At 40.0% G+C, this 72089-nt stretch overlaps 1 protein-coding gene across 3 annotated transcripts; it reads left to right on the forward strand.

The window, feature by feature from the left end:
- Positions 1 to 15134: 15134 nt before the first annotated feature.
- Positions 15135 to 35799, forward strand: MED30 (mediator complex subunit 30). Of its 3 annotated transcripts, none has more exons than XM_021688391.1 (4): positions 15135 to 15481; positions 22665 to 22823; positions 24765 to 24869; positions 35420 to 35799. In XM_021688391.1, exons 1-4 carry the CDS (start codon positions 15305 to 15307, stop codon positions 35513 to 35515), a joined length of 537 nt encoding a protein of 178 aa, XP_021544066.1. In that variant the 5' UTR covers positions 15135 to 15304; the 3' UTR covers positions 35516 to 35799. The 3 variants fall into 3 exon arrangements, with proteins under 3 accessions (XP_021544066.1, XP_044770222.1, XP_044770221.1); XM_044914286.1 differs by lacking the exon at positions 35420 to 35799 and adding an exon at positions 34561 to 34626 and having other exon boundaries at positions 15148 to 15481; XM_044914287.1 differs by lacking the exon at positions 24765 to 24869.
- The last annotated feature ends 36290 nt before the right edge of the window (positions 35800 to 72089 follow it).

Consider the following 72089-nt stretch of genomic DNA (forward strand, 5'->3'; position numbering starts at 1 on the left):
CCAGTTACCCCATCCCCCCACATCCCTCCCCTCCAGCAATCCTCAGTTTGTTTCCTATGATTAAGAGTCTCTTATGGTTTGTCTCCCTCTCTGATTTCATCTTATTTTATTTTTCCTTCCCTTCCCTTGTTTTGTTTCTTAAATTCCACATATGAATGAATTGTCTTTCTCTGATTGACTTATTTCACTTAGCATAATACCCTCTAGTTCCATCTACATCATTGTAAATGGCAAGATTTCATTTTTTTGATGGCTAAGGAGTATTCCATAGTATATATATATACCACATCTTTATCCATTCATCTGTCAATAGACATCTGGACTCTTCCATAGTTTGGCTATTGTGGACATTGCTGCTATAAACATTGGGGTATAGATGCCCCTTCAGATTACTACCTTTGTATCTTTGTGGTAAATACCCAGTAGTGCAATTGCTGGGTCATAGGGTAGCTCTATTTTTAACTTCTTGAGGAACCTCCATATTGTTTTCCAGAGTGGCTGCACCAGCTTGCATTCCCACCAACAGTGCAAGAGGGTTCCCCTTTCTCCACAACCTCACCACCATCTGTTGTTGCCTGAGTTGTTAATTTTAGCCATTCCGACTGGTGTGAGATGGTATCTCATTGTGGTTTTGATTTGTATTTCCCTGATGCCAAGTGATGTTGAGCATTTTTTCATGTGTGTGTTGGCCATTTGGATGTCTTCTTTGCAGAATGTCTGTCCATGTCTTCTGCCCATTTCTTGATTAGATTATTTGTTCTTTTGGTGTTGAGTTTGATTAAGTTCTTTATAGATTTTGGATACTAGCCCTTTACCTGATAAGACATTTGCAAATACCTTCTCCCATTCCATAGGCTGCCTTCTAGTTTTACTGACTGTTTCCTTTGCTGTGCAAAAGCTTTTTATCTTGATGAAGTCCCAGTATTTCATTTTTACTTTTGTTTCCCTTGCCTTTGGAGACATGTCTAGCAAGAAGTTACTGTGGCCAAGGTCAAAGAGGTTGCCACCTGTGTTCTCCTCTATGATTTTGATGGATTCCTGTCTCACATTTAGGTCTTTCATCCATTTTGAGTTTATTTTTGTGTATGTTGTAAAAAAATGGTACAGCTACATATTTATATGTGTATATGTGTGTATGTATATCTATATCTATATATCTATATCTATATATATGAAATGGAATATTTCTCAGCCATCAAAAAGAATGAAATCTTGCTATTTGCAATGACATGGATGGAACTAGAGGGTATCATACTAAGCAAAATAAGTCAGTTGAAGAAAGACAGATACCATATGATTTCACTGACATGCGAAATTTAAGAAACAAAACAGATGAACATAGCGGAAGGGAAGGAAAAATAAAATAACATGAAAATTGAGAGGGAGGCAAACCATAAGAGACTCTTAATTATAGGGAACAAACTGAGGGTTGCTGGAGGGGAGGTGGGTGGGGGATGGGGTAATTGGGTGATGGCCATTAAGGAGGATACCTGATGTAATGAGCATTGGGTGTTATATGAAAGTGAAGAATCACTAAATTCTATCCCCTGAAACTAATAATAACATTATATGTTAACTAACCTGAATTTAAATAAAATAAAATAAAATAAAAATAAAACGAACATATAGTAGGTAGAGTTCTACTTCCGGCAAAATGGTGTAACTCCTTTACAGACAATCCTCCCACTCATAACAACAACAGACCTAGAAAAGAATTCAAAGAATTTTGAAGAGTAAACAAAAGCAGGCAGATTATGCAGGGAAGTAGAAATTTGCAGGAGCAACAGGCATGGGGGTGAGTTTTGTGTTTTCCTGTGGCTTTGCCCCACAGTTGGGCTGCAGTTACAGACTTTTACTGTGGCACAGAAAGCTTAAACTATGAGAGAAGCACCACCATCGTTCTGGATGGAAGAGCCAACGGGAGAGCCTGGGCAACCACAGCTGCCACTGGAAAATGAGAAGGAAAATCCCAGAGGGAAAAAGTAAGATGAGTAAACCTCCTAGTTCTATGTATGAAAACTAAAAAAGGTTCAGTTTGCCATCTTAACCATACATATGAGTGACAGATTTAAAACAACACAATAAAGGCATAAAGAATTGAACTAAGAGTTAGAGTACTGCCCACATAAAATAATAAAATGTTATAGGTTATGTCATGCCTGGTTAATTGATGGCAAAAAAAAAAAAAAAAAAGGAAACATCAACAAAATTCCTCAAAGAATATATTAGAATGCAGAGTCTATGCAACAAAATTTTCAGAATGACCATGATAGAAAATTTCTTAAAATATGAAGAACCAGAAAAATAGAACCCATTCTCAGTGACCTAAAATTCTACCTCAAATGTAAATATTTAAAAATGATATCAGGCAATGGACTTGAATCCAAAATATATAAAGAACTCTTTATACAACTTGCCAGTTTACAAATGGACAAAAGATTTGATGGACATTTCACAGAAGAATATATACAAATGAATAATAAACACGGAAAAAAATGTTCATCATTTGTCATCAACAGAAAAAACTAAAACAATGATATACCTTTAAACACCCTTCAAAATAGCTAGAATTAAAAACACTGGCAATACCAAGTGTTGGTAGCCATGTGTCCTCATAAACTGCTGGGAATGTAAATGGTACAACCACTTTGGAGAACAGTTTAGCAGACTTTAAAAGTTAAACATACACCAACTATAACCCAGTGATTCCATCACCTATAATCCTATTCCGTATGAAAACATGTCCACACAAAGGCTTGTTCATAAATGTTCTTAGTAATTTGTCATTTCTAATATTCTAAAACTGGAAATAACCCAAATGTCCATCAGCAGTGAATAAACAAAATATGGTATAATCATAGAATGGAATGGTATTCAACAGCCAAAATGTACTACCTACTAATATATGGTACTAATCTTGAAAGTCACAGAATGACTTTCAAAATTATCCTATCAAAAAAAAAAAAAAGAATTCAGGCAATAAAAGTGTATATATTGTATGTTTGCATTTCTATAAAAGTCTCTAAAATGTAAATTTACCTATAATGCTAGAAACAGGTCAGTGGTCGCATGACTCAAGGAATGAAGTGACGCATGAACTGCAAGGGGCACACAGAAACTTTTGGATGCACTAGAAATGTTCAGTATCTTGATTTCAGTCACACTTCAGGGTGTAAGCACATGTCAACACTCATCAAATTGTACACTTTAAATATGTGCAGTTTTATTGTACATAATTTTTATTTTAATAAGAAGTAAAACTGAAATAATAAAGACCACTTGTTTTTAAAAAAAGATGGTATCTACTCTCAAAGATTTTTATAATCTAGATCTGGAAATGATACAGAGGAAACAGTAAAATAAAAATAAATTAAGGTAGAATAGGACCAAAACGTAGAGCTAAGGACAATAATTTTGAATTTCATGCTAGTCAATCTAAAATCTAATTTTTAGATGAATAAGCAGGGCCCATTGACCATTTAATGACTTTGTTCATGCAAAGTTAATCATGAATCTGATTATTAGTACTCAAAGCACAAAGCAAGTCTTAGTTGTCTAAGTTTTAATTGAAAAACATTTTAGAACTATGTTTGAAAGTGGACCTTAAAACTTTCCCAGTGCTTACTCCAGAGCTCTGCACCTGTGGGCCTTTACTTCTCAATTACTGGGACAAAGATGATAGAAAGCACAGCTCCTTCTCCTGAAAAAGCGTTATTGTTAATAAAAGTATGTCTAGAACTTCAAGTTGCCCTGCATCTAAATCTTTTGGTGAAAGGGACTTTGTCTTAGGTGGTCAAGTATTTATTATATTTTCATAACAAGTCTGGTACTGTGTGAGGCACTTTGGGGAAGGAGGAGATACAGGGCATGAGCCACTGTCCCTGCTTTCACCAGTGTATAAATTAACCCAGCACACATAAAACAATTAAGGAATAACAGATAATAGAATAATAAACGTCAAGTGTGCTTGCAGTGGTCAAACTATAAATGCCAAAGATTAGAAAAGAAATAAACAATGAGACAGAAAAAGAAGTGAAGGGTCCATGTGTGGACTTGAGAAAGGTAGATGGGAATGAGCAGAAATGGGGGAACTGTTTATTACCATTCATTCATTCATTCATTCATTCATTCATTCAATGGATATTGAGAATACCATGTCATAGGCACTGAGCTAAGTGCTAAGAACACATTGGTGAACAAAAATGCACATAACCCCTACCCCACATATTGCTTCCAGACTAATGGACGGAGCCATTGTCAAATAAACACACAAATAAAAACATAATTGAAAAATATGACTAATGCTAGGAATGAATGGAACACGAAGTGCTAAGAATAAAACAGGGATAATATTTCAGTTGGGAGGGTCCAAGGAAGTGACATTTCACCTGAGACTTAACTGACAGGAAGCTGCCAGGAAAATAATAGGGTTGGGAGTGAGTGGGATGAAGTAGAGTGATCTGTACAGAGAGAAGAATCTGTATGAAAACACAGCGGAAGGAAAGAACTTGGTACCTCGGAAAAGCTTCCAGGACAATGTGACAATGGGCAGTGCATGGGTGGAAGAGAGGCAAGAGCTGAGAAAAGGTAGGATATGAACAAAACGGGCAGGACCCACTGGTCTTGTTCAAGATTCCAGATTTTATGTGTAAATCTGTGACCAACTGGTGTAAAACAACATGCCCTCTGAGGTCAAATAAATTAGTGTAGATAGACAGTACACTAGGTTCTACATTCCTGAAAGGCAAGCTCCCTCCACCATCCCTCCTAACACCACCAGCTTCTCTGTCTCTGCTTCTCTTGGGGTTCACTTCTCTAGCTCCCAACCATCCTGTTCCCTTTGACTATCGCCTGATTCACTCTTTACCCCTTCAAAGTCCTGAGAAAGACTATCTGACTGGCACAGTTCATTACTTTCAGCCTTGTTTGGGCAGAGAGTTTTGTAAAAGGCTATATGATTCATTGCTGGCCAACTTATGAATTGGTTGCCTTTGGGTCACACATGCACCCCTAATCAAATGAGCTGTGACCAGGGATTACATGGTATAGAGGTGATTCCCGGAGACTGCCACTGAAGTAGGAAGAGCAGTTTCCATTAGGAAGGGTCGTGAGGATGGCAAGCCCTGTGATTGGTCTGCTCCCTACAGTGAGAAACAAGGCTGCTCAAGTAGAGTAGGAACAAAAAATGGGAGGCCTTGAAAAGTCAAAGAAACTGAGACTTTTTGCGGCAGTGACTAGAATCATATGAAGAGATAAACAGAAATTGACATGATAAAAGCAGTTTCAGGGAGACAGTAAGTTTATCTTAATTTTCTGCTTCTTTTCCAATTAGACCATGCATTGAGATTTAAAGGTCATATAATATTGCCTTTCTTTTAAACTCTCGGATCAACTGTGATGAGAAATATGCACAGAAGTCAAAGGGATGAGGATACAACACCAGCCTTCTTACTGATAAAGCTAGAATATAGAATATGGCTTAGCTTTGTCTTCCCCTAGAATTGCCTGCCAGTCCCAGGCAGGGTGGGGGCACAGCCTGAGGGAGAGGAGGAAAAGGCACCGCTCTGTGGCAGGGCTAACCTAAGACTAAGGGAGACAGAAGGAGATCCTGGGTCCAATCTCATCACAATCACCTCTCTGACCTTGGGTGGGAGTGAATGAAAGGTGGGAGCTGTTTGTCATAACTGGTATTTTCTGAAAATTTGGCAAGTGGCAAGTAAATTCTTTCCCCCAACATCATCTCTATCCCGAACACTTACGATTCCTCACCCGTAATTTGTGTTTCATCTTTTGCTAATACACAAGATGCCTTCCTCTTCCTCCTTACCATCATCTGTTACTCCTTTCAAAAATATGCTCAAAATTCAATCTGTGCATGATGTCCCCGTGAGAGAAACATCTTGACTTAGCAGACCTTTATTGTTTACCTCAGAATGTGTGTAAATAATTTACAACATAGGTAATTTCCACTTTATATCATTACCCTAACTCAACAAATCCATTGTAAGATGATTCTCTCTGAAGGAATGACATTTTTTTTCCAACAAAGGGCCTACTCTGTTTTTTTGGATCAGAGGTTCTCATCCCATTACATACTAAAGCAGTAGATTTTGTGTGGTTTTGAGCAGGAGGAGTAGGGGCAATATTTGCATTTTTGAACAAGTATCCAATCATTCTAATGTATTTAAAAATCTGAAGACTACTCTTTAGGGCATTAAAAAAAATGCAGAAGATATTTCCATGTAGGACTCTATGAAAAAGTTTGGGAAAAAAAAAACTTCAAGAGAAGTGTTAGCAGAGTTAGGGGACTGGAAATTCTGGCAAGTAAATTATTTGCTTTATTCTGCCTCACTTGCTACTCATCTTGAAGTATCAGTAATCACAAAGGTCTTGTAATAAGTTTTGACTAGTTTTGCTTGATGACTAAAAAACCTGAAAAGGAGGATTAAAATATATATTTCTAGCACAACGCAGGTACATCCATTACTGGCACATGTGGTTGTGAGAATCAACCACAAACAATATGCAAATTCATAGATAGCCTGACTCCTTTCATCTCCAACCATGTTTCTTTAATTAAAGTCTCATGCTTTCATTAATGGTATTTACAAATGTCTCCTGGTCCTGGCTAAGTGTTTCTGAATACTGGTCTTTGATGCCTAAATAGTCCAAAACAGTTTACCAGGGCATACAAAATCTCTAAACTTGGGGGAGGAACCGTTCTTAAGTGTGAAGTTGTCATTTAATTCATGCATTTCTTAAGTATGGAATTCTAAGTGAGCATTTGTGAAGCAAAGGAAACCTTTACTAATGAACCTTCAGGGACCAGTTAGCACGGTTTGTTAAATTGGAATACTAATTAGGTGTAGGCAGTAGTCTAAATCAACCTAAATGCTTGTTAGTTTGACCAATTACAGGTGCCCAATAAGTGTTTGCTTAAATCCAATAATTCTATGTCCAGAGGGAATATTCCTGACATGTATGGCTGAATTGAAAAATATAGGCAAAAAAAAAAAGAGAAAAATATAGGCTATTAGTCATGAATAAATTGCACATAAACTGGGGCATTTCAACATAGCTACTGGAAGGCCAAGGTCATGGCAGTAATGGTTTACGCACATCCTATTCCTTTGTTAGGTCCTGTGCAGTGATATTTCCAAATGTACCTACATTATTTTGAAGCTTTTCCATGTTTGTGTAATATAACGAAAAGTGCAAGAGTCTTAGAGTGACAAACCTGGACTATAAGGCAGTCAAGGACCACCCAACTCTTTAAAGACAAAGCAAGTCTGGTATCCACTGCACTGACTTGAGAGAAGTTTTCCTTCCATTATGTCCCACTACTTCTTTCTGTAATCTTTATTTCTCCCTTTCCTACCCCAAAATCCCACACTGCTTTCCACTCAATGTATTCTCAAATATTGGCTTTTTTAGGTTCAGACTAACAGCTGTGGCCTATAGCCTTTGTTTCAACCACCACAGTGTTTCTAACTCCACAAAACCAACCCAGAATTGTTCACACCTCCCAGATGCCAGAGAATGCAAAGGCCAGTGTTTTCCATGACAGCACAAACAAAGCTAGCTCAAAACCTACAATTACACAAGGGCCTGAGGCATTGCTGGGGATGGTAAATAGACCAGGTCAGAAGGGACTCCAGTTTGCCTTTTGGGTCATCTAAAACAGAGGTGGTAAATCACTGTGTTAGGAGAACCTACTTTGCTTTGGTATCAGAAAGAACCATATGAAACATAGGGCAAATTCCAAATTGTCACTTGAGAGGTCAGTATTAGATTCATTGCATGTGACAGAAAATCCCCCAAATAGGAGCTTATTTGAGCTGCAGCCATGGTAACTGCATCCCAGCTAGTTAGAAGAAGGAACTGGAGGGTCTCCTTTTTCACACAGATTTTTCGAATTATAATTAGTATACAAAAAAATAGCACATAATCTGTGTCTCAATTTGGTGAGTTTGGACACATGTATACACTCATTTTCCCATCTCACCACAATCAAGGCAATAAACATATCTATCACCTCCAAAAAGTTCCTTGTGTCCCTTTGGGGTTTTTTGTTGGTGTGGGGAGATTGGGGGACAAGGACACTTAACATAAGACAATTCTTAAAAAATTTCTAGGTACACAATACCTCATTGCTAACTCTAGGCATTATATTGTACAGCAGATCTCTGGAACTTACTCATCTTGTTTAACTCTAACCTTTACCCATTGAACAACTCCCCATATCCCCCTCCCCCATCCCTAGTAACCAACATTCTATTGTCTACGTCTATACATTTGACTATACATTCTACTATACATTTGACTATTTTAGATGCTTCATATAAAAGGAATCATGCAGTATTTGACTTTCTGTGACTTATTTCACTTAGCATAATGTCTTCCAGGTCCATCACAAATGATAGGGTTCTCTGTTTATTAAATACTGAATACACAAACACACACCCCACATTTTCATTATCCATTCATCTGTTGATGGATATTTGGGTTATTTCCATATCTTGGCTATTGTGAACAATGTTGCCGTAAACATGGGAGTGTAGATATCTCTTTGAAACTCTGATTTCTTTTTAATACGGTAGATATGGGGACACTGATTTATATGTTTTAACATGTAAATAAATTGAATCAAACAGTCCTAATGACAAACACATAAAATAAAGTAAATGAGTGCAGTTACCCAGGTTGACTTTTGGTTAGTCATTCCTGCTGTATGGGCCCAGCAGGTGAGGAACACCTTTGTGATTCCTTCCAACTACGAGATGTTGCACACTATCAAAGCCAGAGACAGCTTTAAGATTTCAGTCCTGTTGGGTGTATACTCAGAAGTGCTGGATAATGTGGTAGTTCTATTTTTAATTTTTTGAGGAACCTCCATATTCTTCTCTATGGCAACTGTACCCATTTTACATTGCCACCAAAAGTGCACAAGGGTGCGATTTTATCCACATCCTTGCTAACACTTGTTATCTCTTATCTTTTTGACAATAGTCATGCGAACAGGTATGAATGATATCTCAGTGTGTTTTTGAGTTGCATTTCCCTGATGATTAGTGATGTGGAGCATCTTTTCATGTGTCGGTTAGCTATTTGCGTTTTCTCTGGGAAAAATGTCTATTTAGATCCTCTGCCCATTTTTTAATGGATTACTTGTCTTTCTGCTATTGAGTTATATGAGTCCCTTATATATTTTGGACACTAACCCCTTATCTGATACATGGTTTGCAGATATTTTCTCCCATCCCAGAGGTTTCTTCTTCATTTTGTTGACTGTTTATTTTGCCCTGCAGAGGCCTCCCTTCTTTTAAAGATAACTGCCCATAGTCTCACATCACTCATACCTTTAGCCCACTGGCTAGAACATACTTAAGTGGCCTTGCCAATATGCAAAGACAATGGAGATACACCTTTACTCTGGGTGACTTGCTAAAACAGCGAAAAACCAGATGTTCTTTTGCAGAAGAAGAAAGCAGAGCAGAGACCAGGTAAAAATCATGGTCTCTGTTTCACTTTCTCACTACCTATGGGACTTTGGGCAAAAAATGTCCTCTGATGAATATTCTCATTCTTTAAATTAAGATAATACCTCCTTCGTGTGAATTATTTTGCTTCGCCTCTCAACAGTATCTGACGCTGCTCACCATGAGATCCTTCCTGAAACCATCCATGCTTCCTGAGACTTCCATGGTGTGACACTGCCTTGATTTTCCTCCAATCTCCCTGGCTATTCTCAACTTCAGTTGCTACTGTTGCCTCCTCTCCCTCAGGCTCTTAGTGTTCCTATTGGCTCTGTCCTGAGGCAACTTCATGCCTCACTTCCCACTTTACCCATTCTTTTCACTGTTCCACGTGGCGAAAGAAAGTATAACACACGTTTATTGAATAAATATGCCAGGAACTATTAGCACTTTATACATAGAATCTAGCTTAATCCTATCAACAACCCCAAAAGTAGATGCCACAGTTACTCCCATGTTTTACATGGAGGTTGATGGGATTTGTCCACACTTGGATTGTGCTGGGTGTGCTTTTTAGTCCAGGATATCTGTTTTTTGAGCTTACTACTACATCCTACCCATCAAATACAAAACAAAACACCATATTCCATGCATATACTCAATTGCTTACTGCATAGCTCTGCTTGGCCATCTTGCAAGCATTTCAAACTCAAGATGCCCCAGAGTAAACTCATAGTTCTTCCAACAATTATTTATTGAGCACTTACTGTGCATCAGCTGCTGCTCTAGGTGCTGGATCTACCAATGTAACTAACCTAAATAGACAATCTCTGACTTCATGCAATTTTACTGTCTAGCTGGGGAGACAAAGAGTAAAACAAGCAGTATCTGTTGTGATCAGTGCTGTAAAGAAAAATGAAGCAGAGTAAGTAGACAGAGAGAGATGGAGAGGGCCATGTGGTAGGTAGAATAATTGCCCCACAAAGATGTTGACCTCATCCACTAAACTCTGGAAGCAGCAAATGTGTTTCACCATTTGGGAAAAGGGATTTTGCAGATGTGATTAAGGTTAAGAACCTTTAGATGGGTAGATTATCCAGGATTATGTAGATGGACCTAGTACAATCACATGGAAGAGGAAGGCAGAATGGTGAGTCCGAGAGATGTGACAATGACAATGGAAGAAGAGTCAGGAGAGATTCAAAGTGTGCGAGGGACTCAACCCACCACTGCTGGCTTTGAAGATGGAGGAAGGGGTCACAAGGCAAGGAATGTAGCAGCCTATACAGGCTAGAAATGGCCCTCAGTTTACAAGAAGCAGAAAATGGGGATATCAGTCCTACATCCACAAAGAACTAAATACTGACAACAACTTGAATGAATAGAAAACAGGTTCTCCCCCAGAGTCTCCAGAAAGTAACAGAGCCTTGTCAGTACCTTGATGCTAGCCTGGCAAACCTGTGGCCACTGACCTCTAGAACAACAAGCTAATAAATTTGTATCGGGTTTTTTTATTTTTAAAGATTTTATTTATTTATTTATTTGAAAGAGATAGAACACACAGGGAGAGGGAGAGGGAGAAACAGACTCCATGCTGAGCAGAGAGCCCAACATGGAGCTTGATCCCAGGACCCTGAAATCATGACCTGAGCCGAAGGCTGATGCTTAAGTGACTGAGCCACCCAGGCACCCAAATTTGTGTTGTTCTAAGGCACTAAATTCTGGTGATTTGTTATGGCAGCAGTAGAAAACTAATGCAGGCTATTTTAAGTAGAGTGGTCAGGGAAAACCACTCTAAGCAGAGTCCTGCAGAAATACCTGGGGGAAGAGCTTACTGGGCCAAAATGAATGACCCTGAAGCCAGAGGAGCTTGGAATATCTGAGGAACAGCAAAGAGTCCGATGTGTCTGGAATGAAGGGAGAGCAGTAGGAGCTGAGATGGCAGGAGAGGCCAGGAGCCAGCACATGTGAAGCTCTGTGGGTCACAGAACTTTGGATTATATTCTAAGCATGATGGGAAGGCACTTTGGCAGAGTAGGGACACAAGCTGACTTACACTCTTAAAAGGCTCCCTGCGGGTGTTGTAATGAGAGTGGACTGAATAGAGCAAGAGGAGAAGCAAGGAAGTTCTCTTAGGGAGCCTTTTTTTACTGTTATTCAACGATCTAAATAAGAGAAGAAGACACTTAGACTTGGGTGGAAGAGGCAAAGTCATGAGAAGTGATCACATAGAGGATACATCTGAAGATTAGAGTCCACTGTATTTTCTGATGGCTAGGAAGTAGGGTGGGAAAGAGAAGTCAGATGAGCAACTGAGCACATGGTGGTGCCAATTATTGAAATGGGAATAATCACAGAAGAAAGTTGGGGGAATCATGGGTTTGCTTTTGGACATGTTGAGTTTTAGAAGCTAATTAGCTGTTCAAGTCAAGATGTCAGATAACTGTTAGGTACTTGAGTCTGAAGTTCAGGGGCACAGCACAGAGGACCACAGGGGAAGGGAGGAAAACTGAATGGGAAGTCATCAGAGAAGGAGAAAAATCATGAGAAACTCAAACTATAGGAAACAAACTGAGGGTGGCTGGAGGGGAAGGGGATGGGGGATGGAGTAACTGGGTGATAGGCATCAAAGAGGGCACATAATGTGATGAGCACTGGGTGTTATACACAACTGATAAATAATTGAACACTACATCTGAAACTAATGATATACTATATGTTGGCTAATTAAATTCAAATAATAAAAAAAAAATGAAGTTCAGGGGCAATTTGGGCTAGAGGCATGTGGTGTACAGAATAATGCCCTCCACCCTGAAGATGTTGATGTCCTGATCCCCAGAACCTGTGATTACTTTATCTAACATGCCAAGGGGGGATTAAAGTAGCAAACCAGCTTATTTTAAAACAAAACAAAACAAAATCCTAGATCATCTGGATTGGTCCAGTGTAGTCAAAAGGGTTCTTAAGGGACGCCTGGGTGGCTCAGTCAGTTAAGCATCTGCCTTCAGCTCAGGTCATGATCTCGAGGTCCTGGGATCAAGCCCCACATCAGGCTCCCTGCTCAGAGAGGAGCCTGCTTCTCCCTCTCCCTCTGCACGTGCCCCCCCCACCCCCACCCCATGTGCTCTCTTGCTCTATCAAATAAATAAATAAAATATTTTTTTTAAAAAGCATTCTTAAATAGGATGAGAAAGACAGAGGACTCAGAACCAGAGAGAAAGCATCATGAAATAGATTTGACTGACCAGTATTGGCTCTGAAGAAGGTGGAAGGGACCACAACACAAGGAATGCTGGCAGCCTCCAGAAGCTGGAAAACACAAGGAAACAGATTCCTCCTGATAGCCTCCAGAAAGGAACACGGCACTGATAACACCTTGATTTTAGCCCAGTGAGACTCATTTCTGACTTCTGATCTTACAGAACTGTAAAATAATAAACTTTGATGTTTGATTTTGTTTTTAAGATTTTATTTTATTTGACACACAGAGAGAGAGAGCATGCGTGCACAAGCAGGGGAAGCGGCAGAGCAGGGAGCCAGATGTGGGACTCAATCCCAGGACCCCGGGATTATGACCTGAGCCAAAGGCAGACGCTTAACCAACTGAGCAACCCAGGCCCCCCAAACTTTGATGTTTTTAAGACACTAAGTTCACAGGAGGTAATTTGTTAGAGCAGCAATAGGAAACTAATACAAGTCATAATTTCACAGAAACATGTTTTTTTCTTCAGTGTACCCTGTTGGTAAGTGGCATAAACATCACCCATCTGTTCGAGGCAGAAATATGTATCATCTTTAATTCTTTCCTCTCCTTCATGCTCCAATCCAGTCAACAGCAAGTTCTCTAGATTGAACTTATAAATATTTATTCAAAGTTATCCACTGTACTATTTCTCTAATACAGATCATCATCATCATCTTTCTTTGGGAAGGAAGAAGGAGACAGTACATACCCACCATTCTCCATTTAGCAAGCCAGAATAAGCCTTCCAAACCGAGTATTTCTGGTAATTATTCCTCTCTCCTGAAACTCTTTGATGGCTTGCTGTTTTTTTCTTTTCTTTTCTTTATTTTATTTTATTTATTTATTTGAGAGCATGAGAGGGAGGAGGGTCAGAGGATAGAAGCAGACTCCCCGCCGAGCAGGGAGCCCGTTGCAGGACTCCATCCTGGGACTCCAGGATCATGACCTGAGCCGAAGGCAGTCGCTTAACCAACTGAGCCACTCAGGCACCCTGGCTTGCTGTTTCATTCAGAATATAGTCCACACTGTTTGACATGTCTTGGAAGGTCCTCCAGGGTTTGCCTTGGTCCTCAGCCTTACTTCCTGACGCTCATCTTCACACTAAACTTCAGACCCTAGAAAGCATTTGGAGGCCTCCTCACTTGCCACTGGCCTTCCTTGTCCCATGACCACCTCATAGAAAAGGCTCTAATGTTCAACATCCTCCTCCATTCACCATCAGGGCTCAACTTAATCCCTTCAGATTGTTCTTGATCTCCTAAATTGTAACCACCTTGGTATGAGGACCTTGAACATTTGCTTCAAACTACTCATCACAATAATCAGTGCTCTGTTTGTCTCAGGAGAACAGGGCTTTGCCCTACCTGTCCACTACTGCTATCTCCATTCCTAGCACCCAGCATATAGGATATTTGTCAAATAATATTTGTCAGATAATAATTGCTCACTAAGGAGCTGTAAATCACTCTTTAAAATCTCGACAATGGTTCCTGTGTAATTTTTAGTAACCACTTTCTTTATAAAGTCCTTACTAATAGAGTGTTCAGATACTTTTTTAAATGCAATACTTTTGTGCCTCTCGCCATTTTCACATTCTTGACTCGCCCCCACCCCCACTTTAGAAATGGGCAATAAAAGATAGGTGGGAGAATGGCTTTATTTTTCTTACATTTATGTCACTCAACATGTAGCTATTGAGCACGTAAATATGCCAATCACTAAGCGCTGAGAATACAAGAAGGGAATACAATACGCATAGTCTCTGTTTTTACGGAGTTTGCATTCTAGTATGTGTGTAAGGTGAGGGGAAATCAGAAAGTAAACAAACCGAAAATTATATAGAACATGGACAGTAATAAGTCAAAGTCAGAAAGGTAGGTGGTGTGTGTGGGTGTGTGCGTTACGTTAATTCTACCCTTAGGATAATCGGGAAAGCTATTCGAATAAACCGGCATTTAAGCCGGGACCAAGAGCAAATGAGGAGTCCGGATCCGGTCACAGTGAAGCAGGCAAGATCAGGAATTTCGTTTTCTAAATTCAAATCGCAGCTTTACCAACTGCAAGCTGTATGCGACTAAACAAATCAAACTAGCCCGAGTCTGCTTCCTGGCTGTTAAAGGAAAATAATACCGCAAACCTCACAGGCTTGTTACGAGGTCATGTTCAGCAAACCAACACAAAGTAAGAGCTCTTTTCAGGAATTCTAAGGACAGGCTGAGACTCTAGGAAAGAACTCCGGGAAAGCCCAACCGCCTCACAGCACGAGCACAGCCCACTGGCTGAAGTGCAGGCGGTGATTGGCTACTCAACTCCTCCGTCCCGCCCCACCCGGGCGTCCGGTCCAGTCGTGGCCGACTTTGTGTCGACGTAAGTTCCCAAGGGCCACCAAGTGGGCGGACGGTCCCCGTGACGTTAAGATGACGCGTTACGTCACGGTGGGCGGAAGTCCCGGCCGCTGTTTTGAAATCAGGCCGCCGGAGTCTTTGAAGCTCCTTCCACCGCGGAGGCGGGCAGTAGCCCAGCGCCGGGTAGACCCCCTGACGCTTTCTTCCAAGCCCCGCGGGCCTGAGGCCGCAGCCTCGCCATGTCCACCCCTCCGTTGGCGGCGTCGGGGATGGCGCCGGGGCCCTTCGGCGGGCCCCAGGCTCAGCAGGCCGCCCGGGAGGTCAACACGGCATCGCTCTGCCGAATCGGGCAGGAGACGGTGCAGGACATCGTGTACCGCACCATGGAGATCTTCCAGCTCCTAAGGAACATGCAGGTGGGAAGGAAGGCGCGCGCGCTCCTGGCTGTGCGTGGAGAGAGCGGGATGCTTCTTGGAAGAAACGGGCGCTGGTTTAGTCGTTACGTGGGGCCCCTGGGCGTCAGCGGGGCTGTCCTGGGCAAACCTTAATTAAAGGATCGCTCCATTTGCATTCATAAGTATTCCCCAGTGATGCGCCTGTCCCCAAGATTCTGTGATGAAAAGGTGATGTTTTCCAGAGAGGAATTCTGAAAGACTGAAGGCTCATTTTCTACATTCGCCCGGATTCTCTAATTCCTAGGCAAACTCTTGTGTACCTTTCAGGATAAACGTGGATCTCTCACTATTTAACCTCATTAGACTGTCTTAGCTTTCATCTCCTTTTCAAGTAAAATACTTTCTGAGCGTCTGAGGAGCTGAAGAATTCAGATTCTGCCAGCCAGTTTTGTTAAACATTTTTATTTTGGCATAATTGACATACAATTAAATACATTTATATAAAGTTTTGACATATGTATATACTTAGGAAACGATCAGCCACCACCACCCTAGGAAGTTTCCTCATGCCCCTTTGAACTCTTTACTTCTGGCGCTTCCGTCCGCAGACAACTTCTGATTTGCTTTCTGGCACCATAAATTCGTTTGTATTTTCTAGAGTTTCATATAAATAAAGTTATACACTATGTAGTTTTTTGTTTTGTTTTTTGGGTCTGGCTCCTTTGACTCAGGATGTATCAATAGTTCATTCCTTTTGATTGCTTAATAGTGTTCCATTGTGTGACTATATCACAATTTGTGTAACTGTTCATCTGTTGATGGGCATTTGGGCTGTTTCCACTTTGGAGCCATTATAAATAATGCTATGAATGTTTACCTAACAAATGTTTGTGTGAACACGTTTCATTTCTCTAGAATGGATAGATGGGTAGGAGTGGAACTGCAACTGCTGGGTCATATGGCAAATAACTCTAATGTTTTGAGAAACTTTTCCAAAGTGGCCACATCATTCTGCATTCCCACCAGCAGTGTTTGAGGGTTCCAGTTACTCCTCATCTTGACAGCACTTGTTAGTGTATGTCTTTTTGCTTTACAGATTCATTCTCCCAGTCTGTGGCTTTTCATTCTCTTCACATGGCCTTTTGAAGAACAGACATTTTAAATTTTGATGGAATCGAACTTATCAATTTGTTCTTTTACAGATTTTGCTTTTGGCGTCATACCTAAAAAATCTTTGCCTCACCCAAAGTGACAAACATTTTCTCCTATTTGTTTTCTTTTGGAAGTTTTATAGTGTTAGGTCTATGATGCACACTGACTTTGTTTTCTTATATATAATGATAAATACGGATTCAAGTGCATTTTTTTGCATTTGGATATCCAATTATTCCAGCACCATTTTGCTTATCTTACTACTGTGTCATGTGGATATCATTCTTGTTTTATGAGGGTTCTGCCAGAGAGGTGAAGTGACTTGTCCAAAGCTAGTTGGTGACAGTAAATTTGAAACCAGGTCTTCAGACTCTTACAACTCTGATTTCAGTGGGTGCGCTATAAAAGTAATTTGAGTGCATAGAAATCTTAACCGTGTCAGTACGCCAGTGTGAAACACAATACACAAAGGGAATCCAAAAGAAGATATGAAATCTTTAGCAATCATTTTTAAAAATTAATGGATTAATATCTAAAAATGACTGAAGTAGGATTAAATTATTTTTCAGAATTTGGTAAATATTTATTTTTACCCTGCTATATGCAAAGTACTGAATTAGGACTAGATCTTACAGCTATCATTTATCAAGTACTTTCCTTGGTCAGGCACACTGTTTTACGAACGTTTCTAAGAAGTCTTTTTACCCTTATTTTACAGTTAAGGAAACAGGCTTAAAGAGAGAACTGAAGAGGAACAAATAAGAGAGGGAGACAAACCATATGAGACTCTTGACTCCGGGAAACAAACTGAGGGTTGCTGAAAGGAGGGATGAGGTAACTCAGTTGATGGCCATTAAGGAAGCCATGTGATGTGATGAGCACTGGGTGTTATATGCAACTAATGAACCATTGAACATTATATCAAAAACTAATGATGGTACTATACGTTGGCTAACTGAATTTAAATAAAAAAGAGAGAATTTACCAACACACCTAACTAGTAGTACTTCCTACTAATCTCTTTATAATGCTAACTTGCTGTCCAACACTTTGTATGATTAAGAGAGATATAATACACACCCGTGACCTACACTAAGAGAACCAAACTCTTTCCAAAAAGTATTATCAATAACTAGATTACATGTGGTCATATATTCAAAACCAATTTGTAAGGGACTATGATAGTTATTTCTTTGGGCCTCTTACGTTGTGAATTCTGTGGTTTAACTAATGTAGGACCCTTTGACGTGTGTCATAATTGGCTGAAAAAGAACAACAATGTGATCCTTCGTTTCCCAAACACTGGAAGAAGTGGCACAAAACAGACTACATGTAACCTTGTTATTTCTTAATACATTTTTAAGGTATTAAAAAAATTTTAATTATCTTCTATATTATTAATCCAGAAGGATGAAGTGCCATAAATACAAACCACTGAGATTATTCTAAGTATTTGTTTTAGAGAAATGGTTCTTTATTTATTAGTTCTCCATTAGCCTCTTGAGAATTTGATGAAAAGTACAGATTCTCTTTTTTTAATGTTATGTTAATCACCATACATTACATCATTAGTTTTTGATGTAGTGTTCCATGATTCATTGTTTGCATATAACACCCAGTGCTCCATGCAGAACGTGCCCTCTTTAATACCCATCACCAGGCTAACCCATCCCCCCAACAGATTCTCTTCTGAGAAGAAGGCACATGTGAATATCCTGAGTAAAATTTGAGGGGTAATTTTATTCAAGGATTGCTAGGTCCCAGGTTAAGGTTCCCTGAATAAGAAAATACTGCTTTGGTTTTGTTATCCTTTAAATCTTAAAAAAAAAAAAAATTAATATAAAATCAGATTTCAGAAATTAAAAGAGGACATTAAAGTGAACAGTATCCCTCCCATCCCTGTCTGCTGGCTGTCTAACCTCTTTCCACAGGCAATGAATGTTAATGCTTATTACTATTCTTGTGTATCCCTCCAGATATTCTATGCATATTTAAGCAAATGTACGTTTGTTCTTTCATTTTTCCCCTCTTTGCACAAATAATATATATCATACACAACACTTTGCACCTTCTTTTTTATTTGGTATATTTTGGATTATTCATATCTGTCCAGAATATATTTCCTTTTCCTTTTAAGGTGTATATACAGTAATACACTGCATGGAAATACTGCAATTTATTCAACCAGTTCTCTAGGCATTTGGGTTGATTTTAATCTCTCACTATTATGCTGCAGTGAATAACCTCCTACATAAATGTGCAACTATACCTATAGGATAAATTCTTAGAAATGGCTTTGTGCTTCTGTAATTAGATAAATTCTGATGAATTGCCCTCCATGGGTGTTGTACCACCTTCTGCTACCATGTCCTAACCAAGACCAACAACCAGGCTCTGACTAATAGCAAGTTATATTTTGGGACCTTGGATCATGTGATAGATGAAAATCTACTTTACATTCTTCTAGTTTGAATGAGTTTGAGCATCTCTTCATATATTTATGAATCATTTCTATTTCCCTTTCTGCTAGCTGCTTGTTATAACCCTCTCCCTCAATTTATAAGATTTGGCTATTTCCATATTGGAAAAACTTGGTCTATGTGATAGAACTTGCAAGTATTTCTTTTCCCTGGTCTGTTGTTTGCCCTGCTTATGGAAGTTCTGCCATACATATGTACTTTTTAAGGCAGCTGAATTTATCAGTCTCTTAGGACTTTCAGGTTCTCTATTTAGTAAGGAAGGACTTTTCCCATCCCCAAATCAGGAAGATTTCTGGGTTTTGTTTCAATTTTTACATCTAAAACTTTGACCCATATGGAATTTATCCTTCTATGAAGTGTGAGGTATGGCCCCAGCCCTACTTTTTCTAAAAGGGTGAATAATTTGTTTTCTTTCCTCCATTGATTTCAGATGCTACTTTATACAAACGAATCTATTTCTGGATGCTCTATTCCATTTGGCTGCCTGTCTTTTATGTAGTAATCCCAAACATTCTTATATTTATTGTGACTCTATAATGTGTTCACACTTATTTCCAAAATTGCCCTGGATGTCCTTATTTATTTTCCACCTGTACTTTAGCATCAGTTTGATTAGTTCTGAGAAAAACCTGTTAAGGTTTTATTAGGTTGATTTAACCTGGAGAGATTTTACATCAGTGTGATGTTGAGTCTTACCAACCAAGAATACAAATATCTTTTTTTGTGTCCCTGTGAAGTATTTTAAGTTTTCATCTATATCTTGAAATTTTTGAAGTCTACTGGATATTTTATCTTTACTGCTGCTATTGTAAATGGTGTCTCCTTTCTCATTTTCGTTTGTTTCCGTATATGAAAGCAAAGCTATTTTCTCTATATTAATTTTGTACCCACTCTTTCTTGACTACCTTTGTTGATAATAGCACTCTATCATATCATTTATATCATATCAATAGTGATGATTATACTACTTCCTTTTTAATGTTTCAGCTTTTTCTTTTTTTTTTTCCAATTGCCTTGGCCAGTGCCTCCAGAACAGTGTTCACTAGTAGTATTAGTGATCTTAGTAGACTTCTTGTTCTGTTCCTGACTTCAGTGAGGATGCTTTTAATGTTTGCACATTAATCATGGTGCCGACTTTTTAACTGAGATAAATGTATTTTATAGTGCTGGGGAATTTTTACTCAGTGTTTTATATTTGTTTTAAGACTGGATATTGAATTTAGCCTTTTGGTGTCAAGGGGTGTGATCATATATTTACAGATATTTATTAGTATTCAAGAGTGAGATGGTTATTGATGAGCTTTTCAGCTAAACATGTATACTACTGGTTTATATCAGGAGATCTTAGGCACTATTACAACTTATATTCTGTGGTAGAGGGACCTTGTCTCCCTCCTGTTAACTACTGTGCTGTAGCTTCTCGATCAGTGCCTCACACATGAAAAGTGTGCAAGAATTTTTCGAAGTAATTAAATCTTCCCTTCTTTGAAAATCTGATGTTGAGGCGCCTGGGTGGCTCAGTCGTTAAGCGTCTGCCTTCGGCTCAGGTCATGGTCCCAGGGTCCTGGGATCCGGGATCGGGCTCCCTGCTTGGCAGGAAGCCTGCTTCTCCCTCTCCCATTCCCCTGCTTGTATTCCCTCTCTCGCTGTGTCTCTCTCTGTCAAATAAATAAATAAAATCTTAAAAAAAAAAAAAATCTGATGCTATCTATGAAAGGGTGAACTTGAGGAGGGTGATTCTTTGCATTTCAAAAGGATTTTGTTTTTCTTTATGCAAGGATTTACTTCTTTTACATAACACACTTCTTAGTTTTAAGTACAGATTTATGGATAAAATAATTCACTGAAGTAAAATAATTCAGACTGTACTTTAAAACCTTCCATGAGCGTTCACTATACTAAATACAGGGATTATAAATGTGACTAACTTACAGTCTTCACAAAGTAGGAAATATAGGCCAAGTATTAAACCTAGTAAATAAAGGTACAATGCTTCTGTACGCAAGATGTAATCATTATACTGCTTATTGTCACCCAAACAGGAAAGCAGGATCCTTTAAAACTTTTCTCTGATGGGTGAAAGTTCATAAATTGAAGGTTCATGAGAAATACTACATTGTATTTAGTTCTTCACCTTTGGGGGGATGAACTTTCAATGCCTTTTCCCTTTAAAAGTTTTGACTGATTCAGCCTTTGATGTTTTATCACGTTTCTTGGAGTTATTGTCCTCAGAGTGTTTTAATGCTTGAGAATTTCTGAAAATCCTAATAAATACTCATTTATCTTTAACTTGTTAACCATAACACTGCAGGGAATTTGGAAATGACAGAAAAGAAGAAAATAATTATTCAAGTAGATCTCCCTGTTACATCTTCTATCAACTATGTTTAGGCCTTTCCAGTCTTTTTTTCATGTTTACTGTTTTATCTACTTGTAATGATAGTGTTTCCTGTTTTCCTTTTTTTCCAAATACTGTACCATGCACCCTTTTTTGCATTCCTACCCCATCTGTTAAGAGTAAACTGAGGTTTAGAAAAACAGGCTGATCTTCTAGCTATTGGATAGTAGTGTCTTGGTTTTTAAGGCACTTTAATCCCCAAGATAAGTATATGAGTAAACGCTTATAATCAAAGCATCTCATGTACTAGAAAACATGGTCTAAATATTATTAATTCTAACGGTAGGATGATTTCACAGATCAAATTGTGGGAATAAAATATTGCACACAATATTTTGATGTACAGAGATGTACAGAGAAAGGAATATTTTGTTCATGAGGTTCAGCAGTGCACAAAAGGTATATTAAGTTCTAAATAATAGTCAATTTCCACGTGTCTGTGATTTTACCATTTCAGTACATACTTTTGGCTTTTTTTTTAATAAAACTCCCGAATTAAAAATATATAAGCATCCAAGACAGAACTGTGATCATAAGCAGTTACTTATAATAATTTATTAATGGTGCTCAAGTGCAGATTGATTTGCACCTCTCTCTCCTGCTGTTGATTTCTTTTTATAGTAAAACTTTTGGTGACAGCTTTGTGTTTCATTGCATGCCGTGAGCATCGTAATTACCTTATAGTTAAGGTATTTTGAGATTTTTTTTTTAATAGCAGCAGTATACTGTTCCTTTCTTCTGCTGAAAAGTCCTGATCTTCACTTTTTACTTTTCTTGTGCTGCTGCTTTTTCTTTAAATTTATTTTGTTTTTAATTTCCCAGTTGAGTTCAGCAGCTTGCTGTCTTTATGTAATAGTAATATTAAAATCGTGGCATTATTTTTAAAGTTATAATCTACTTCAAAAATTAGAGGGAAATGTCTTTCAACTGGTCAGAGAGGCCTATCATGAAGTTTTTTCCGGGGCTGTCTTACAGCACTGAAACAAGTACACCAAGGAGCTAACAAATGAGCGAGTATAACTCTTAAATTCTTAAAATTACCCTTGATTAAGTGTGAAGAACAGTTTGCTTTTATGCAGTGCTTAAAAAGTATTTCTGTTTTGCTAGCTTTACTTTTAGAAAATCTTGATTGTCATTACTTCATATTTTTCTTGTTTTTGTTTTGCCTGATAAGCTGCCAAATGGTGTCACTTACCATACTGGAACGTATCAAGACCGACTAGCAAAGCTACAAGACCATCTTCGCCAACTTTCTATTCTCTTCAGGAAGCTGAGACTGGTCTATGACAAATGCAATGAAAACTGTGGAGGGATGGATCCCATTCCAGTGGAGGCAAGTTGTAGTGGTAGAGGGAGGATGAATGTAAGATGCCAGACATTTGTAATCTTTTCCTTTTTCTCCTTCTCTGTTTACAATATTTTCAGATTTCAAACTGTACTGGTTTTACTTTTGACTAGAGAAGGTGAAACTGATACATATGCATAGAATTAGTACTGTCTTTTCATGTTAATAATTTGTAGATTTGAACATCCAAGCCTGTAGTGAATTTTTGTTGTTGGGAGGAAAGAGTGGTCTGTGGCAATTTTTATTCTTGCTGCCAGGGTCTGTTTAATTAAATCAGTGCATGATTTTTTTAAATAGGAGTTTTAATAGTATTGTCAAATACTCTTAAAATGGTCTTCAAGGCAGTTCTCTATAGATGAAATATTATGTTTTCATCATTATTAATTTAAATTAGCTTAGTGGAATCACTTCTTTTTGAAAATATATTTCTTAAACTTACTCTTGGGTCACAGATATATTTTAGTTCACTAGGTATATGATATTTTTATAGGTGGCCCTTTCCTGTTGACAAGTTCTATCTCTGCCAACAAAAGTAGCTGGGAAGGTTTGGATGTTCTCTCACTACATATGGAGAACAATTTCATGTGACAGGTGCCTCCTTTCTGAGTGATCAGCATGTAAGGGATGAACAGAGAAAAGAGTAAACTGCAAAATGGCCTGAAAAGAAGTGGTCAGAGATACAGGAGAAAGATCAAAAATGTGGGCGACATTGTCAGATGCTGGAGAGAATTCAAGGGAAATAAGGAATGAAAATTGTCCAGTAGATTTTGCTAGAGGAAAATTGTTGGTATATATAAGGAGAACTTTGTTGAAAAGTCTGTTAGCAACAAGAAGTCAGATTGCAGTGGGTTGAAGATTAAACAGGAAATAAGGAACTGGAGCTAACAAGTGGATATCTATCTTTCAAAAAGCTTAGATAAAAAGAGGAAAACAGTAGATAGAAGGAGGGTTGGTGTCAAGGGTTTTGGGGAAAGGAAAGGAAAAAAAGGGGGGAAAACCTTTAAATGAGAGAGTAGACATGTTTAGATTGTAAAGGAAGAAAACAGTAGGGACAGCTTGGGAGCAGGGAGATAAATAATGGAAGACAAGAGGATAAATCAGAGAACAGGAATAGAAATTAATCATCTTCAGGAGGGAGGACAGCTCTGCATTAGGAGAGAGGAAAGGAAGAAAGGGTGGTTGTTATGTGGATGAGTTTTTATTTGTCCCAGGAATTTGAAGAAGTTTGGCCAGATGACTCCTGGTTGTACCATTTGTTTACCTCTGGCCTGTTCCTGCATTGTTGATATAAGATGGTAGAGACCAAATGATTCCTAAAATCTGTCACATTTATGAGGGGCTTCAAATAAACCTTATCACAAACCATACGTATTTCATTATAATTCTGCTAGATGTTTCATTGCTATATAAATTTTTTTCTCCTACAAAAACTTTCTCCCAACTAAACAAGTTAAAACCTCTAGAAATTTGCATAAACACTGAGGTTCTAGATAGCAAAGTAAATGACATTTATATAATGCACATCTGTGAAGTTCTTTTCTTTCTAGTATAGATGAAAGAAAGCCTATTCTATCTCAATGGACTATAACTTTTTTAGGGGCAAGTATCACATCTTGTCATTTTTGCAGTATCTCACCCAGTGTCTGAAAGTTAAATATTTGCTGACTAAATGGATAGGCTATTATTTAACTGCATGTAATGATTAATGTTATAAGGGCTATTTTGCAAAAGAAACCTGAAAATAATGTATAGGAGGCACTGAAATGATAAACTTCTAATGCTGTTATTTTAGGCCATCACCTGAATTAAAATTTATTTGTATAATACTAAAAGAAAAGCATAAAAATTAACCTTAATCAGAGACTTTCTATACCAGTGTAATCGGAAACTTTCCATCATGTTTTTGACTTTGAACTCTGTCACTCCCAGCAACTAATTCCATATGTGGAAGAAGATGGCTCAAAGAATGACGATCGGGCTGGCCCACCTCGTTTTGCTAGTGAAGAGAGGCGAGAAATTGCTGAAGTAAATAAAGTGAGTTATTAGCCTGTGTATTTTATATTTCAGAATTATGGATAAAAATTACAAGGGAGTCTATGTAACTCAAAGACATAGTTTAAATTATAGAATTACACAAAGTTGTTTCTGTGGCAAATTTAACCTAGTTAGAGTATAACCAAACACTAAAAAGGTAAGTAGAAATGCCACTTGAATAGTCAAAAGAGAGATCGCAGAATTCATGCCATAAAACTCTTAGAAAAGCTTCATAGGCACTCAGTCACAACTCATTTACTTTTTTCTTCTCTAGGCAAAATTCTGGCTTTTGAGCTTATAGCATATTTGGAGCAGTAAATGATAAAAATTTACAAATAGAAAATGTGAATATCTCAACACCTGAATAAGAAATTTATCCTTTAAAAAAAAAAAAAAGGTGCCTGGGTGGCTCAGATAGTTAAGCATCTGCCTTCGGCTCAGGTCATGATCCCAGGGTCCTAGGATCGAGTTCCGCATCGGGCTCCCTGCTCAGTGGAGAGCCTGCTTCTCCCTCTGCCTCTCTCTCTCTCTCTCTGTCTCTTATGAATAAATAAATAAAATCTTTAAAAAAAAAGAAATTAAGAGTTATCAAAGCATTAGATAACACCACCCTCCATCTTGCAAAAATTCCTAACTTGAAAGTATTTATTACTGAATACTTTTAGAAGTTTAGAAGATAATGTTCAGATAGTTCTTGTGAAACAAAAAGATACAGGGAAAGTTGTCAGTTCATTCTGTGGTGGAAATATGGCCCACACTTACCAAAATGTAACAAATAGCACAATAAATAAAACTACCAATCTCACTAATTCACTTACAAATACACACCCCTCCACCACCTGTTCTGATCCTGAAATTCTTAATTCTAGTTAATAGAATGCATCGGGGGTATTAACAATTAATCCATCACAGCTGAAAAGGGGTTCTGAAGGTAGATGAGGATAATTTAGTTTACATGTATAATACGTAACATCAGTAGATTAAATTGGAAAAACAATTTTTTTCTCAGATCTAAAAGACATTTGATAGAATTCAAATGTTACTGATTCAAAGAACACTTAAAACTATTAGTCTTTAAAAAAAAAACTTATTTCAGATAAATAGCCAGCATTTTTATACAGGTGAAATATAGAACTAGTTCTGTTAAAAACAGGCCTAAAATAAGATGCCTTACACCACTGTGTTTATTATTATCTTAGAAGTTACAGTCAGAACAGAAAGAAAGGAAAGAGAAACAAACTTTGGGAAACAGGGGTTATAATATTATACCCAAGCTTGTTAAGCTTGTACATAATATTATAACTCAAGCTTGTTAAGCTCAAAGAAAGTTGACTAACAACTAGAGTCATTTAGAGTTTGATAAAAGGGCTTAATATGAATGATACCGTTTTCTTATAATGCTATAAACCAACTAGATTATAAGATCCTATTCACAATTGCAACAGGTATTAAGTAGTTAGGAATTATCAATGATATATGTGACTAAACTTACACATAAAAGAAGTTTTGAATAATTAAAAGACACATGAAGTTCTTGTGTGGGCAATAAATATTCTAAAAATGCCAGTCTTGAGTATGAATTCTCTTGAAAGTACACAAAATAAGATTTTAGTGCAATACCAATGAAAAACCAAGTCCAAATTGGAATTTGTGTGTGTGAACATACTAAAACATCAAAGAAAATTCTCGTAAGAGTAATAAAACAACTCTTTGCTTCAAAAATTAAAACATGATATGGACAATATTATAAAAAACAATAACTGTGTAATAATGGTACAAGAACAGAGAGATTAGTAAAATAATAGCCAGAAAAATATTCTTCCTATTGTATATGAAAATTTATTATGTCAGAAGAGGGATTGTGTGGAAAATTTGTCTTTAAAAATAGAAACTTTGGGGGGAGATTATCTAGCTTTTACCTTATGCCCTATGTCAAAATTAATTTCAGAGACCTGAAAAGCAAAATATTGGAAAATTAAGAGAAAAATGTATATCAAAACACAGGAGAAAGGAAAAAGCTGGATTTTATAAAATTTTCATTTTTTTCATTAAAAGGAGAGATACGAATTAAGAATATTTCCAGCAAATTTGACAGTAATGAATGAGCATAAAGAACTTAGAGTACGAAATTTGTAGGGAGTGAGGAGGGGATTGGGGAACTTCTAATTTATATCTTGAAGAATAAATGGCATTTGGTAGTCTGGAGATACGAGGCATTCATTTTTAAGAAGTGTTACAGGTTTCTGTTGATTATTTCAAATTTTATCATAATTATCAAATAATAAGTTAATGAATAGATTATAGATTAATTCACAGTAGATGTGCTCTGTTACTTTTCTCTGTAATAAGGGTGTTTTTAATAAGATAGTGAAATATGTATATAAATAAAACAGTGTTATAATGGTAACTTTGATTTCAGAGCATGTGACATAGAGTTTGTTCTCTACCATAGAAGATTTTATGGTATTTTAGAAAAAAAAAAAAGTCTGTAAATTAAGAAAGATATAATTTTTCTAAATATATGTTTCATTTCATCTTTTATTTCTCTGGGTTGTTCTTCCTTTTTTTTCCAATTTGATGGCTTAGAAATAACTCACTCTTGATTTTCTTTAAAAGACCTTTCATATAATCAGAATACAATAATACTTTGACAGTGTATAATCAAAAAAATCCTATTAGCTATTGATTTAGAATTTTGTGAAGGATATAATTGGGTATAAGGGAAGGGTATAATTGATACAAAGGATAAGATGTATAAAAAAATTTCTTTCCCCCCTTGAGAATTTAGCTTTTATCCAGTCTCTCTCTCCTGGACCCACCTACATACTTTCCTTCCCCCAGTCTTTTCAATGCAGTTATATCATAATTGGGGTTCAATAAATATTCTGTGTTTTTATTATTAAGGCACATAAATATTGTTTATTGCTTAGCCACATAGTAAACTAGGGTCACATTTTCTTGAACAATTTTTTGTCCTCCTGGAGTTAATAATTCTGTAATTTTTAAAAATTTTTCATTCTTTATGCATCTGGGGCAGCATCTCAGCACTGTTTTCTAACTTTTCCACAGAGTCAAAATTACCAGGCAATTTAATGGTTCTTTTTTTCTCCCTAGAGTCTTCCATTTTCTCAATAGGTCTGGATTAAATGCTCTCTAGGCCTGCTGTTCAGCACTGTCCTGGGGCTTCCTTCACCTCTTCCGTTTCCTCAGCCTCATATCTTCCTCTTTCTTGGTTTACTGCCTTGTTGGTAAGGTACATACATCAGTGGCTTCTTCAGAAGGAATGTAGGGACTTAAGTTTTAGTCCTCCCATAGCTGTCCACTTGATAGTTTGGCTGGCTATAAAATTCTATGTTGTAAATTGATTTCCGTCAGAAATTTGAAGGTATTCTTCCATAATCTTCTCAAATAGATTTGGCAAACTTTAAAGGACCAGATAATAAATATTTTAGACTTCATGGGACATATATGATCTTTGCTGTAAGATCATCTTTGCTGTAAAAACCATCCTTAGCTCACAGGCCTTACAAAAACAGGTCATGTGCCATAGATTGCAACCCCTATCTATTTCATTTTGTTGTCTTTTCAAATGGAGGCTCTGAAAGATCTGGTGAACTCTGATGCTTAATCATGAGCCATTTATATTTAAGAATGAGACACTAGAAAGCTAATACTAGGCTTTCTGAGTGGACTTAATCATGTTGAGTTTGAGAAGCAAGTTGGCTTTTTGTGGGGGGAGACCCCCAACTATCATTTTCTGAGGTTTTTTTTTTTTTCTTTAAGGCTATTTAGTTTCTTCAGAAAAGAATCTTCCAGTGCCCTACACAGAGAGATGTGCTCTTGTCTTCTTGCCTTCTGCTGTGCTGGTGACACTGAATCCACAGCCGTTGCGGTTCAGTTTCATGGGAAACAAACCTCCTAATCCTTAGAGGTGGGGTGGGGCACAGGGAGAGAGTACTCGGTCAGTCACCTACTCATGAGGCGTGGGAGTGAGCACCTGGCACTCTTGCTAGTCCCTGGAGCTCTTTCAGCTGCTCCTCCAGTTCTTATCCCCAGGCCTCACCTGGTGCTGTTGCCATGGCACCGCCTCATCTCCGTGGAGGGGCAGCCCTGTTCTCAGTGGTGCTGTCCCTGAGTCCACCTGGGCTGTAGTTTCCTCCCAAGTCATTTACCACTCCCCTTCTACTTTTCCTCTCAAACTACCACCGCGCATCTGCTACTGTCTCCTTTCTGATCATTTTTCTCCACATAGGATTATAGGTTTTTCCATTCCTCTCCTGCCGTTTTATTAGGGTTTTGAGAAAAAGAAGAGAGATAAACACATGTATTTAGTCCACAGTATTTACCTGCAACAAGTTGATTTTAATACACAGAACAGATATACAGTATTTCTGAAGATTTGTCTACTTATGGAATAAAAGCCCATATTCAAATTTTGTGTTCCCATTTATAAATGCCATTCAGGCATTGAAGAACTCTTTGATTAAATCATTTGAATCTGCTGATTTTGCTGTTATAAGTGCTTCTAACTTTGGGGTAAAACTTCTTTTAGTTAACATACTGAATTGAAGGTTATTACAAAGAAAAAAGAATCTATTTAGATGTTTTAATTGAACAGATTTAAAGCTTAGCCCTGTATATCTATAGGAATTCTTTTTTTAAAGAGAATTTAGGGGGAAAGTATCTTGAGTGGCAGGGGAAGTCCTCATTTGATGGCCTCACAGCTCTCTCCCTTCCTAGGAACTGTTATTATATTTTGAAACAGGACTAGAACATTAGGTAGTAAACAGGAGGTTTAAAAAAAAAAAAAGGGAGGAGGGAGGACTAAGATATGGTTAACTCAAACTAAAATCCAAAAACTAAAGAAGACAGGAGAGATTAAATAGCTAAAAACCAAGCAGAGTGGATTTTTTTTAACCTAAAGATGTCTGTGAATTGAATGTAACACATATTTTGACTCTTAATAAGTTATGTATTAATTAGTGCTACTAACATTATTTATTCTTTTCTTCCAACTTCATCCAACTTTGTACTTCCCTTCTAGAATAGAAGATAACTGGAAATTTTTATAGTACTGAGTAAGGTCATGACCAAGGGATATGTTTTTCTCCCTTGATGGCTCACACACCTGAATGTTTCTGTGAAGAATGTTTTCTTAATAGCTACCTGCAGATGGTAAAATGTTGCCCTAATCTAATTATTTAATCACACAGATACTACTAAAAAAGTTTAAATTCTTTAATTTAATTTTCAACCTGTATTCATAAACTTAAATTTTTATATTCCTTTTGTCTATTCTTATCAATTCTCTTACCTGTTACACACATTTTTTTAAGTTATTACGTGGTGATAGGAGAGCTTTAAGGTTCACAGCAATCTGAGCTAGTAACAAACATCAAAGTAATTTGATAGAGAATATTAAAATGAATAATTTTTAATGGCAGCCATATACTTTTTTAATACCAACAGGCCATATTTAACTGGAAAACAAAGAACAAGCTTAAAAATGATTGCTAGGGAATTTTTTTTCCTTGTTTGTTTTTTCTCTTCTAGGATTTGGAAAGCTTTTGATTTGGCTTTTTGGTTTTTTTACTGAATATTAAAATATTCATATATTTGGGTACCTGCTCTGTGCCAATTATCATTCTAAGTGTGGGAGTTGCTGCGATGAATCAGTCAGATGTGTTGTCTACCACTGTGCACACACATTTCACACAAATGGGTAAGTGTCTTCTCTGAGGACAGAAGACTCTAATGGAAACAAAGCAGCATCCTTCCATGTACCCATTTGTTGTGATATTTACAAAAAAAACCCAAAACCAAAAAACCTGGAATTTAAATAAAGACTTTTTAAAAAATCAGACCAGGGCGCCTGGGTGGCGCAGTTGGTTAAGCAACTGCCTTCAGCTCAGGTCATGATCCTGGAGTCCCAGGATGGAGTCCTGCATCAGGCTCCCTGCTCAGTGGGGAGTCTGCTTCTCCCCCTGACACTCCCCCCCATGCTCTCTCTCTCATTCCCTCTCTCAAATAAATAAAATCTTTAAAAAAAAAATCAGACCGTATTTTTAATACATTGACATTTGCTTATTTTAAATGATTAAGTTGCTTTATGGACCTATATAACAGGAATAAAATTGTATTCTTGGCATTCAATTAAAAATATTCAAAAACTTATTACAATGTATATTTTATTTTTAAATAAGCTACATAAAATAAGTAGCTTTATGTACCCTTCATTTAACTTTCATTTTCAAAATATCATTATATCTTTGTGTATTTAAAATTGTACAGAACAACACGTTGGTGTGTTTACTACTTAATATACAGTCTGATTTCTTTTTTTTTTTTTAAGATTTTATTTATTTATTTGACAGAGAGAGACACAGTGAGATAGGGAACACAAGCAGGGGGAGTGGGAGAGGGAGAAGCAGGCTCCCCGCAGAGCAGGGAGCCTGATGCGGGGCTCAATCCCAGCACCCTGGGACCATGACCTGAGCTGAAGGCAGACGCTTAACGACTGAGCCACCCAGGCGCCCCTACAGTCTGATTTCTAACGACGAATATACCACCAATACATACCATAGGCCATGAAATTTGGGGGCACAAAATTTTGTAATCCGTATTTGATGTAAATCATGAGTTAATAGGGTGGCCTAGTTCAGTAGTCAGATTTTCGGCTTATTTAAATACTTTTCATTTTCTCTGTATACATTCTGGAATCTATAAGCCCTGATACGTAAAGACAAAAACACTTGTTTGAGACTATATGTATGAAGGACATCAGAATGAGTTCGATTTTGCTTAAACTCTTTTGTTGATGGGAAAACGAAAGAGGTACGTGGGTATTTTTTACAGGTTTGATGTGTAATTGAGTCCATGCACTTAGCAATTAAAGCATTTTTGACCAGTGGTCACAGCCTTTATAGGAATATTACATGGCATGACTTAACATAAACATATTTTTTAAGTGTCTGCTCTACTTAACACATTCACCTGTTGATGTAACAAATTAGGCACAGCTGATGGATTTTGATAATAGCAGCTGTCAACCTCTGTTAAAATCAATCAGGGGCAAGACTGTATATATTAAATCCTGTATCATGTCATGAAAATTTATTTACAATTTAACCACTAATAAGCATAACTGTCAGCTTGCTGTTGATGTGTTTTGGCTCTGGGTATCTTTCTTGTATGCTAATTTTTAATTTAAAACTTTGTGGCATCTTTGAGAAAAACTTGCCAAGTGCTTTAAAATACATATTTTTTTAATTACTATTACCTAGAGTTGAATATTACCTTGAAAATACCCTACATTTTTTAGTTCTCTTAACTTTTTTTTTTTAAAGATTTTATTTATTTATTTGACAGAGAGCGAGAGATCACAAGTAGGCAGACAGGCAGGCAGAGGGAGAGGGAAAAGCAGGCTCGCCGCTGAGCAGGGAGCCTGATGCACGGGGCTCGATCCCAGGACCCCGGGATCATGACCTGAGCCAAAGGCAGACGCTTAACCAACTGAGCCACCCAGGCGCCCCATAGTTCTCTTAATTTCTTAAGAATGAGACTACTGGGCGCCTGGGTGGCTCAGTTGGTTAAGTGACTGCCTTCGGCTCAGGTCATGATCCTGGAGTCCCGGGATCGGGTCCCGCATCGGGCTCCCTGCTCGGCAGGGAGTCTGCTTCTCCCTCTGACCCTCCTCCCTCTCATGCTCTCTGTCTCTCATTCTCTCTGTCTCAAATAAATAAATAAATAAAAATCTTTAAAAAAAAAAAAAAAAGAATGAGACTACTTTTTTTTTAAAACAAGTATATTAGAATTTATATTTCCAAATGACTATTCTTTAAAAGTAGTCCTATTGGCTAAATTGCGCATTTATGCCAGTGATGCATCCGTTATGGAAGCCATCAGACCTGTTTTGATACTGATTTTAAACTGTATTTTTAACTACCCAAGAATATAATTTTATTGCTTCTAATAATTTATACTGAAAATTTGACCAGTGAGCTTATTTCACTGGACTTGGCCTTTGAGTGGTTTTCAGTTTTTAAAACTTATTAAATTATTCCTCCTCCTTCTTTTCTATGGACAGAGTTTTCACCACCGAAATGATTCAGGAGACTCCACCCCACACATTTGTCCAGTTAACCTTTTTCATTCAAGTTTAAATCATATTTTTTCTTCAAGAATTTTAATGGATCCCTGTTGCCCACTACCAAGCTCAAGTTTATCCCCTTCCACTATGGCTGACCACCAGTTTTTCTAGGCCCTGTGTTTGCTGACCAGTAAGAGGCAGTGTCTCTATCTTTTTGGGTTACACAGCATCTGCCTTACCAGGTTATACAGTCTAGTCATGTGGGCATTATCTTCCTCCTCCTTGATGCAGAATTTCTTCAAGGCAGGGACTGTTCCTCACCTCCCCTCACAATGCCTAACCCAGAGCCTGGTACATAATATACCTTCAGTAAATGTAGAACAGAAAGTGTTACAGGCTCTGAATTCCATTCCAAAGAAAAGTTGTGAAACTTAAAATAAGCATACTCAAAGTATGTCAGAAGGTACTAGTTCAAATAAGACTTTCTTTTTTTTAAATCTACTCACATTTTAATCTTCCTTTTATTCTTCGTCAGTAGCTCTTTTCCATTCTCCCTGAAAAGTTAGATTTGAGAGGGGAGGTCGCAGGAGCTGCAGTCCCTCACAGCTAGGGGGCAAGTGATGGCTCAGTGTGACGGGCAGCTGACTCTGAACCGTGCTGAAGCCAGTCATTAGTTCATTCAACTAAACGTAACTGGTTTTCAGCACATGTGTTCGCGTAACTGACTGTCCTCTTGGGTCTAGGTGTACAGGGAGTAGAACTGGCAGGGCCTCATAAGTTATATGATGCCATCTGATGAGAACACTGAGGAGGAACTTATCTAAGATGAAAGAGCAAGTTAGAGGCAGAGTTAGCACTGGGACTGAGGTTTCCAGCCTCCCAGGATACGGCAGAGCACCTTTACCCTTCTAGCCGTCTGTGTGCTGCTACCCTAGCCTGCTGGCAGAAGTGTCCGTTTCTTGCTCTCTAGGATGCAGAGGACTTCATGGGCTTGGTACTGGCCATCTGGTCATCCGTCAGCTCACCATTATGAGGGTCCATTTGATTAGATTCTGTACACAGTGGCTTCAGTAACTGCCACATACTTCTGACAACAGAGCCCAGAAGATGGAGACTGAGTCACTAAAATTCCAACAGTATCTTCCTCCCAAAAACAGTGTTAAAGTGAGCTTCATAACACTGTATACTGTACATATGCCCTGTTGTTTTATCTGTATTGTATTAGTTATCTTCACAAATATGAATTAAATTTAATATTCAACATTAAAATCTATATAAGTTGTTTTTCTGTTCCAGTAAGCTTCTTGGTCCTCCCTTTTAGCTACTTCCTATTACTTCTCTAACTCTAGATAAAATAGGAGTAACTTACTTAATCTTAGTTGGCTCTTTAATGAAATCAAAATGAAGATTTTTAGGCCTCTTTATAATGAGCATATATACTACTTTATCTGGAGGTATTTTAATATAGCATCTTTAAAATTATCTAATTAAAGATATTTCCTAATGTAGTGTTTCTAAAAGGTTAGTGAATAACATTATTATTATTATAATAACTAGTAAGTACTTTGACCGGAAGTTCTCTGTTTTGTTTTACCTAAGCAGACATTTGCCACATAGGATTTGAAGGAAGGATGCTTAAAGAGAAACCCAGATACAGAGACACAGAGCTGTGGGCCATGGGCCTTCAGGGCATCCAGCAGATCTCAGTCATGAACAAGATTATGTCAGAGACTGTGCCACTGGGTCTGCAGTTTTCAGAGTCAGAAGTGGATCCCACTTCATCCTGTGGTCAGTGACTTCTGCCACATTTTTGAAAGCCCAGTTGCTTCAGGCATTGTATTTTCATTAAACTTCATTTCTTATATTGACAGTTTTTTTACATTCAGTGTCTACAAGGAACATTTGTTGAATGCTTACTTATATGCCATGCCCAATTTTAACACAGTTATGTCATTCAGATCTTTTAATCCTCTTAGCAACTCTTATGAGGTAGGTTCAGTTATTATCCCCATTTTTCTGACGTGGAACTGAGGCACAGAGAGGTTAGGTAATTTGGCCAACGTCACATATTTAGCTAGTGAAGGAGGGGAGTATAAACGCAGAGAATCTGACTCGAGGTTATGCTCTTGACCATTATGTTACACTGCATCTTGGAAAACCTATATCTTGGGTTTTGTAACAATTAAATGTTTAGCTTAATTTCTTTGATGGTGGGAGTGGAGGCAGAAAGGGAGGGTCAGGGGCTGGAGCCAGAGGCCTCTGAGGGCTGAATTAGAATTCAGTATGCCTTCAGGGAGTGTTAGTGGCCAGAAAAGGATTGAGACCTTCCACACTGAGGAAATACTTAGCTTAATTTCCATCTGGATCATTAGAGTTCTAACTTACGACATTTTAATCTTCGTAATAACTTCATGGTCTATAATTCATGAAACATTTTTGATAAATTCTTTTGTTTCTACAGAAACTCAAACAGAAGAATCAACAGCTGAAGCAAATTATGGATCAATTACGAAATCTCATCTGGGATATAAATGCCATGTTGGCAATGAGGAACTAAACTGATATTTAAATTTCCTGCTTTACACGTTATGCCATTTTCCCCCCCTCAAGTGTTTTTTCCCTTTGAAGAAGATTATCTGCTTTTATTCTACTCACTAGAATTAAAGTTCCTATTTTTACATTGCAATTTTATATTAAAGTATTCATTGGCAGTTTTTTTTAAGCTATTGATTCTATGGAAGATTATTGTAATAAACTTTGATAGGGCTTATGTTTTGGTTAATCTTCATGAATTGAATTCTTTAAGCAAAATAAGTTTTGTAAATAAATTTTTCAATTTGATCAATGGTGGTTTTGCTCATTTTATTACCCTTTTAGGAGAGTTAAGGGTTTAAACATTTTTGCAAATGAAAATATCAAGTACAGTCTATCTGTGGTACAAACTAATTAAAATTAAACATGTAAGTCTCCATTTCAGCTCAATTTTTTTAAAAATTTAGAGTCCCAAACAGGTTAAAATGAGAAAATAGTTAACCTGTATATTGCTGTAAATAGATGAAAATTACTTTTACCATGTGTTTCATGTGTTGGGTCTTAACTAGAATGACCTGTCTCTAACAGGACGGAACGAAATAACTTGAGTCTGGCACAAATGGAAATCACAACTATGTGCTTCTGTGCTCCCTGCTTTAGCCCAAGAAGCAACACCCTAGCTGATTCTTCAGATACACCCTAAAGTAATCTTGAGTGCCTTTTGGAAACAGTAAATTTTTAAGAGTTTTAAATGAGATAGCTCTACATGACAAGTGCTTTTGTAGACTGGTAGTTGGTCTATACTAAGTCCTTCATAGACAGGAGCTAGTCTCTCAGATTATAAACAATATATCCTCAAATAAGAGATGCAGATTCTCAGACTGATCCAGAAGCCCCTATCTATCTTGCCTGGTTCTGACTCAATAATATTATTATTATTAATACTGCTATTCAACTTCTCCTGTATATGGACAAAGTTTCTCTGGAAGGTTACACAAGAAACCGGAAACCAGCTTCCTCTGGGGAGAGGACCCTGGGTGGTTGAGGATGAGGGTAAAGAAGATGCTTACTTTTCACTGTATACCCTTTGGTGCCTTTGAAATTTATAGCATGCAAATACCACCTATTCAAAAATAGGTGAAATTTCATTTTAAGTTATATAGATTCCCACCTATACCAAGTGGCAGAAGCATAAGAAAACAAGCCTAACCATGTACATGGGCATCTTTAGACCCTCTAACTTATATTTGTCAAAACAGTTGTCCTGAGCAAGCCCAATGTTAGATGAGGAGTTAACTGCCCACACTGGGAGGCACTGCAGTTCCAAGCATAGGTAAAGGCATATGAAGCCAGGACAAGGACAAGAATTAGGACCGATAATTCAGTCTACCTCAGAAATCTGTAGTAGTATCTAAGGGTATTATATTTAGCCTATCACCAATTGGACATGCAAGGTTTTTACAGATGTTCACGACTAGTACATTCTTTGCATGGTAGATTGCTGGTTACTATTGCAAATTTAGTGCTTGGGTATTGACTAACCAAGCAGTCATAAAAATATTTTTAACCGAATGGTTTTTTGTTGTTTTAACTGTCACACTCAATGCCTTAGATCATTCAGGGTGCCACAAACTCAGCTCTTGGAGGGAATGTGGAAATCGCATCTTTTGGGCCTCGGTTCTATAGAGAGTATCTCCCCTGCAGAACGACGGTCAGTGCAGCTACATTCCGCCACAGGGCAGTAGCCCCACATTCTGGGTGTGTGCTTTCAGCCCTCAGAACATAGGCGGTTTACCCAGTTACTCACAAGTCTACTTGGGACCAATTAGGACTGTGTTGGGGGTTATTAAACACATAGACCCCACTAACCCTGAGCGTTCCAGCTTTTTCTTGAGGGATAGCATGCCAGTAAGCAGACTGAAGAGCCAGAAAGGCAATTCAGTTGAGATGTGTGGCCTTGGGCAAGTTAATCTCCGTTTTCTTGTCTGTAAAGGGATACGTGGCATTTTGATCTGTGTTAGAATTTCAGTTGCAAATGTTAGAAACCCAATTCAAAATGGCTTAAGCCAAAGGGGAGTTATTAGTTCCTGTAGTAAAAGAAAGGATGCTAGGGAAGAGAGCTCACAGGATCAAAGAAACTCTGCAGGAACTCAGGCTTCAGGAATTAGAACCCAGGATTCTCAGTGCCTCCTCTAATTTCTGCTGGCTCTCTGCTCCATTCTCTCCACTGCAGATAGGCTTTCTCCAAATAGTGGGAAAGATGGCTTTCCACCTTTCCATCTTTTCTGTACCCCAACCCCCAAGGCTGGGCCACTTCTCCCTCTCTAAATGGAGAACTCTAATGGACCCTGATTAGCACAGCTTGGAGCCTTATAACCAACCTTTGGACCAACTGTTGCATATGGGGTACTACGATTAGACTGAGGCAGGTTATGAGCCCATCTCTGCGGCCAGGAATTGGGTGTGAGAGTCATGGAAAAGTTATCGAGCAGGTAACAAATATTAGGGGAAAAAGGCACCAATCAGGTAAAACTGCAGGAAAAACAAACAACGGCAAAGAGTCCACTGATGCTCCCTCTTCCTTAGTTATACTACTACCTTAAATAATGAGTTATTAAACTCTCAAAAAAAACCCACAAAGAGTCTACAGAAAATCAAATGCATTATTCACTACCATGAGAAAACTGTTAAAATGTTTTCTGGAATTTGTGGACTTCTGTGTTGACATCTTTCTTTGCAGCTGTTTTAATTAATGACAGTGTGATCTTGTCAGGTCTTGGTTAGCCTAGCTTGGGTAAAAGCACAGGTAGCAAAGAGCTAAGAAAATAAGATAAAATGAAAACTCCAGCATCCTGGTAATAAAATTATCTTTAAAATGATTTAGAAACCTAAGGCCCTGATCATTCAAACAGTAGATCCCTTGGCACCATTAGGAGCCAAAATGTGTTAACTTGACATTTTGATGTAGTTCCAGTTTGAGTAATTCATTTTATTTCCTTAAATTCCCAAGGAAGTTTAAGCTAGATAGAGGAGTCTTTCAGCCTTAAACTAAAATGTGTGTTTGTCCGACAGCTCATAGAGTTTGTTATCCTGAGTCCAATGTAACTGAATGCCTTAAAATTTTTTCTATTTCTAGAAGACATTTGTGGACTAAGGGCTGATTTTTTTTTTTTAAGCATAAATTGAAAGGTATTCCAGATGCTTATATATTTTTTTGACACGGTAGCAGTCTTGAATTCTTTCACATCTTTTTAACTTAAAGAATTAGATTTATTTAAGACTTAAGTTTATATTTTCACATAGGCTTAAATTATGCACTAATGCATTTACATCAGTAAACGTATGCATTAATGATTCACACTTCATCAGTGCATCAATGCATTCATCAATGCATCAATTTTTTTTCAAAAATTCTTACTGTTGTTAATTTGTATCTGCATTCCAAAACTAAACTATTTAGACATTTACAAAGAAAATGTAAACTTGTATTTTCTCTGTACTTTAAGGTCTTATTCTTCTATGACACAGGAACATAAGACCACCGAGGGGCACGCTCCATGTTGGAACTACCACACCTGTTTGAACTTACTCAGATGTCTGTTTGTGGCAGCATCGCTTCTAGTTTAGTGCGGACAAGAATCACAGGGGTGCACTTTTTTAAAATGCAGATTTTTTGAATTACCACAAATGTACTGAATCGGAATGCCTAAGGTAAGGCCTAAAAATCTGCATATTAAACAAGCTTTCTAGGTGATCTACCACTGACACTGGAAAACTATTTTTCTATGCAGTTTAGTGATAGTCATTATGAGTATTTTTATATGAAAAACTGTTCAAAAATAGCTATATTAAGGTAAAACAAAATGTATTATGCCGCATTAAGACTTCTAGCCTTTTGAGTATTTAAAAATAATACTCTATTGTCAACAGTTCTCAACCTTGGCTGCACATTAGAATCAACTGGGGAACTGTTAAAATCCCCTGTGCCAAGGCCACACCCCAAAATTAAATCAGAATTCTGGGGTGAGATCCAGGCACCAATGTGTTTTAAAGCTTCCCAGGTGACCCCCATGTGTAGCCAAGGTAAGAACCAATAAGAATCAATATGTTGATTCATATGTGCTATATGTGGAAAGGATCTGGAGCAATTGATTTTCTAGTAATAAACATTTGGAGCAAAGAACTTCAAGAGGTCAAAGTCCTAAAACTCACCTATACTCAATGGTATTTTTGCAAGGATACGTAATTCTACACTCCTGGATGTCAGAAGCAAAGAACCCTCACTCTCATCATCCACAAGCATCCTGCCACTCGGAGAAAAACTAGAGGATGCCATCCAGTCAACAACTCTTATAGGCAAAGTGAAAGATGGGAACTGATGCATGGTCTTCCATCCTCATAGGTCATAATACTTCCAAGACATTAACGAGGTCGAGTGAAGACAAAAGGAAGGCAATATTTCTCTTTGTTCCCTATTCCATGCTGAAAATGGCCATATCTTCTTTTAGACTGATAAAAATAACCAACCTGGATTTGTAATTTACTCATCTAACAGTCATTTATTGATCACCTCCAGACTCCAGGCACCAGGGTAGGAACCGGGTATACCAAGATGGAAAGGACACTTCACTCAAAGTTATGGAATATAAGCTAGAAGAGAGCTATTCATATGTACAAACTCTAATAATCAGGGGACTTCCACACATTCACAAGATGGATGCTCACCAACCAACCCAAAGAACCAATGAACTCTGTGGAACTCTTATTCCACTGAGACTTGCATTTTCATAATGCCTGTAGAGCAAATTACAGAGCTCAAATTAGAGCTCTCCTTCCCATGGGATACCGCACAAAAATTGTATCTATGGGGTTAAAAAGTTCTACTGTTGTGTATGCCCAGAACTGTTTAACAGTCTAACTTAGGGTAAAAGATACAAGAAGGCAACACTATAAAAATGTTCAACTCCGGAAGATGAGAATGTAGCACAGATTTAATTGCAATAAGGTGAGGGAAATAGTTTTCAAAACAGCTTTCAGAGGGGGAAGAAAAGTCATTTGTGAAAGCTCAGTACTTAAAATCTACAGATGGCATAGCTAACAAATAAATCAATTAAAGAATGCAAAGTGTGAACAGAAACATAAATGTGAATTAAAACCATACAAACTTGAAGTTATGTATGAAGTAAGTATTTTAACCACTGGCACTAAAATTTTAAATGGAATTCTCTGATGAAACAGGAAACTGGTATAATTGCCTGAGTAAAGGGTGATTTGAGAATTACAGCTGGTGGGGAAAAAAATAAATGTGTTTCTGGGTTTTGAATAGACAGTAAAAGCATGACAGATGAACAGAAAGGGCTTGCCAAGGAACCAACAATAGTCCAGGTGAGAAATAACTAAGGCATAAAACAGTCGTAGCAGTAGACCTTGAATTAAGTAGTAGCAAGTTTCTTTTCTATGATGCTCAACTTGATGGATTCCTACATGTTTGTTCTTGCCAATCCATGCAAGGTTGTAGCAATACAGTCCGCTGGCCTGGAAAGGTCAGAAAGGGCACTTCCTGGAGCTACCAGCCTCTTTTCTGAGCATCTGATTTTTGGGGGGGGGGGGGGGGGGGGGCAGGGGGAGGACCTCTACAGAATTTTTGTACAAGTATTGAGTTATTTATTTACTTGTTTACAACACTCCCTGTAGGGGGGTATTTTCAGGGGAGGGGAAAAAGCGTGAAGAGGGAAGGGTCTTCTGCTCTCAGATGGTGGAGAATGGGATCACCTCGGCTCTTAGAGAATTCTCACCCTCTCCCATGACTGAGTCCTGAAGAGTGGGGGAAAGTGTGGGGCCTGGAGACAAACTGCCTGCATCCCACCTCTGCTGTTTACTAGCTGCTCCCTGGGGCAAACTGTTCAACTCACTCAGGACTTGGCTTTCTCCTCTGTAAAAGGGACAAAAAGTATATTCTCATATGGATTTTTTTTAAAGATTTATTTATTTGAGAGAGAAAGAGAGAAAGAGCAGGGGGAGAGGCAGAGGGAGAGGGAGAGAGAGTCTGAAGCAGACTCTGAGCTGAGCATGGAGCCTGGCGCAGGGCTCAATCGATCCCACGGACCCTGAGATCATGACCTGAGCCAAAACCAAGAGTCTGATGCTTAACCAACAGCACCACCCAAGCGCCCCATTCAGATTTTATTTTTAAACAGCTCTGAAAACAGGAAAGTTTATGTTTACAGGAGCTAAATACCATCTACAATGACCTCGCCTAACAAACAACTCAATAATTTTCAAGGATGAGATGAGAGGGGGGCTTATCACTGTTCAGCCCTGTGCCCCCACAGAGAACAGAAGGGGATCAGCAGATGTCACATATCAGTTATTTCCACTTGGACTTCAGTCCAAAGTAAAGATTTCTAAAAATAAATTCATCATTTCTTTCCCCATCTTCACAAGCCATCCTCCCTCTAACTGCCTTCAGCAAAGCAACACAAAACATTCCTCACATTCACAGTGGGATTTAAAAACTCAATTAGACGCATACCCATTGCCATTGTCTGTCCGCAAGGCCCTAACTCCTCACCCTACCCTGAGCTTTCCCGATCACATCTGTGTCATTCTATCACTCTTGCCCTGTCAGTCTCCAATTTCTGGCTCTCTTTTATCTTTCATTCCAAATGTGTTTTCTAAATGCTAACCTCCTCCAGAGGCACCAGGTAACTACAATGGCTACCATTCAGTATGCTCTGCACTTAGCCCTGCTAATCTCACATGTTGGCATATCCAACACTGGCTTAGCCTCTTCGGCAATCTGAATGCCCTGTCCTCTCTTCCCTCTGTCTGATGAAATCATTAAACATCCTTTGAGATTCATCTGCAAACCCCATCTTTCCATACTGATTTCTGACATCTCTGAGCTATGGGGGCTCATGGCCCGACCGTACTCTGCCTTCTGCTCGTATGTTCCATTTTCCTATGTGTGCCCTGTCTGCTTGGGGTCAGGATTAATTCTCCCTCTTCCCCCCACCCAGCACAATGCTATGACCGTCACAGATAATCAGTTCACAGAGGCTGAGTTTGCTGGAGTCAAAACCCACTGCAGTTCACAAGTTCCCACTGATGAGGAAATGATATTTTTACATTGCCTTACACAGTTCTTTTTTTTTTTTTTCATTCCACTTGATGCAAGAAATAATTCTTTTGAGGTCAAAATAATTTATACATTAATCTATATATATTAAGATAGGAAATCATTAAAACAATCATAGGGGCGCCTGGGTGGCTCAGTTGGTTAAGCGACTGCCTTCAGCTCAGGTCATGATCCTGGAGTCCCGGGATCGAGTTCCGCATCGGGCTCCCTGCTCGGCGGGGAGTCTGCTTCTCCCTCTGACCCTCCTCCCTCTCATGCTCTCTGTCTCTCATTCTCTCTGTCTCAAATAAATAAATAAAATCTTAAAAAAAAAAAACAATCATAGAAAATAGATACTATCATTCTCTTTTTATAGATCAGGAAGCTTAATACCTGCTTGAAAAGGGGTGAAGACTGAATGCAAAAAATGCATTTTTCCTCCGGGAAGATATCCCAGATAATCAACAAAGGTAAGAGACTTTGTGTGTCACACCCTGTACCGCATGGAATAACCCATGTTGCCCCAATAACTTCATGAAATAGGAACTATTATTGCTCCCACTGTAGAGACAGGGAGACATGAACCCAGACAGGGTAGCTCACTTGCCCTGGGGCCACTCAGCCAGAAGGGAGCTGCACTGGGTTCAAATCTCACTCAGTCTGGCTTCAGGTCCTCATTCCTGACCAGTAGGCTGACTTAGAGTGGGTCAAGACACAGCTGTGCTACATGATAATCACACTGCCCCTGGGAGACTTAGACTGTTCAGACCTCAAACTCCTCCTGGGAATCAGCTGAGCCCTTACCCAAGGGGAAAAAAAAATTAAGTGTGATAATATCTGTACATCTCTGAGCCTGGGTCTGGTTCATCCCAGCGCTTGGTAAGTAAGTACTCCACCACTACTCTCCCTTCCAGTGTGGCGGGTCGACCAGCACCACTTAAGAACTTTGGCTCCCTACAACATAAAAACGGCATCTCACTTGCCTTCTTAGGGTCTCTTCACACAGAGGGATTTAAAATCCTTTTTCTTATTTTCTCCTCCTGCAGTGTTTTAAAGGCCTCTTTGAACAAGGCAGGTCATGGAAAAGGAAAAAGAACATAATCTCTGAAAAAAAAAAAAGAGAGAACATCATCTTCCCTTATATTTTCTGCCCCCAGAATTCCTTTGTACTTTCTTTCATCTATTCTCCTTGTCTCTGGTTACATACTTGTTCAGAAGCCACCAGGCAAACTCAAGGCATTTCACCATAAGGGGATCCAAATGCATCTAGCAAATCAAAGCAATACTTCGGCTGAGCAGAGCGCTTCACTATGTGAGGCCTGTTAGGTAAAAATCCACCAAGCCCTGTGCTCCCAGAACTCGCAGCAGATCTGAGACACTCTCACAAGCCAGGTTTGGTTACAGGGCACAAAAGCTGGCTGAGACAGGGCTTGACTCTGCGCTAGGGGGTGGACTGCCCTCCTCAGCCGGGGCTGTGCTTTCTGTGAGAAGCTGCTCGTAACAGCAGCTCCTTGGAGGCGATGGAGAGCTGACCAGCGACGGGCTTGTAAGCCACACTCTTTCAAGTGAACGCAGCATGGTGAACCTTGGCAGGAAGGGGACAGTTCCTGGCATGAGAACAGTGCTGGCACATAGTAGGCGCCCAAGAATATTTGTTGAATTAAAGGGAATTCAGAAGGAGATTATAAAGAATTTATGAAAACAGTACATAACAGGTGTGGATTTCTATGCCTTGTGGTTTTTATCCACAGCTTCACCTTGTCCTTACAAGACACGATGACAATGAGGTAGTGATAATATCTGTACATCTCTGAGCCTGGATCTGGTTCATCCCAGCGCTCGGTAAGTAAGTACTCCACCACTACTCTCCCTTCCAGTGTGGCGGGTCGACCAGCACCACTTAAGAACTTTGGCTCCCTACAACATAAAAACGGCATCTCACTTGCCTTCTTAGGGTCTCTAAAACCCTCATTTTGCAAGTCACAAAGTGGACATGAAGAACTTGGCCTGGGGACATGGAGCTGGTAATTGACAGAAGATTCACACTCAGGTCATCACAGTGGAAGATGAATGCTCTGAAGAACCACATGCCACTCTTGAAGGAGTTCTTTTGCTTGACCAGGTATGTTCCAGAATGTTCTGGAAAGCATGTATTGAGTCTCTGACTCCAAGGGTTGGCACCACTTGTGACAGCTTACCTTTTAAGCAATATTTGGGTTCTGGATTTAGGGGGATGTCACAATCATATGACTTCTATCTGCATGGCAAATGTGGGTATGTGTAATGGGGCCCCCTTGCCCAACTCAGCACCAGCCTCTGCCGGACCACCTACCACAGCCACTTTTACCCAAGGGATGGATCTCTGAGTCTTGGCATAGAGCCTACCGCGGATAAGAGGAAAAAGCAGATAAGAGGGAAATACAAGAAGTTGTCGCTTTGACCCCTCTTGAAATTTTCCCAGTGAGGACGGGCCATTTTGTTGGGTATTTACCCTTCCTTGAGAAGGAAGACACAGGATTACCTTACTCAGACACATTAGGAGCAAAACTTCAGCTGCTCTCTTCCCCTTTGGAATTAGAAGAGACCAACACTTTCTGAATTCCATTTGAGGACAGAGAGAAGGCTGCAAGAGCCATTGTTGGCCTGACAATGGAGATGATTTTCATAGACAAGTTGATTGCTTTCTAAGAAGCAGAAAAATAAAGCCAATTTCAGCAACCACCCAAGAGTTGTGAGAGCAGCCACTTCTGAAGGGACAAAGAGAGGGGAAACAAAGGAGAAGCAGCTTTACCAGCAAGTGCACTTCCCCCATCTGGGAGGAAAATGGGTTTCACAATATTTTCATATTAGATCAATGAGCATTCTGTGCAAGGTTCTAGTAAAGCCTGCTGAAGCTTATAAAATCTTGAAAATGTTACCAGGAAAATCTGATATGAGGAGGCTTAAACCAGCCTGGACAGATGTAGAGGGAATTCTTAAATGCAGAGCTATTGTAAGTCAACAGACTGTTTTCTGAGCCTTTCAACTCTGCTGTGATAAACCTTCTTCCCCAGAGAAAGAGGAAGATAGTCTGCTCCCTAACAAAGCACTGAAAAAGACATTAGAAGAAAAAATATATATAAATGTAGGTTGTTTATAAAAATGAATAAATGCATATTTATACACAAGATATTTATAAATCAAGTAATAACATAAAACAATATGAAGCAAAAAGTCATCATACTATTCTTTCTATACATTAGAAGCTTCACCAAGTAGCTGTGGCAATATTCATATTCAGCCAAAAACAGGGCTTCCCACTCCCAGTTTTTTTCCACACTTAACTAAAACGTACTGAGTACCTACTTGGAGGCAGCATTATGTCAGGTGACCTCTGCAGACCCAATTCTTTAATTATCCCCAACTCTCAGGGTGCCTGGATAGCTCAGTCGTTAAGCATCTGCCTTTGGCTCAGGTCAGGATCCCAGGATCCTGGAATCGAGCCTGGCATTAGGCTCCCTGCTCAGTGGGAAGCCTGCTTCTCCCTCTCCCACTCCCCCAGCTTGTGTTCCCTCTCTCACTGTGTCTCTCTCTGTCAAATAAATAAATAAAATCTTTAAAATAATAATAATAATAATTATCCCCAAGTCTCCTAGGTGGTGTTAGCCTCACTTTTTAGATAAGAAAGTTTAGGTTCAGAGAGATGATAAAACTTGTCTATCACTCAGGTTGCTTTGAACAGCAAGTAACAGAATACCGAACAATGACTTCAACAAAAACACTCCGAGTTATCACCCAGAGCAAGGAGTCCAAAAGTCTGGGCCCCAGGGTTAGGTGAGGAGCTTAATGATGACATCAAGGACCCTATTATCTAACAAATAATCCAATTAAGAATGGGCAGAGGACCTGAACAGACATTTCTCCAAAGAACACATACAGATGGCCAACAGACACATGAAAAGATGCTCAACATCACTCATCATCAGGGAAATGCAAATCAAAACCACAATGAGATATCACCTCACACCTGTCAGAATGGCTAAAATCAACAACACAAGTAACGACAGGTGTTGGCAAGTATGTGGAGAAAGGGGAACCGTCTTGTACACTTGGTGGGAACGCAAACTGGTGCAGCCACTCTGGAAAACAGTATGGAGGTTCCTCAAAAAATTGAAAATAGAACTGCCCTACAATCCAGTAATCATGGTATTGGGTATTTACCCTAAGAATACAAAAATACTAATTTGAAGGGATACATGCACCCTGATGTTTATAGCAGCATTATTTACAATAGCCAAATTACAGAAGCAGCCCAAATGTCCAGCAACTGATGAATGGATAAAGAAGGTGTGGTGTATATATACGATGGAATATTACTCAGCCATAAAAAGAGAATGAAATCTTGCCATTTGCAACAACATGGATTGATCTAAGAGTATTATGCTAAGTGAAATAAGTCAGTCAGAGAAAGACAAATACCATATGGTTTCACTCATATGTGGAACTTAAGAAACAAAACAAATGAACAAAGTGAAAAAAAAAGAGACAAACCAAAAAATAGACTCTTAACTATGGAGAACAGACTAATGGTTACCAGAGGGGAGGTGGGGGGAAATGGGTAAAATAGGTGAAGGGGATTAAGAGCACACTTATTGTGACAAGCACTGTGTAATATATGGCATTGTTGAATCACTATATTGTTCACCTGCAACTAATATAACACTGTATGTTAACTATACTGGAATTAAAATAAAATAAAATAAATAAAATATAAAATAAATAAAATAAAAGTAAAACAAAACAAAAAAGAGGGCCCTGGCTCTATCCATTTTTCCGCCCCTCCATCCCTGCTGTGTTGCCTTCCAGTCTTTGGGCTTCCTGTCTCATGACTGCATGACGGTGCTGCCGTTGCAGCCATCACATGTTCACCCTGCCAACACCACATGAGAAACAGAGAGGGGCTGGGACAGGTCTTGTTGCAGCATCTCCTTCATCAGGAAAGAAGATTTTACTCAGAACTCTCTAACACGCTTCTCTTGAAATCTCATTTGGCAGAAATGGGTCATGTGCCACCTGTAGCCATAAGGGACACTGGGAAAGGGGATATATGGCATTTGAGACACTATCACTGAAAGCTGGGTTTGCCAGGAAGGAGGAGGAGAACAGCAATCTGGCCAACGCCAACAGCGTCGGGCACATTTTCAAAGATTTGAGGTTGACAGAGCTGCCTCCCATGTCAAAACGCATGTACCTTTTACCCCACAGCATGCTGAGAGTGAGGAAAGCCCTTCCTCGGGTAGTTGCAGCCTACAACTTCAATACCGCTGCCGTGTTCTTTAAGGAGCAGTAAAGGGATACCAGGAAGGCTGTTGGCAGCCGTGAAATAAAGACTCTTTCTTTAAAGCCTGGGAAATCTTAGTCCCTTTCCTGAGGGTCTCTTGAGTTTGAGGTCTCTAGGGAGCCAAGCGGACCTCCCCTTGGGCCACACAAAGTCATCCAGGCTTTGTCCAACCTGCCCTGGGGTCTGAGAAGGGCACCTCAGACCTGGCTTGACTCAGACTTCTCACTGGGTCAAGGGACTTGCCAGGCTTTTAAATGTCCTTCAGTGTTGTGCCCACTGCAATGAAAAATGTTTCTCCAACTCCATTCTGCTGTTGGGTTTATTGGTTTTCCCTGAGTGGTCCAGATGTGTTCTCATACGACACACATACACATTTCTTGTACATCATTAGTGGATTCTATCAGTTGCATATTGAAAATTATATGCAATAATTATGTTTTTTAAAGATTTTTTATTTATTTATTTGAGAGAGAGAGAGAGAGAGAGAATGAGAGAAAGAGTACGAGAGGGGGAGGGTCAAAGGGAGAAGCAGACTCCCTGCTGAACAGGGAGCCCGATGTGGGACTCGATCCTGGGACTCCAGGATCATGACCTGAGCCGAAGGCAGTCGCTTAACCAACTGAGCCACCCAGGCACCCTATATGCAATAATTATAAAATAGTATTGGAATTTTTTGCAGCACACTGACTAGTATGAACATGTAACTATATGAATAATGTGGATTTCACATTTTTATTTTCTTTTCATTTGCACAGTTATCAGGCCCCAAGAAACAAAGCATCGCGTATAGACTTTTTGTGTATATAAACACATGCGTACGCACATAACCTACACCTGGGTCCTCAAGGACGAAATAAAAGCAAAAAGAATGGGCATAATCCTTATTCCAAAAAGTTTAAAGGTAAGAAGAAGCAAAAAGGTCAAACATCCACAGAAAATGCAGAAACAAACTTGGGTTTAAGTTCTGGCTCTACCACCTACTCATATCTTGGCACTAGCCATGTTCTACCATCTCACTGTGCCCATTTCTCACTTGAGAATGGGGATGATAATACCCACTCTGCCTGACCGGTGGGGGACTTGGAGGAAAAGAAGATAAAACATCTAGCACAATGTTTAACACCCATAAACACTCAAAAACACTCTATTGTTCAGACAGCGGGAGGAGATATTTATTATTTTCAGTAACAAGACTGGTTCTCCTAGCCCCAAAAGTCAGTCCTAACCCTTCAAGGATGTTTTAGGAACCCTAAAGTGGTATATCTAAAAGAGGGATATGAGGCAGAACCCCCTACTTTCAGTGGATGTCCCTGGTCCTCCAAGGTCCTTTATGGCCTCTCTGGGCAATCAAGGTTATCATGTCGGTAATCATCTCTAATAAAGCAGATTTCAGTCAGCCTTTGTTAATGATCCCTATTTGCAGACACCCACCTAGGCAGGGGATTGCCCTTTATGCTGGTCTCTAGGCAAAAGGGGTCTTCCTTTCTATTCTAACTACTCCATTCCAGAAGAAGAACACTATGGAACTGGTTGGCCAAATACCAGGACAATTCTTCTAGTATTAGGAGCTCTCAGTGTCTATTTCCTCTGGTGCTACTTAGCACATGGCTTTCAACCTCTTGGAATGTAAGTTTTGAGGCTTTGATTAGTGTTTGAGGAAAGGGGGCAAAGTCAGTCAACTTGCTTGGTTCTCAAAGTGTGGTCCTTGGACCAGCATCAGTAGCCCTCCTAGGAGCTTGTGAGAAACACAGACTCTCTGACCACAACCCAGAGCCTACTCAACCAGAATCTATCTGCATTTTAACAAGACCCACAGGTGATTCATATGGACATTCTGAGAAGCCCAGCCCAGGTCTATAAACTGCACACAGCACTGGGATTTGGATTAACTTTCTACTTGGTTAAAACAACAACAACAACAGTATTGTTCCTTTATATAGCAATGCCATTGTTCCCTGCACTTAAATTTCACTCTGGGACTGATGCATTAGGGGCTGTTGTGGGGGCAGGAGCCAGCGGGCACAGGCTAGTGACAGCCGATTCTTCATGTCCCTTCCCATCTTCCCATTCAATGATGACACACTGGTGGCATGAAATTGGTCATGGTGAGAGTATGCGCACCACGGAACTAGGAAAACACTACGAACAGGAGCATTGCGCCCCAGAGAACTGGGTTACAGCACACCACCTACACCTCGTCTAAGTCAGAGGTGCTCTTTCATTGGCATAACACCATCATTCAAGCGTCTCAATCCTACTGGCATTTCCAAAACATTCTAAATCTTTTTGCAACAGATCAGGTGCATTTCTGTTTACTCTGTCCTCAGTAGACATGGAGAACAATCGGTTACCACCTCACATCATCTCATTCAGATGCTATAGCTCTACAATTTTAATATACATAAAAATGATCTGGGGTATCTGCTAAAAGTGCCTTTTCATGGCTTCACTCCCTGGATTGTTATTTAATAGATTTGTAACTACACCTGGGATTCTGCATCTGAAAAATGCACGGCAAGTCATTTGAACACAGGTGGTCTTTAGACAACACCTTGAAAACCATTCAGTTCTGGGGCACATCCCCAGGGAAGCGGCGTACTATACTCACCCAGGGATTCAGAGCAATCCCACTCCTTGCCACGGCTCACCACCACCCCCCCGCCCTGCAATGCCCAGTGTCTTCCTAGACAAATAAAACTCCATTAATCAAACACCCCCAATCTGAACTCAGTTGCAGATCACCACACTGCAAAGCTTATAGTAGCCACCTGTTCGGATAGTAATGCATGGTTAGGCAGGGTGTTTTCTGAACCCTTGGCCTGAGCAACAGAAAATCAAGCCCCCACTGGAAAGCTGCTGATATCCACCGATGTCAACTCCAACTGAAATCCGCAATGTATTCTCAGAGCCTTTGGTTTAGGTCTCCTAAGCACATCATTATTATTCTAATGGATTTGGGAAATTATATGTTCCCTAATAATAGCCGATGAAAGGAACACACAAACAGAAATAGGGAGAGGAGAAGTGACTTGCTGTGGGCCCTTTTAAGGAGTTGGTGACTAAGTAAGCTCAGCTGTTATTAGCTGATAGAATTAGATTTAGTCTACTGGGCCTCACTGAATAAAAATCAGGAAATTTTCCATTAAAATGTATATTCTGGGCTTCTAAGAAAGTCAGAAGGTCTGACAACACTGGGCCCCCGCTTCCATGTGGCAACGGGCCAGGCGGAGGTGTGGGAGCCAGCTTAGGAGGAGGCATGAATTTTCCGGTTCACATGACTCCCATCCCTTCTGCATTTGTTTCCCTGACTGGCCTTGTCCCTGTCAGTATCTGACTTTGCAACTTCTAAGTTCTTCTTCCCTTCCTGATGCTTCTTCACAAAGGGCCCACAGTGTAAAGTCCTCAGAAATGTTCCTTCTTGCTTTCTGTTGCAAAGTGGCCCAAGCCCATCTCATGCTTCACGATTATTAGATTTTTTTTTGGTATCAACAAATATCTAAAGTCAGAGGGAGGTGAAGTCAGTAACAAAACTCCTCAAACTTTAATGTGTGTATGAATCACCTGGGATCCTATTAAAATACCGAGTTTAATTCAGTAGGTCTGAGGTGGGCCTGATGCTGTATTTCTAGCAAACTCCCAGGTGATGATTGTGCTGCTGGTTGCATGCGCCACATTTTGAATAGCAAAGGTATAAGTTTCTGCCCCCAAGACTTTGTTCCCAGGTTCTACTGGAAACAGACCGCAAACCAATGTTGGCCACATGTAAGAGTTTATTAGCAAAAGAACGAGACAGTCATATAACCTGCTCTAGAAACTAGATGGGGTCCCAGATCTATGCCCTCTTAATTGTTTTGACCATACCTATATGCATCAACCAAAAGTGACAGTGTTCTGGAAAGAGGAGATTCAGTTAACCTCAGAGGATGAAATCAGACAATCCCAGAATCGATTGCTAGACGAAGGACAGTTTGAGAATCAAACTCCGGGCACTGCTGTGAAGGGTACAGAATGCCGGGTTCCCCAGATTGTTATGCTCTATGCAAGTGCAATTAGGGCTTCTATAATATGTATACTATTTCTAGAATCCATATATTTTGAATACCAGCAATTGCCATCGATGCAAACCCATCTATAACAACAGGCTAACATCTGAGTCTCTAGTGTCACTGAAGATAAAGTGGGCTGGATGCTTGCAGGAACCATCCGTGCAGCGAACCAACACCGTGATGTGTGTCCCAGTCAGGTGCAACTCGCAGCACCTATTTTTATGATACTGTCTTTGATAACACACATTAAATTACAGACTACATAGCACACGCTTAACAAGAAACAGGTGCTCCAAACTGATTTCTGCCCATAACCTGAAGCAGGAAGGATTAGTTCTGCACTTGAGAGAGATTGACGTGAAGGAGGCAGAAGGAAACGGCCCCTCTGGTGCAGAACCTTTCCACTGCTGCTTCCTACATAGGACCCAAGGGTTCCCTGACCCAAAGCCCTTGTATCCTGCGCACACTTGTTTTTTCCAATTAAGTTTTATCTGGGCCCTTTTTTCCCCACCACGTTTTCAGCACAATATAGTCTCATGTCACCTCATAAGAAACAGAAACAGAAAATAAGAGGAAAAAGCAATCTAGAGATGGTGGAACCAATGGGTTTCCAACCTCAGCCTTGAAGCCCTTTTTAAGACCTAACATCTCCCACAGCGCAATCCCACAGTTCGTGTAAGACAGTCATTCTACACAAGCCAGATGTAATTGTGTGCAAAGCTGAAACACAACATTTCCCCATGTTTCCCATCCCCTCACGCCTTTGTCCTCGAATGGCTTCCAAAGGACACCGTCAATAACACTAACCTGATCTGAAGTCACTCTTCTCTCACCTGTTCTGGAGATAAGGCAGCTGAGTCCTTGAAGGGATAAGCAATTTGCCCAAGTTCACATGGTGAGATGGGGCAGAACTCACTCTCTGTCGTGGGTCATGGAACACAGGCTTCAGACATGTGAGTCACACTCTTGTCCTCAGACCCATGAAACTCAGTGGGGCTCAGGCAAATAAACAAGGCAGGGTCCCAGCCTGGTTGTCCATCTCTCTACACCTCTCCCAGAAGAGTGTTCAAGCCTCTCACTCTGGGTGTTGGTCAGTTCGTCCTTTCTGGTTTTCAGATCCAACTCCCCAGTTCCAGATGACGACTTCTCTCCCTGGTGTCACCTGAAACCATAAGAAGGATTTTCTACACTCGTCAATGTTTTCCAGCACTTCAAAACATACTGCCAGCCAGACACACAGCAGCTTACTCATGGTGAAGATAGCAGCTCCCCAAAAGGGGGCATTTTCTGGCTTTCCGCATGTGAGTAAATGCTTTGTATCCACCTCAGTTGCAGCCCTTTAGTTGATACTGTATCAGCCTGTTCATCCCATTTCCCTAAAGGCTACCATGTTGTTCTTGGTCTCCACTTCTCACTGCATTTTATATCTTCCCAGCCTTTCTGGTGGCCTGGGAGCACCTCATACATACAAAAGAAGGACTTCCAGAAGCCCACATTCACGTTTCAGGGTTAACCAGAGTAGTGGTTATAACCAAGCATAAACTCCGCCCATCACAAGATGATAAAGCACTCTGGAAGATGATTCCATGTTTATGTTCTTTACACTGTGGTACATCCCCTTAAGGGCCTTCTGTGGCTCTTCTCGCTCTTCTCTTCCCACCTCCCTCCTCCCCCCTCCTCTTTGCAATGTCTCTGCTCCCTTGCCCCTGTCTCTATCCACCTCCCTTCTGGGCGAGGGATTATAAAAAAGTGTGCGCAACCTTTGTATCATCTCTAAAGTACTAACATTGACCATGCATACCTCCCACTCACCACCATGCCACATTATTTACCAAAATCAAGTGGGTCTACAGCCTATTCTTAGGATATAGTAATAACAATGACATAATGAGCACTAATGGTGATAATAAGAAAAAAGGAGGAAATGAGTAAGAAGAAAAAAATCTTTTTTTTGTTTAAAGATTTTATTTATTTATTTGAGAGAGAGAGAGAATGAGAGACAGAGAGCATGAGAGGGAGGAGGGTCAGAGGGAGAAGCAGACTCCCCGCCAAACAGGGAGCCCGATGCGGGACTCGATCCCGGGACTCCAGGATCATGACCTGAGCCGAAGGCAGTTGCTTAACCAACTAAGCCACCCAGGCACCCAAGAAGAAAAAATCTTAAGAGCAAGAAGAAAAAAAGAGAAGAAGGAATTAAAGAAAATAGAAAACTATAGCCAATAACCTTAATAATATGAATAAATAACACTGATTATGTAATTTTTGTATCAGGTACTACTGTGTGTGTGTGTGTGTGTGTATACAGATGTATTTATATTGAGCTTTTACAAGCACTCTATTTTTTCCCCTTTTATGAATGAGGAAATTGAGGTGCATCCAAGCCTAAGCAGCAAATAAAGAGCCAGGATTCAGGGGTGCCTGGGTGGCTCAGTCAGTTAAGTGTCTGCCTTCAGCTCAGATTATGATCCCGGGTCCTGGGATAGAGCCACGCATCGGGCTCCCTGCTGAGCAGGGAGCCTGCTTCTCCCTCTGACTCTCCCCCCGTCGTACTCTCTCTCTCAAACAAATAAAATCTTAAAAAAAAAGAGCCAGGATTCAGTGCCAAGATCCAGATATGGGCAGTCTGATTGCAGAGTCGAGGCTCTGCAGGCCCAGCACCTGTGAGTCACAACTCAGAATGATGACACAGATGTATCCATGCATTAGGATTATACCCACTGGTGGCGCAGAGATTCAAAGGTCCAAAGATGTCATAATACGTGGCGTTCCTCCACAAGGAGAACACCGGATGATGGGGAGTCTGAGATGTTAAAGACAAAGCTGTTTCTCATCAACAATCCAGAAGATATGTTTTTACGGCAGGTGGAGCGATGAGGAGGAAAAGGCTAAAGCCTGGTTTGTGAGACACTTGCATATGCTTTTAGGAGGCATGTGCTAATTTGTTTCCTTTGTAAAATCACTTCATAAGCTCTGCAGGTTGTTTCATCTCAACTGCTGTCTTATTGTTGCAGAATTTCAGTCACCTGCTAGTCACATATGGATTATCTGCTTTGTGGAACCATTTCTAGGACGTTTTTAACACTGGCTGGCGTGGCTTTCCTGAGCCAAATACTGGGCTCCTGCCTCCTTTTTCCATTGCCCAGCCATGGACACAAATTAATTTTTACATCCACTACTTCTAAGTGATTTTCTCAGACAGTAGCCAAACGAATTCCCGCTTATTCTGAATTCTCTGTGTCACAATTCCTCCTTCTCCATCCCCAAGCTGAGAAGGGCTGATGGACAGTTATGTCACTGCACTTTATTTTAAGATTTTATTTATTTATTTGACAGAGAGAGAGCACAAGCAGGGGGAGCAGCAGGGGGAGAGGGAGAAGCAGGCTTCCCGCGGAGCAAGGAGCCCGACTTGGGGCTCGATCCCAGGACCCTGGGATCATGACCTGAGCCAAAGGCAGACGCTTCACTGACTGAGCCACCCAGGCACCCCTCACTGCGCTTTAAAGGAGACTCCTAATGTACAGAAATAACTTTCATTTCAAATTTGAAGGAATGCAAAACACAACCTTGCCTGTGAGGTCCTCCTCCTCTTCACAGGCTCCTTTTCAGCACTGACAGACCCACCTTTGAGAACATTTAGGAGCCCAACATTCTGGCCTTCGTCTTGGATGAAATAATACTCTTAAAACATAAATGAGAAGAGAGACTTCTCACCTCAGAATACAAGCCAAGCTTCCCTGCCATCAAAATCCAACATGCTCTGCTTCCTGCCTGCTCTCATGTCCTACACTTTCCCTCTTGTTCTCACTGCTCCTACCACCCCAGCCCCCTTTCTACACCCTCAGGTGTCCGCCTCGGGGCTTTTGCACTTGCCCTTCTCTGCCTGGAATTCTCCCGCCCCAGACATCTGCCCGCTCACTGCTATCCCCCTCTGATCCAACATCATCCGTCAGAAAGCCCTTCCCTGCCAGCCCAGTTGAGAACATTTTCTCCTTCTTACCCTGCTTATTTTTTTCTTCACACCACATCACAGCATTTGGGGATAGAGTTCTTTACTTGTTTGTGGCCTATCTTGTCCATTCTAGAATGTAAGATCCATGAGCTTTGTCCGTATTAATAAAATAACCACAAAACATGACCGTACCCTCAGCACCTGCAACCCCCTTGGCGTGCAGAAGAACTTGTGGCATGAATGGAGGCTGACGTAGGAGGTGGGGGAGGGACACCTGCATTTGTGGGAAAGGCACCAAATCTCTAGAACCAAGTTCTCATAAGTTTCTGGGTCTACCCCTGTCCCTGGGATGTATATTGCTGACTTGCCCATGAGAGAGTCTTCTCCTTCGTCAGTGCCCAGTCCTGAGGCACTGCATCCTGATTCCCCTTCTACTGGACAGCGGCCACCTTCTCCCAGAGGGCTTGCTCCCACTCATCCTTGACAAAAGAAGACTTTTACCAAACAGGACACGGCTCTCCCATGCTCCGTGACTGCCTGGGGCCTCATAGCTACAGGCCCGGGGCCGGTTCTCACTTCCCACTTCCCAGCCCTCCTGGGCCGATCTCAATCTGCCTTCCCCCTGGGGCTCCCCGTGTGCACCAAACAGGAGACTTCCAGCAATTGAGGGGACCAGTCCAGGAGGAGTCCGAGAGGCTTGGCAACATATTTAGTGTCTCGTTCCAGGCACAATGCCAAGTTTATAACTCACTCTCTTAAGTTTGGAATCGAATGTGAGCACTTGAGTGGTCCTGAAACACAGACCTACAATCCTCTTCCCATCTCTCTCTCTCTCTCTCTCTCTGCCTCAGTTCTGCTTTGTACCGCAGTTGCCTACATTATAGTACATTTTGGGAGCAGGCTTTCGAGTCTGACAGCCCTGTGTTCAAATCCCAGTTCTGACAGTACTATTTGTATTCCTTGGAAACCGGACAACTCAGAATCCCTCTTAGGAGCTAACAGTTACTGGGCAGTTACCTCGGTTCTGTATCAAGCCTTACAGGTTTTAATTATTTTCTAATCCTTACCATTCTGAGGTTGGTACCACACTCAACCATGGTTCACATATATAAGAAAATCAAGGCTTAGAGACTTTAGGTAACTTACCTAACAAAAAATATCAAGGCAAGGGTTTGAACCACTTCGCTATATCGTCACCATCATCATCACCATCATGATAATTATCATTTGTGATGTGATGAGATCCTGGTCCACAAGTCCAGTCTACCCTGCTGGCCTCCTCAAATGCCCCTACCTTTGTCTAAAGGAGCCAGATCATGTCCCACTTGTGTAAGTGGCAAAAATAGCCAGAAGCTCTTAAGAGGGGGCCTCCCCTTCTATCAACTTCTTTTCAATAGGACACAGAGCGACATCATGGACAAAGGCTTTCTCAGGGACTCATACTTTCTCCGGGGCATGTCCTTAGAAAAGGCTGATCTAACCTCTTGATGCCTCAATATTCTCAACTATTAAAGAAGGCTCTGGATGAAAGTCTCAAAAATATTCATAAATGAATAACTGGATAATGTTTACTCTCCCACATCCAATGATTCTGTAATCAACATCCACCTTCTGATGGATTTGGGTTCCATAACCCCTCTGGGCTGTTTGCAGGGCTCTGTGGACCCACTTCTTCCAGCACAGAAGTCCTCATTCAGACCCATGACTCTTCACTTCGATCAGATAATAATATCTAGTAGTCCAGTCACCTAGCTGCCTCCTTAAGCAAACTGTACCTCTTACATCCTCGTCCATCTCTCAAATACTGATACGGTGACCATCATTATGAATGACGGCTCACACTGTTGAACTGCACATTGTTCTAATACCTTCCATTTAACTAAGAACTCCTTTAATCCTCACAACAACCCTGTGAGGTGGGTACTATTACTAATATCTAGCAGTCAAAGAAGGGATGCTCATCCCAAATCATTTAAACTCTTCTCCTGCAGAATTTTCTCAGCCACCTTCGGCTGCCAGCCTCAGCATCCGTGAGGGCCTTCGGAATCAGCAAGAGGAGCAGCGCTTGCCCAGGCTTCACAAGAAGAAAAGCACAGGGAGGCCTCTTCTTGGGTCCCTGCAAGAAGAGGCTGCCAAGCAGCTGCTTGGGGCTCACGTGTCCTTTCGGCGCCGACAGAGGCAGCAGCTGCTTCTCACCAGCCCGGCATAAATCTGGACGCTGCAGAACATTGCTGGCCTCCCTCCTGCGGCACAGGATCTTCTCTCCCTGAGGTGGTGCCCTCGAGACGGAAATGTCCTTCTGTTCTGGGATGTGAACACAAGACGCTGCTGCCTCCAGGTTCTTGTCCTTCTTTTCCCCAAACACCCCAAGGAAGCCAGATGCGTCTGGCCCCACCTCAGAGAGGACACCTTGATTTGTCATTAAGATGTGCTGCACGTACTGATGGTGGAGGTGGCGGCTTTCTGGAAGTCAACAAAGATGAGAAAATGCACCAAGAGGGAGCTGTGTGCTACTTTGCTCTTTAACCAGCTCTCTCATTTTATAACTTGGGGATGAATTTTTAGGCTTGGTGATAAAGATGGGGCTGTAGGTCACCATCCATTCAAAGAGCCCTGGGGACTTAGTCTCAGTGAGCTTTGCCTAATGAGGCTGTAAGATGACCCACCCTTTATGTTTACCCCCTCAAGACCTAGCCCATGTTGCTCTTTTCCTGCCAGTAAAGGCAACTCTCACCAGTTACATTAGTTTTGCAACAAGAAGGGTCAGAAATTTTTCAAAAGTGACATAAATTCACCTTTAACTTTGTTCAAAGGGATTGATTTTTCTTTCCTTAAAAGAAAAAAAAAATGCTTTCAGTGATTTGGAAGTTTCTATATCTCAGCAGTCTCCAATTCAAGCTGAGAGAGTTCATGCGTCTGTCTTTGCGTTCAACAGTCGTAAATATGCAGCCTGCCTAATAAAGCAGCGGGTCTGCTCCTCACAAGTAGTACAGACGTCAGACTTTGGGGAAGGAAGCCTTTTCCTCTTAACTCACTGCAGTGCCAGAGCTGCTGTGTCTTCTCTCTCTATCTAAAAACCAAGGAGCAGCTGTAACTCCTACCTCTTTAGATTTCCCCCTTCTTTTGATCTTCCCTAGACTCCTTGCTAGAGGTTGATATCTACTAATACTTCAATGTACCAGGGGAGGCTGATATTTAAAGAAATCCTCACAAACACATCAATAAACAAATTCTTTCCTGATGTCAGAAATCTATTCATAATTTATTTGCTTGGTTTGTTTGGTATTAGTTCAATAAATCTTTGACATTCATAGGGATATAACCAAAGAGCTTCAAGAATTTCCAAATGTGAAAAAGTCATTATAATATATTATTTGCCTCCTGTCCCAATAAAATTCAGCAAAGTATAGTTGAATACTGTAAGTGACATCTTCAGCTGCTTTTTTAAAAATACAGTATATCCTACTTTCCATTTTTTAATAGAACCAGTCAACTGCGTAGACCTATTCAGTACCTTTCTAAACATTTTATCAATGCTTTTCATTCTTTAATTAATTTTTATTTTTATCAAAGCAATACATAAGCATTGTTAAGAAGTCAAATAGTAGTAAAAGGTTTATAAAAGAAAATAGCAGTTCTGCTTCCCAGTAACAACCACTTTTAACTTTCAGTTGTTTCTTCCAGAATACACCTCCATAATTTCATATGTACTGATCCCATTTTTTCATGTATCAATTTGAGACACTCACTACTTATATCCTGGTAGATAAAGGTTAGATCTCCTCTTCCTCACAGATACTGACCCACACAGTCTCACCCACACACACATTGTCCTTTAAAGATATTTCTGTCCACATTTTTTTGGTAAAGTCATATTGTGTGTTTATGTTTTATGACTAAGCAAAGTTTCCTTTCTTGTAGAATCTTTATTTTTCCTGGAGTTTATAGTTGTCTTGCTTTTTTCCATGTGATTAATTTTCTTAGGTGTCAATCATTAACTCTTCCCTATGGCTCTGGCAGATCTACTCTCCCTCCCCGCCCAAAACACACACACACACACATTATTCTCCACATTTGGGTCAAATGCATCTGATAATCCGTCAGCTCCAACTCTATTCTGGATCCCTCATCTTCCTGCTCAAATCTGAGCAATTGCCTTTAAGGCCAGCTCACTACCTGTTCCAGAACTTTCCTTCATCTCATCTTTATACTGATGGCCTGTTCCTTGATTTCATGTCTTGTGTTTTTTTGGCTATCTTGTTTAGCAAGAGCACATCTTCTAGCACTTTCCGAAGAAATAGAGCCTGAGAGGTATAACGTTTGAGTCCTAGCATATATGAAAATATTTTTAATGCTATGCTCCCACTTGATCAAGATCTGCAAGGATTTGCAATTTGAAGTTAAAGACATGTTCCTCAAAATTTTCATGATATCTTTTTGTTGTCTTCTGGGATAGCTTCTAGTGTTTCTCCCAAGAAATCCAGTTTCATTCTGATTTTGGAATCTTTTCTGTATCCTTGGAATCTGAAATTTTATCATAATATATTTGATGTGAGTTTTCTTTTGCTCATTGTGCTGGGCATGCCACAAATCACTTCAACTGGAAACTCATTTTCTTCAGTTCTAGGCATTCTTTACTACTTCTTCAATAATTTAACCCCTTCTACTTTCTTTCTTTTCTTCAAAAATTTCTACATGCTGGATTTTTTAAATGTTATATTGAATTTCTGATTTTCTTACATTTTTTCTTGAATTTTCTTTTTATTGTCTTTTTGTTCTGTCTTCTGGAATGTTACCTCAACTTTATTTTCAAAATTTTGAATTGAATTTTTATTTTAGCAATCACATTTTTTTTTTCATTTCCAAGAGCTCTTTCTAATTTTTTGACGGTTCCTGTTCCCAGAACAGGAACACATATCCTTGTATCTCCCTGAGGTAAATACGTGTGCATTTTCTTCAGCAGCTTGCATTTCTTTGCCCACTCATGTCATTCTCATCTCAGTTCCTTTATTATTTTAGTCTCAGTCTTTCATGTTGAAGATTTTTGCCAAATGTCAGGCAGTATATGGATAAGGCACTAAAATTTCAATTTTGGGACACCTGGGTGGCTCAGTCGGTTAAGTGGCTGCCTTCGGGCCAGCTCATGATCCCAGGATCCTGGGATCGAGTCCCACATCAGGCTCCTTGCTCAGCAGGGAGCCTGCTTCTCCCTCTCTCTCCCTCTGCTTGTGCTCTCTCTGTCAAATAAATAAATAAATAAATATCTTTAAAATTTCAATTTTGTGTGAGTAGGTGGGGCTTGATGACTGGCAGGATTTACCATGAGGTGACTGAGCCCTGAGTTGGCTTTCTCACTGCAGGGTCTCCTGCATTACAGGTGCCAATATCTGTAAGTCTTTTCTGTAGAGCTGTTCAGTTCCTCTACTGACAAATCCTTGCATTTCTTACTTGTGGTTGTATATATGTCTGTGGTGATCCTAGGATGGGACGGAAAGGAAGCTGAAGGTCCCCTAGTTCTGCAGGCTTTCACGTAGCTCCTCTTTCGCCATATCAGCCTCACCTTCACCTTCCTACTTTCTCTGCTATGCTTGGTTCAGTTCTGTTTTGCTTAGTTCTGTTCCTGTAGTTAAGTTTCTCTAAAGAATAAACTTGTATGCGTGCATGCGTGTGTGTGTGTGTGTGTGTGTGTGTGTGTGTGTGTGTGTGTGTCGAGGGCAAGTGAGTAAGAAAATATCTGGCTGTAAGAGTTGGGGAAAAGGACCTGGGAATCCAGATAATTAGCACAACATTTTCTATCAATCCATCTGTCTTTAGTCCTATGCCTTTCTCCCACTTGCCAAGATACTGAATGTCTAAATCATGCAGTACCTGCATCTGTGGGCTCTCAGCGTGTAACTTCCTCTGCTTTGTAAATTAGTTACTACTCCTTAATCCACTGCCCATTTTTCAAAAATCTGTTACTATCCTTTGCCTCCTATTTTCACCTTCCTTAGCTCTCTTGGTTCTCATTAGTTTCTACTTTATAAATTCCCTTACTCAGTTTTAGAGACATTTCAAGCAGGAAAGATACACACCTATGTGTAATCTCCCATATTTAACCCAAAGCCCTCCTGACTTCTATTGCCATTCCCTCCAGGAAATGGCATACATTTCAGGACTTTTTGTTTTTAACAAAGAAATCAGGTCATTGCTCTATCTTAAAGAGTTGTTATTCTTCTACAAAAAAACTCCTCCACTGTGATGTGCTTGCTGAGTTGGCAGTTAAGTTCTCAATACATAAATCACTCAAACCCTGCAGGAAAAATTTCAAACTTGTGCCTCAGCCAAAGGAGAGATCATCAAATTAAGAATTTTGGGGGGTTTTGTGAGTGGTTAATACCTCTAAGGTTAATCATCCCCAAATACCATTCTATAGGCCCAGTTCAGATGTGGAGATAGGTAGGGGAGCACAGACACATTAATGCTTGTTTCCTCTAAATCAAGTGAGAGAGCAATTGATAATATGTGTGAAATGGAATGAGTCTCTTAAAACACAAGTGTGTGTGGAGGTTAGGCAAGCCTGTGAAGGACTTGTAACACATGAGTGTTCACACACACACACACACACACACAAATGCATGCATTTGCCCTAGGTCCTAATAAGTAAAGAGTATCTGGGTACACAGGAAGCCATTTTTGGTTCCCAATACTTTAGAGAGGGAGGTTCGCTTTAAAGGACAAGGCACTTACTATCTATCCTGGGACTGTCAGTTCTGTCTCCGTGCCTTGTAACCTTGCCTCTAGGCATCTTTCCTGATTGTTGTTCACCTGGAATGTGTTCTTGCCAAATGGGACTACATTTGCTTTCTACACCCTTCTTCCTCTGCCAAACAAGGATGCAGCTGCAATCAATAACAGACTGCTTCCAATTTCTGATGCAGTGCAGGCTTCCAGACGATGAGGGGCTTCAAAACCCAAGTGCCATAAAGAAAATTTAGAGTCCTTAATGGAGGATAAAGCCCTCATGTTGCTCAACCATCAGAGGCCCCCACCTCTTCTGACTCTCTCTCTGGCTGCATTCGAGAATAACGGGCACACCTGGAGCCAAGGGCAACTGGGGAGCGGTGGCAGAAGAGTGTGTATGGAAACCTATCACTGTCAGTAGGATGTTGAGAAAAATCACCTTGACTTCTGCTTAAAAGTATCATAATCCTGTTGTAATGAATCTTGTCTATTTATTCTAATGCATATTCTTCCTCTTTTAAAAAGAAATTGGAATAGTTATTTTTATCTGCAGTTATCAGAGTGGGAGATAACAGACATGGTCCAGGGGTGAAGTTAAGAGGAGCTTTTAAATGGACACCAAGAGTTGAGACAGAATTTTCTGGAAGCTGTGAAATGAAGAAGACAGACTTTGTCACTCACTCAAATGGCCAAAATCAGGTGTGTTTTATAGAACCATCATAAAAAGCTTCAATGATATGGTTTTTTCTTTGATGTGATTGGACATTTGGGGTCTCATAGCCATGTCTTCAATTTTTGTGAAATATGCCTTTTTTAAATAATAGTTTTAGTTGCCAGCCATTCAAATGGGGATGATACATTAATACACCATTACATTACCAATTCAGACTGAGTCAACAACAGCTTGATGAGGCACCTGATTTTGCATACAGAACACAGCACACTGAACTCTATGTTCCTTGAACAAGCAAAGGAATCTGTTCTTCTGTTTATCAACATTAGATCATTCTGAGGTGTGGTGCCAAGGGTTCCATTTTAAATCATGTTTAGTAGCTCCTGAGACAGCCTGGAAATTAACTGGTCAATTAGACACACAGCCTGGATGTACATCTAATTGACAATGAATACATTTTGATACTATATCTGCTTAGGAGATTATCTACAAATTGCTTTATGCATTGGATAGCTCCAAATTGTTATATGGACATCTGCTTTTGTTGGCCATGAACATGCTATTTACAAAACAGTTTTACCATTAACTCAAATCATGGCCTCATGTACCTTATTATTCTGTAAATCTTTAATTTCTTTATAAATACCTGGTGTGTGTGTGTGTCAGAGAGAGAGATTTCTGCAGTGAAGGATTTCTTACGAAATGTGTCCTTCTATTCATTCATCCAAAACAATGTAGCTGTCCTTGCTGTATATATGTGCACTTTTCCTAAATGGCCCATTTAAAACTGACCATGGAATAGCACAGAAGAATTCATACTTTCATCTCCATGCCTAGGCTTTGACAGTATAAAGCTTATTCAAGAAACTCTCCTGATGATGCTATCATGCATTTGTTTAACAGTCAAAAGAGATCCCAGAGAAAATCAACAGATAAACCCACACTAAAAGACATTCTACAAAATATCTGATCAGTACTCCTCAAAACTGTCAAGGTCATCAAAAACAAGGGAAGTCTGAGAAACTATCAAAGTCCAGAAGAGTCTAAAGAGACATGATAACTCGGGCGCCTGGGTGGCTCAGTCGTTAAGCGTCTGCCTTCGGCTCAGGTCATGATCCCAGGGTCTTGGGATCGAGTCCCACATCGGGCTTCCCACTCTGCGGGAAGCCTGCTTCTCCCTCTCCCACTCCCCCTGCTTGTGTTCCTGCTCTCGCTATGTCTCTCTCTGTTAAATAAATAAAATCTTTAAAAAAAAATAAAAAATAAAAAATAAAGAGACATGATAACTAAATAAAATAGTGTTATTCTGAATAGGATTCTGAGACATAGAAAGGACATTAGGCAAAAACTGAAGAAATACAAATAAATTACAGAAATTTAGTGAATAATAATGTAACAATACTGGTTCATTAGTTGTGACAAATGTGTCATATTAATGTAAGATACTAACAGTAGGGGAAACTGGTTTCAGGGGATATGGGAGTTCTCTGTACTATCCTAGCAACTTTTCCTTAAGTCTAACTATTCTAAAATTAAAAACTTATTCTAAAAGGCTAAAAAAAAAAAGCTAAACTTATTTTAAAAAACTAAATAAAAGCTAAAAAATCCCATCAAGAGGGATTTTCCAATTGACTTCTGAGAGGGACATTTCACTCTGGGTGAAAACTGTGAGTCTCTAATTTCATTTTGTGCTGCAGTTGGGAGTATAGGTCTGGTCTGAAATCGCTTTAGACAAGTGACTTCATTTCTCTGAAGTTCTGCCTCCTTATCTGTAAGATGGGAGTAATGATGCCCACCTCGTAGGTACCTCCAGAGAATCTTATGAGAGAAGGTTCAAAAATGCTACCACGGTGCCTGCACATAGAAGGTGTTCCCAGAAACAGTAAGTCCTGTTACAAATAATAACAGAAGAAACGGATTTTCCTATTGTGCAGCCTCAGGCTTCTAGCAGAAGATCTTAAAGAACAGTGTTCAGTTTTTTGCCAACAGAGCTCCAGGGTCACAAGAAGCTGCTGGGGGGATGAAGACATAAGGCATACCCTATGTAAATGAGGATGGCAAGAGGGATCTCTATGAAGGAGGGAAAGTTGTTCAATGCAGAAGCCTCTGCTAACCTAAAACGGAGGAAAGGACTTTGAAGCTGCATATAGATTATTACTTGACTTAAATTCACTGACACATGTCAATGGCAGATCAGGGTGGTGGGAGCAGAAGGCAGAGAGAGAGAGAAGTAAATAAAGCCAACCTGTCTGTTCTTCAAGCATGTCCTTCCCTGCAGTGCTCTACTCCTCTCTACGCTTGTGATGATGATGGGTCATTGATTTTCACATTCAGTTTGGTACCTGCCTGGTGATTTGTGATTTGAAAATCTATTTTACTCTGAGGAGGCTACAAAGGACCACCAAACGTAACAAATCTTGAACTCTACCCAGAGAATGACAGCCTCTGAAATGGATGAGCTGATGGTCAAGGGCATTCTATCTTCTATTTCAAAAGCTCCAAGAAACATCAAGTCTTTTAAAGGAAGAGTGGACATATCCTCCATGTTTCTAATCAATTGACAAACATAAGTTCTTCTTGAAAACCATTTGTCTGCCTCTTCTAAAAGTCTTAAGAAGGACAAAATTATTTAATGTGCTACAAGATGATTACTCATTTGGGTTAGTACCTTACATTTGTCAACTGGCTTATTGTACATCGAAATAGTCTCCTGTATCAATAATGTATGAAAATCAGTGGCTAGAATCAACAGTTTAAAGAGTAGGTCAAAGCCAGTGGGTATCTAACAATCTACTTCTCATTTTCTCATTATTAACTAGTAGAGAGGCTCAGTGATTGGCCACTTCAAGACAGTGTTGTCACCCGGTTGCATAAAACCCAACTAGAATAGCGTTACATTTATTAATCTTCAGTTCAAGTTCATCCTAGTAAAAAGCATCACAAGAATATAAGTGACCTTTACAGATAGGCCAGGAAAAAACTGATATGATTCCTAGCTAAGAAAAACAGTATTAAAAGTCCACAACAAATAATGTAAAGCAATACTATTCCTTTCAAGTAGATTAGAGGGCAGCTGATTCTATTCACACATAAGCAGAGTAGTAATAAAAATGGAGTCAACTTACCTATTAGGATGAGCTAAATGGCTTATAGGTAAGAACCCATCTTTTTTTTTTTTAAAGATTTTATTTATTTATTTGAGAGAGAGAGAATGAGAGACAGAGAGCATGAGAGGGAGGAGGGTCAGAGGGAGAAGCAGACTCCCCGCCGAGCAGGGAGCCCGATGCGGGACTCGATCCCAGGACTCCAGGATGATGACCTGAGCCGAAGGCAGTCGCTTAACCAACTGAGCCACCCAGGCGCCCAAGAACCCATCTTTAACAAGCACCCATTGGAGCATTAACCGTCACATAAAGACTCTCAAGCCCCAACCAATTGGATCCAATCGTCTTAAGTCATTGTTCATTCAAGAAAATTCCATGACAGTGGAAGAGTCTATGATACTCATCAGGTGTTTTAGCAAAAACTCTAAAGGGAAAGGAGGAATTGATTTGTGGGAGAGTTCAAACCTACTTCAGAAACATACCTATTACATGAGGTGAAATACATCCTATGGGATTGCCGCACAGAAGAGATGACATACTTTCTCCCTTTAACTCTCTCTAGATCACCTTTGCCCTTGCTAAAAGAAAGGAATCAGATGGGGGCAAGAGAGAGGTGTACTGCCAGGTTATCCTCGGTAAGTACCAGCCTCACAGTTCCCTGGAACCTGGGCAGTATGGCAACACCCCTACCTCTCTGTACCTCAGTTCATTCATCTTTAAAATGGACATCATAAAGGGCCCATGTAATCCATGGGTTGTGATGCAGATTATATGTGTTCATGTATGCAAAGACATTCAACAAGGATTTACTATCATTATCATTATTGTCTAAGCTGGAGAAGATGATGAGGTTGCCCTATGCAGTGCTAGCCTGAGGATGAAGAGAGGAATAGAAAGTATCATTTAGATAGTGAGATACTGGGGACAAGGCAGAGCTGTCCTCCAATATATGAGCTTTGCTGGATGGCAGCAGGAGTCTCCAGTCCTCTGAACAAAGTAACTGATTCAGGGACACACACCCCACCTTAGTTACTCCAGTGAGGTGGCGACCAGAAAGGGCAGAGGTTTCACCAGCCTTGCCCGCTGCTGTCCTTCCTTCCAGTGGCTTGAGGAATGTTAAATGAATCTTGGGACTTAAGAAGAAAGAAACACTCACTTTCCATTGGGGTTGCTGAACTGATGGAAAATAAGCCTCGAGAGACTGGTGGCCATTTTTCTTTCATGAAGGGACAGCCTGCTAGGGAATGAAGCCAAAGCAGAGGACAAGAGCCAGGAGAAAAAAACGTTCCTGAAAACATTTTAGCATTCGGATACAGCTATGTCTGAAGGAAATTATACTTGTACCTTTTAGTACAAGCTTTTTACAACTGACAATAACATTTCTCTCCCTCTCTCTCTCAGGGTTGTTACTGTTATTATTGTCTTTTTAAAATCAATTTGGGGGGCACCTGGGTGGCTCAGTCAGTTAAGCCTCTGCCTTCGGCTCAGGTCATGATCCCAGGGTCCTGGGATTGAGCCCCGCACTGGGCCCTTGCTCAGCAGGGAGCCTGCCTCTCCCTCTCCCGTGTCTGTTGTTCCCCCTACTTGTGCTCTCTCTCTGTCAAATAAATAAATGAAATCTTTTAAAATATCAATTTGAATACGGCTTCTGTAACTTGCAACTCACAGAGTCCTGACTTCTGTCTCTGTGCCAGAGTGTGCTCAAACACCATGGCTTAGACTGAACTGAGAAGCAGAGCAGAGTTCACAATCCCAGAGGAGATGCTAGGATGTAGATGAGGCAAGTGAGGGTCTTCAGAGCCATACTTCAGATGGAGTCCTGAGGCGCCACCTTTCTCTTGTCTCATTTGGAGCTGCAAGAAGACGGAAAGCTCACTCACTATAGTTTCCATCAGAGTCCGGTGGCCAAGATACTTTCTAGATAATCCAATCCTGCCCCACATTTTCATGGAAAAAGGACCCTGGGTAGCCTGGCCCAACTTTACATGGCCATACAATCTTTGCACCCAAATAATTTTCATTCCAACCCATGCAAAGCTGACATATTTGGAAGAACTTAGGTCTGGGTCAAAATAACATCTTTTTGAAAAACTTTTCAAATTTTTTTTTTTTAAACTAAGATTCTCCTTTGAACTGGCCTCAGTCACTCCCACTTTAGAGGTAGAAAAACCTCTCCATCAAAATCACTCAAGTTAAGGACAACATCTTGTTTGCATTTTAATTCCTATTGGACAGGGTACCAGCAAGCAAGCAAACGCCTCCTTTAATCAATTCCTGCAGTGGCCAAGGCAGACGTATTTCATCTTCTGATTGGGCCCTCAGGGCTGAATTTGCAAAGAATGCATCTTAAGCCATTAAGCCAACAAATGAACCCATTTTCAAAAGGACTGTTTAAGTAATTAGTTCAGTTACTTATAGGGAATTGAAAGGTGTAAAATCATTGGTGTGGGAATGGAGATCTGAGCTAGCTGCAGATCGGAGCTCATCCTGCACTGATACTGAGTTGTCACGGCTCCACCCGCAGCTAATCAGAACAGTCCCCCTGAGCAGTCGCTCTGACCACTTGTAACCGGAAACACACAAAAAGATGTCCCTATGACATCTGTCTCAACAGCAGCCTGTCTAAGGAAAAACACTGAAACTGCATATCCTACAGCCGTCACCACACGGAATTGCAACAGAAAGTGAGTGGTAAACAATTTCTGCAAGAAAGAATTTAACAGCTTAATCTAGATTCAGAAGCAATAGCTCTGAAATTTCTGCAGTTTTGCTTCAACCTGTGCTAAAGTCCAACAGCTCTCTTTCCTAAAAGGGCAGGTGCTCCTAGCAAGCTGAGCTCTGGACCTAAGGAGACCTGCTAGTAGTTATATATAAACTGTTATAAATACAGTGTACTCTGGGAATTGCCATTTCAAAGTTTGAAAAGGTAAAACAATCAAAGAAGAAAAAAAGAATTAAAAGGTTTAATTCCATCCTGCTAATGTGAAAATGATGTCAATGTCTTCTCTTCCTCGTGATCAAATCTTTCTGACCCCTTGCTTATAATTAACCCCATGTTAATTATGATCCAGTTATCAAATGGAACCTGATATCCTGTCTTCTCTCTTGCACCATAAGGAAAGTCAGGATCTCTCCACTCGGCTTTCTCTCATTTCACATTCCAGATCTGCCCCCTAAAGATCCTGGGTGTCTTTGAGTTTTCATTCATGGATGTACCCCCACATAAGAGTCACGTGTAATGCTTCTGTTTCTCACACAGAAATCATCCACACTGATTTATACTTCTCACTAGTGTTCTCCAGAACGTGTTCCCCAGAAAACTAGTCTTACAGATGCCCTTGGAAAAAAAAAGGGTTTGGGGGCTCCATGGTGAAATCACTATGGGAAACATTCCATGCTATATTCTCCCTCCAAGATTCACAATCCCTGGCATAGCATGCTAACGGCTTGGAAAGTCTTGCACAAAACAAAAACAAACTCTGTTAGTTAAATTAGTTTCACTGAGCATTTCAAAAATAAATTTTGCCAACATACTCTTCTCCGTGGACCTCTATTAAGAATGCGCAAAGGTAAACAGTCTGAGAACCCAGGTTTGAATCTGGCTTCAGAGACAGTTGCTAAAGCTTTCTTGATGCCCAGAGCTAAGGAAAAACAATTTAAAAGCACACTTATGGTATGTCAGTATTTATGCATAAGACTACATTGATTTATTTGGGACCCTCGGCTTTATTCAGAGGTGTTTCAGGTTGAAAATGACTGGTCATCACAGTTTCCTGATCTATAGTACAAGACCTCTGCTAAGATATTTTCAAATGCATATTTTGATATACTAGACAATATGGTTTTTAAAAATAGTGCTGGCAATACAAATAGTAACACAGTTCATAAAAGTTCTTATCACTGATTTGATATTTTTTCTAGACAGGATCTGTGTTGGGCTCCTCTGGAAACCTAAGTCTAACCAGGCTCCCCACCTTCCAGCTCAGCCAGCACCCCCTTATCCTCCATCCTCACCAGTCTGTCATTTGGGCGTTGAGGAAGAAGGAAGGAGGCAAAAGATGGAACAGCAGGAAAAAGAAGGCACTGAAGGAGAAGTGGGAACCACTCAACAGTGGTGGATGGAATTAACGTGACAGGTAATTAAATTAATTGGTTAAATTAATTAAAGGTAGAAAGCAGTATCTCAGAGGGGGAAAACTACAGTTGAATTCTTCCAATATTTTTGATGCTAAGAGCTTACAATGTTTTCATATGTTATATATATCATTACTTATTTTGTTTTGAAATATCTTTTGTTTTTGAAAGATGCCTGTGACATTTGGGTATGGTTGTTAGTATCCTCATTTGGTCACTGAGATCACAAAGCTTACCCAATGAGTCTAATTGCCCAAGGTCACAAAGGGAGGGAGGTGTGCCTCCCACTTCTTTCTTTTTACCCAATATACTGAATTCTGTTACCACACGCAAAAAATAAAGCCAATACACGTGGCTTTAATTTATTGTCAGTGAAGTATCACCAGATGTATATCTGTCCTGAATATGTCCTCCCTTTCTCCTATTTCTCATCCCCCACGCCCAAACTGTTAAGGGATGATATATTTCTGAGAGAAGTAACAGATTAACATCTGTAGAGTATCTTAAATATCTAAGGGCATTTTATTTAACAGCAAAAATCACCATATAAAGTAGAGGAAATTCAATCTACTTGCTGTTTTGTCTACAAATGTCAAACAGCCAAATACCTGGTTTGATTGATTTTCTAAACTGTATTGATTGAGTGGATTGTAACCAACACGCCACTTAATCGTTCTCTTTCCTAAACATAGCTTCGTGTTCAGCATCAAAGTCTATTTTCATGGTTATTAGGATGTCCGTGTTAGGAAATATTCCCTACTCTGAACTATGTCATTCCATTGTGTCAAGAGGTGTCTGTCTGTGATAGACTTTTTTGGTAGATAAAAATTCTGATATTTTTTTTTTTTTGAGTAGAGAGTCTCCACATGTCATTGAGGAAAAGACAAAGGTCAAACAGAGAGGCCTCTGCCCTAAGAACTGTAGAAAGCAATGATCCTTATGTGCAGCTATCATGAACAACAGAAGTAAGGACCATCAGAGGGCATCCTGGAGATGTGGCATTTGCCTTGAGCCCAGAAGTGGAGAAAGGATTTGAATAGGTTGACAAGAAGGGCACAGTGAAAGCAGAATCATGGACGTGGCAACACCACGTCTGTTTGGCTAAAGGCCAGGGTGTGACGGCTGAGGGCGGATGCCATGTTTGGAAAGGGGGGGTTGCAGCCAGCCTGAGTAGTCCTGGATGCTTGGCTATGAACACTGAGCCTCATCAGGTGTGCGCAGAGGATTTTGATTCCTCGTCACTCTCTCAGAGAGACAGAAAACAGTGGCTGAGAATAGGGGCTCAGATCCCAGGGCCACTGCTTCCCAGGCTGATTACCTAACCTCTCCAAACTTAAGCTGTCTCACCTGGAAAATGAAAAAAACAATAGCTCCTTCCTCCCCAGGCTGAAATGCAAGGTAGGTGAGTCGATTCACGTATGCACAAATACTTACTGAGCACGTACTACGTGCCAGATACTCTTCCAAGTGCTGGTGATACAACTATGACCAAAAAAGACAAACACCAGCCCTCAGGGGTCTTACATTCTAAGA

Source organism: Neomonachus schauinslandi, chromosome 4, assembly GCF_002201575.2.
Source record: "Neomonachus schauinslandi chromosome 4, ASM220157v2, whole genome shotgun sequence".
NCBI lineage: Eukaryota > Metazoa > Chordata > Mammalia > Carnivora > Phocidae > Neomonachus > Neomonachus schauinslandi.

Coding starts and splice junctions, on each gene's coding strand:
- MED30 (XM_021688391.1), top strand. CDS start 15,305: ATGTCCACCCCTCCGTTGGCGGCGTCGGGGATGGCGCCGGGGCCCTTC. Junction 15,482..22,664: donor AGCTCCTAAGGAACATGCAG/GTGGGAAGGAAG, acceptor TTGCCTGATAAG/CTGCCAAATGGTGTCACTTA. Junction 22,824..24,764: donor TGGATCCCATTCCAGTGGAG/GCAAGTTGTAGT, acceptor TGTCACTCCCAG/CAACTAATTCCATATGTGGA.